The sequence below is a fragment of the Rhinichthys klamathensis genome, unplaced genomic scaffold (genome assembly GCF_029890125.1).
Source record: "Rhinichthys klamathensis goyatoka isolate OS25496 unplaced genomic scaffold, OSU_Roscu_1.1 h1tg000127l_1, whole genome shotgun sequence".
Taxonomy (NCBI): Eukaryota; Metazoa; Chordata; class Actinopteri; order Cypriniformes; family Leuciscidae; genus Rhinichthys; species Rhinichthys klamathensis.
The window spans coordinates 5962143-6034231 of record NW_026606664.1 but is presented as its reverse complement, the minus strand read 5'-3'; the positions used below and the strand labels follow the sequence as shown (position 1 = coordinate 6034231).

The 72089-nt window shown below is 37.7% G+C and overlaps 1 protein-coding gene across 1 annotated transcript; it reads left to right on the top strand.

Moving 5' to 3' along the window:
* Positions 1 to 43507: 43507 nt before the first annotated feature.
* Positions 43508 to 71640, top strand: cdh6 (cadherin 6). Its single transcript, XM_056256667.1, has 12 exons — positions 43508 to 43622; positions 55699 to 56035; positions 58316 to 58610; positions 59211 to 59330; positions 60590 to 60763; positions 61344 to 61531; positions 61710 to 61960; positions 63558 to 63694; positions 63942 to 64072; positions 66099 to 66216; positions 68554 to 68805; positions 70948 to 71640. Exons 2-12 carry the CDS (start codon positions 55823 to 55825, stop codon positions 71451 to 71453), a joined length of 2385 nt encoding a protein of 794 aa, XP_056112642.1. The 5' UTR covers positions 43508 to 43622; positions 55699 to 55822; the 3' UTR covers positions 71454 to 71640.
* Positions 71641 to 72089: the final 449 nt, after the last annotated feature.

Here is a 72089-nt window from a genome sequence, read left to right as displayed (position 1 = left end):
TTAATTACTCAAAAAAAGTGACCTGTATGAGCAGTAATTCAGCAATTGTGGCTATTTCATTATAATGAAATAAAATAATGTCAATTTAAGTGATCGAACATAACTGTAAAAAAGTTCAAGTTTAGGGGTGAAGGAGGCAAATTTTAAACAACTTTAATCATAACTTTAATCATAAAATATGCATAAACAACAGAGAGAAAAGAGCGACAGTGGCCCACTGTGCCATTTTAGCATTATAAAAACAGCAACGTAAATGTCCCAGGCTCTCTGCCCCGCCCTGCTTCATACTACCTAATCAAACTTATAATAGATTAGCTCACCCATGAACATGACTTCTGCCTGAGTCCCGTCGGATTTCACACTTCACCTTTAAAACACCTTTAAAAAGCCATTTTAAAGATTACAAATTAAAGTCATTAAGTAAAATGATTTTAAAAATATATGAACTTGATTACACTTTTTTTTAAATGTCCTCCAAAATGTTAGACTATAAAAATAACTAGTAAACACAAAAATATGTAACTGAGTTAAAACAGAGATGAACAACAGCTTAATCTAAATATTTTGTTACATAAAAGACTAATGGATAAACTGCCTCATGAGGACTTAACTGGGACTCAACTGAATCAGTAGTTCTGTTTTGTGAATTGGTTTCACGAAAAGTGAAAACCTCTTCATTTACTCTACTGTTCAAAAATGTAGGGTCAGTAAGATTGTTACAAAAGATTAATAATTCAAATAAATGCTGTTCTTTTTTACTCTGAATATATATATATATATATATATATATATATATATATATATATATATATATATATATATATATATATATATATATATGTGTGTATATGTTGTAACACTTTATTTTACAGTGTCTTTGTTGCATATGCATTTACCACAGTAATAACAGTGAATTAATAACATGCAACTAACCCTCAACCAAACCCTAATCCTACTCTAACCCTATAGTAAGTACATGTTGTTAATATTACTCAAATACTTAAATATATAATTACACTGTAACAACCTTAAAGGAACACTCCGACTTTTTGGGACTTTAGCCTATTCACCTTATCCCCCAGAGTTAGATAAGTCCATACATACCTTTTTCATCTCCGTGCGTGCTATAAGTCTGTTTGACGCACCCACCGCTAGCCTAGCTTAGCACAAAGACTGGATGTAAATGGTTGCAGCTAGCATACTAATCCAAATAAGTGACAAAATAACGCAAATATTTTCCTATTTACATGTTGTGATTTGTATAGTCACAGAGTGTACAAAAAACAAAGTCACATGAGACACAGACATATTTTAACCGTATAAATACTAGGAACTATATTCTCTGAAGGCGAAGCACTGCTACTTGGGCGGAGTGATAACCGCAGCACCTGAGACGCGCTCTCTGCTCCTCACCACGGCTCGTCTCAGGTGCTGCGGTTATCACTCCGCCCAAGTAGCAGTGCTTCGCCTTCAGAGAATATAGTTCCCAGTATTTATACGGTTAAAATATGTCTGTGTTTCATGTGACTTTGTTTTTTGTACACTCTGTGACTATACAAATCACAACATGTAAATAGGAAAATGTTTGCGTTATTTTGTCACTTATTTGGATTAGTATGCTAGCTGCAACCATTTACATCCAGTCTTTGTGCTAAGCTAGGCTAGCGGTGGGTGCGTCAAACAGACTTGCATGCACGGAGATGAAAAAGGTATGTATGGACTTATCTAACTCTGGGGGATAAGGTGAATAGGCTAAAGTCCCGAAAAGTCGGAGTGTTCCTTTAAAATAAAGTTTAACCAAATCTATTATGTTTATATTATAATGCGACAACTAAAAATTGAGTTACTTAACCAGTTATTCTTCTAAATCTTACACAACGGTGACTTTAAAGAGTTAGTTCACTTTGAAATGAATTTTTGATATGTTTTAGCTTACCTCAAGGGCATCCAAGATGTAGGTCTCTTTGTTTCCACAGTATTTTCAATTTTGATATTTTTAGGTCAAACCATTCTTGTCTGTCAGTCATATAATGCCGGTATATGGGGTCCACGCGCGAGAGATCACTTCCGGGGCTTTACGGAAAAGACCGAAGCGCCGGCGCCCTCAGATCACTTGGACGTGGCTGTGATTACAAGAGGTAAAAAACGATATAAATACTGTTCGTTTTCTCACACAAACCGCTCGTTTCGTGTCTTAGGCCATCAATGTGTACTTACATTTACGAGTCATTAAATCATGTTTAATTTGGACTTCTCTGTGCATGCTCTTTGAGGTGGACCCCATAGGCCTGCATTATATGACTGACAGACAAGAACGGTATGACCTAAAAATATCAAAATTGAAAATACTGTGGAAACAAAGACACCTATATCTTGGATGCCCTTGAGGTAAGCTAAAACATATCAAAAATTAATTTCAAAGTGAACTATCCCTTTAAGTTTGAATGACACTTTAGGAAATTAGAACTGACCGTATTGATGTGTACAGACACAAAAAGACACGCAAAATCGCACACCCAGAAACATAAACGCAAACAAACACACTTGTAGCATGCCATTTTGCGAAATGCCAAGAGACAAAAGGGCAAGAGTTCACCGATTTGACAGGCCCAAAGAAGCCCAAAAAAATAAATTGGTTGCGATCATCCACCCATGTACAACAACTTTAAGGTTTGTCGTTTTTTTCATTAAGTTTTGTGTTCCCTCCTTTATTCCTGACACGTTTATGGTGCTCATCAATCAGATGCTGCGAGTTTCACTCCCGTCTTTCCGGACTGTGAGTGTGTTACCAGGCAACCGCAGAGAGCAAAGGGTTAACAAAGGCAGATTCTGTACAGACCACATGAGTGGGCAGCCTCGCCATGTGGAACAGGGAAAGAGTTGTGACTGCCAACTACTGAACCACGCCGGCCCCCGAGATCAAAGCCATAGCGTCACACGGAAGGACTGGACTGGGTCTAAAGGCTGTGGGAGCGTGGAAGGAGAGGTTGAGGGGTTGAAGGATGGGTGGGTGGAAAAAAGGGGGATGGGTCAGATTTAAAGTTACGGAGACAGGGCGCTCAGGAGGGAAGCATGTCTGACTTTTATGGGGACGTCAGAAGTTTGAGGCTAGCTTACCCCAGAGGGCAGACAACTCCACTGTCTCGGGAGGAAGGCACGCACTGGTGTCTAGATGGCACCCTGCTGTTCCTTTGTGTGAAACTCAAAGAATGCCCCCTCCTGACACCACTACTACATTCTCATGCTAATGCACTAGTCAGCACTCAGGTATGATTTCACAAATATGGCCTGTAAGTATACTAGGACTTTTGTGTGGGAAACCCACTGTATACATAGGCGGTGGATATTTGCCATTGCTTGTGTACCATGTATAAACAATGGCAATATTATGTCACAGTTTACAGTAATGCTTTAGTTTAGGAGTTAATAAAGGTTACTATATTGATGTTTGGTTAACATATTTTATAATCTACTATGCACCATATTTCATTTAAAGCAACATGGAACAAAATGCTTGACAATATGATATAATGAAATATTGTGATAATCAAGACATGAAACAAGTAGAAGCAATCATTTTCTACATCAACAATATGAAATGTTTATTTTTGTTATTTGCTGTTAGTTTGAAGTGATGTAATTAGACTTATATTTTCTTTTCCTTGAGTTATTGCATAATTAGTACTACATGCTCTTTCTGAAACAAAGATGGGACCTGGAATAGAACATACTGCCTCCAAAAGTCCTGTAACACATGTGTGCAGGGTGAAGCATCACAATTAAAATGTTATAAGTAAAAGATGAATGTGATCGGCGATGCAAGAATATGATTATACAATATACTGATTTCAACAATTATTTTGTGTGACTCACATTTTCTGTCAGCGGTTTAGAATCGGAACTAGCGATTCTGAATTCACAGCCATTCCGATTAAGTCAAATGGTTTGAATAATAGTCTAAATTGATTTGCGATTTAGTCTGAATCTAGTCAGTCATCTATAGCTCAATACTAGACCTTAATAAAGGTGCTTGCACACTGAGTCTGAAATTCGCGTCCGGAATCTTTGCACGTTAAAAAATAATTACGACCTCATGTTTTGTCAATCACGTTTACACACTGCCTCCGAACCTTTCGTCCGTCATAAAAAAATTCGGATGGGGTTCGATTTTCTGCGTTTTTTTGCATCCGTAGCAAGCATTTTAGGAGGTGTTTGACAATTCAGAGCCACCGAATGACGAATACGAATAAACGCATTCGAAAATTTCGGACTCTTACTGTTGCCTTTCTAAGAGCTCGAATCAGTCTTGCCATTCTCCTCTGACCTCTGGCATCAACAAGGCTTTTTCGACCACAGAACTGCCGCTCACTAGATACATTATCTTTTTCGGAAGATGTTTTTTCTCTGTAAACCCTAGAGATGGTTGTGCTTGAAAATCCCAGTAGATCCGCAGTTTCTGAAATACTCCATCTGGCACCAGGGACGGACTGGGGCTAAAAAACAGCCCTGGACTTTCTCCCAAATAGGCCCATCATCCAGCCATTCGCCCCTAGCCACTAGGATGTCCTGATACTATGCCACAATACTGTAACCTATATCAGACAAGGTATTCACAGCAAGTAATATCTCAAAAACAATGATGACAATTGGGGTTTTGTTTATTAATGAAGCCTCAGTCTTCAAATAAAAACAAAAAAATGTACAATGCCATTATATCTGCATTGAAAATAAAATACAAATAATGAAATGTCACTGGCTACAGAAACCCTAATTACACAAACTTGTAATTATGGGCTACCTCAAGGGATAAAATAATCTAGAAGGGCTATACTCAAAAATATTTATTATACATATAACATGGTGGTGTTTTTTTACCTTACCTTTACCTTTACCTTTACCTTTACTTTTAACTTTAACTTTTTTATTTTTCACCATCATATGCGAAATAATAAAATATCTTGATATTCTGGTTCAACAATTGGTGAAAAATTTGTAATATATATATATATATATATATTATTCTCTAAAAACCTATTGTAGCATAAACATTTAGTATAAATATTTAATGCAAAATAAATAAATAAACTGCCATAAATTCTAAACAAAAACATTACTGCATTACATTTAATAGCCTACATTTATAGGCCTACATGACTATTAATATAACAGCATTTTTAATATGAATACAGGCACATTTCTGCCCAAAAAGTTTGTTTTACTAAGTTACAGTTAATTCATAAGTTGTGGAGTGAAATGTCTTCTAACTGGTTTGTTCTTGGAACAATGTTTCACCTGTTTTTTTGCGTCAAGATGTTGAGAATATCAGCGCTGTTTAATCTGGCTTTTAACTAGCTTAAATCACAGCCATCTGTGGGTTTATAATAGAGATAGAGAATTCTGCGCTGAATTGAAATGCTTCTCAGTGGATCGCGCAACTCTGTGTAATAATGTCCGCGTGATCGAGATCAGTCCGCACAGCTGCTTCGGCCGCGATCGCAGTTTTTTTTGGGCCGAGCTGATAATGCTCCGCGCTGGCATCCAACTTAAAGGTGCATTGCTGCCACCTACAGTACTGGAGTGTGAAACAGATTAGTGGGGGGAAAAAAACAGGTTATGACTGCGTGTGTGGCGGGTGGTGGGCCGGCCCGCCGGCCGTCCTGGAGTACCGGCCGTTCTGTGATACTCCAGATCACCCAGATGGCCAGTCCGCCCCCCATGCCACGTTCAAAGTCATTAAAATCACCTTTCTTCCCCATTCTGATGCTCAGTTTGAACTTCAGCAGATCGTCTTGACCATGCCAACATGCCTAAATGCATTGGGTTGCTACCATGTGATTGGCTGATTACTTATACATATATATATATATATATGTGTGTGGGTGTGTGTGTGTGTGTGTGTGTGAGAGAGAGAGAGAGAGAGAGAGAGAGAGAGGAGAGAGAGAGAGAGAGAGAGAGAGAGAGAGAGAGAGAGAGAGAGAGAGAGAGAGAGAGAGAGAGAGAGAGAGAGAGAGAGAGAGAGAGAGAGAGAGAGAGAGAGAGAGAGAGAGAGAGAGAGAGAGAGAGAGAGAGAGAGAGAGAGAGAGAGAGAGAGAAGAGCGTGATAAGTGGGAGAGCACAAAGTTTAGAATAAATCATTGCCATATGGGGACATCTGTAGCATGTCATAAATGGTCTCATTCCCAGGTGTCCAAAGGTAAATCCATTGGGACTATAAGTACGCATATGTATGCATCTGTCTACACATTCGTGCAGTTCTTTGCTACTTCAAAGTCAAGCAACACACCCCCAGCGCTACCCTATTGTGGATAACTAATGATTAGTACATGAGTGTTTCTATTCACATGCAGCCAACCTCAACAGAGACTGAATTCCTGCTGACGAAAATTACACAGCATTGCAAGCTATTGCACTAGAAGCCCTGTTTCAGTCGTGCATATTGTAGACAGGAAATGACAATGCTCTGTAATAGCAGGACAGACATGACAGCTTGTTGTCATTATTTTTCATCTTTCTCTTCAGCCCCTGCTGTGGATCGGCAAGCTCCACACAGTGAGATGGACTCCCAGTAAAAGCTAATGTATGTCTTCACTCGTTCCTCTCTCACTTTGTTTCCATAAACATCACTCTCAGCCTAATTTCCAGCCGCCTATTTTATGTCCCCCGCGTGCTCCACAGCCTTCACCCTCCGCATTCTCCAGCTGCTACAATGGCCATTCTAGCTCAAAGGACTTGTCAACAACTGGGAAAACTGAAAGCCCTTTTGTTGTGAGTTTGTCTGCATTATCTAAAGTGTCCTCAAACCACTCAGGGGAGTGAAGAACAGGGGTGGGCTATCTATCATTGCTGTAAAGAGTGTGACTTTTAGCATTAGTTTAAATGGTTTGATTCAATAGACAACCGCAGCAGGGATTTTTCTGAAAAACACTATTTTAAAAATGAAATGAAATAAAAATGAAAAACGTGTGATGGTGTAAATGTTTTCTGCAATTAACGATTTTCAAATGGGTTTGGCTTTATGGTATAGGCGTTTTATGTTACTTTTTAAATTTTATTTACTATTATTTTAATTCCTTTTAGTTTTAGTTTTTATTTGCTTTTGCTTTTTATTTTATCTACGGCAATGTTTTATTTTGTTTAGCTTTTTCTTTTTTTCTTTTTTTTTTAAATGAGTCATCCGTGCAAAAGTAGCATGTGGTGGATTTTCTTCCAAGCAGTCCCACTATAAGTTACGTGAACAGGAAGTAGAGTGGGCCTACACTGAGGAAAAATTGTGAAAAAGAAAAATATTTATGGTGTGGTGAAATGGAGTGTTATGGTGCTAATGTAGTGCTCTATGCTTAATATCGAAGTGTTTTGAAGTCATAAGCTGTCTTTTTGGCAACACAACTGAGTAATGCAGAGTCTTTAGGGTGACTCCATGCTGACATTAATAGCTGTGTTCTTCTCAGAGAAATGTGTGTCACTGAAGGCCTCTAGGAAGACTCTGATGCCCTGATTGACTCCCTGGGGGTCACTCTGAGCCTCTAGAGTACAAATGAGGGGGAGGCAGAAGGGGATAGATGGAGAAAAGCAGGGCTAGATTAAGACCATATACAGCATTGAATATGTGAAGCAGAAAGGCCTCGGTTTACCTTGTTTTGCACCAGCAGGCATCCCTACCCTAGTGAAAAAAAAATATACTAAAATGTATTTGAAATACATTTATTTTATACTAAGTATACTACAAATTTACATATTTATGTACTTAATGTAAATACCCTGCTAGTGTACTTTTAGTATACTAAATTAGTATACTTTAACCCTCTGGGATCTAAGGGGTTTTTGGGTCCTTGAGATGTTTTGACATGCCCTGACATTTGTGCTTTTTTCAGTTGCTTATAAACATATTAATGACAAAGGTGTCATTACACTCTATTCACCACAAACAGGGCTACCATAATATGTGAGCAACAAGTATGTTAAATTGGAACAACTAATGTTGTACTTAATGCACTTTAGTTATCCAGAAATAGTGCTGAGGTTCAACTAAAGATATACATAAATTTGATTGTGGTAAAGTGGAACTATTGCAAGGATACTTTAGGTACACTTTTAATATCTTGCATTTAAACACTGATATTTTACAGATATCATACTATCCTTACTAGTAGTGATATTAAAACACATTCTAGGCTAAATATTAAGAAATATGCATTGTGCAATAAATAAGTACTGCAAATAAAGTTTAATTATAATATTTATACCAGTAGGTCTCGAGTAATATGTCAGTAAATATGGATTTGTAGTATACTTATGAAATAAATGTATTTTAAATGTTTTTTTTTTCGGTATATTCTATCTATTATGCATCAAACTCGCTTAGACCTAATTCAAAACCTTCCTGAAAGCACAAAGACAAAAGCCACAGTACACGTGGAAGATCAACTTTGTAAGAGCTTCTCGAAAGCTCATTTTAGACTGCAAAATAACTGTAATACTAGCATTTTCATTTAATTCAAGCAGAGAATGCCCAGCCCCCAGTACAAATAATGCAAATTTGTAATCTGTACACCTTCACAACTGTATCATTGTTCACAAAGGTATAATTGTTCTGTTGAGATTTAATGAAATGCAAATGCTCTTGGCATTTCAGAATCAATTTAATACTGGGAGGTTTAACTCTCATCCACAAATCCCTGGATAACATTGTTTTAAACCTTGTTAATAGTCTTAGTATCTGGAGTGCACAAAGTGATAGCACAATGAATAAAAATGAGAGACTTTGAGTGCGGTGTAATTTTCGAAATTAATGGAAGCCACTACCATTTGGCAAATTACATTTTTTAATGGGTGAAACAGTATTTACATCTTCACAAAGGCTGTTATGTCTATACTATTGTTTGAATGTAGGGAAATGATTACACAAATAAATCTGCATTGGGAAATGAGATGCACTGAACTGTCAGTCTGTTCCCTGGCTTTTGCATGTTTTCGCAACAGTGTTTGTGGGAGGCAGTTGAAGCCGTGTATCTTTGAGCATATGGAGGCATTGTGCTTTGCGCCCCTTGGGCTTGCTGGTTTAGGGCTGTGGGCAGGCCTGGAGTGTCAAATATCTACAATGAACTGAGACTGTAACCTTTATCTGCAGGTTTCATCATTGTTTCATTATCAAAATGATGATGACTCACCAGCATAGTACTATACTTCTGATGTCATCTCGCTTAAATGAGTGACATTTCGGTGTTAGCCTGTCCTCTACACGGGTCAATGAATGATGTTATCCTTGTTTATAAAGGTGAAACCATCGGATCTGCCAGTGGATGCACTAAATATGATTGCAGTTTGTAAAAAGTTGGGTCTGTTCGCATATTTTATAGTTTACCCAGTAAGATTTTGTGGTCAGTATGACTTTTTTTTTAAAGAAGTATCTTATATTCACTTTCAAGGTTTATTTGATAAAAAAAAAATACAGTAAAGCAGTAATTGTGTGACATTATTACAATTAATTTTTTTTGTTTACTTTAATGTAAAAATGTAAAAACTTTAAATATAAAATGTAAATTCCTGTGGCAGTACTGAATTAATTGCATCCATAACTTCAGTTTCACATAATCCTTTCACAAAAAATTTTTTTGCGGAGTCGTGCAGCATAATTTTGTGGAAACCGAGATACATTTTGATTTATGCTTTTTGTGTTTGCTTGTATAACATAAAGTTCAAAAGAAAAAAAAAAACATTTATTTGAAATAGAAATCTTTTGTAAAATGCATATAAATGTCTTTACAGTCACTTTTGATCAATTTAATCTATCTATCTATCTATACAGTATCTATCTATCTATTGTCTGTCTGTCTGTCTGTCTGTGTGTGTGTGTGTATATATATATATATATATATATTAATTATTATGTATTAATTATTATTTATTTAATTACCTGCTTATTATTAATTATTATTCACCTCTGCTGCAGCGCTCTGAATAAACGTGACCCCCATGGTAAAGCATAAATCTCATGTGCAGGTTGCCTTAAGCCCAAAGTATACTTATTTTTGTCATCAGGAGGGTCCGCGGATGCCCGCACAGCACTGTTTTTCTTTTTTCTTTCTTATTTTCTTTTTCTTTCTTATCTTTATTTCTTTTCTATTTTTCTGCCCAAAAATTGGGCTGCACGCGCGGATGGGGTGTGCGGATGTCTGCGAATCCTCCTGATGACGAAAATTAAGTCACGCTGACGGCCGAAGTATACTTTGGGCTTTGAGTGCTTGCGGTACTGCTCAGAAAAGCAAAAATATTTCATTCCTTTTAAAATGACCAATGCATTGAGTCGCTCACGGCCATATTAATGCAATTTTAATATCCCTCTTTTTCAGAATTAAGGCCTAAATTTAAAACTAATTAGCTATGCCTTTCCCTTCACTCCCAGAGGAACAGCTCCACACTTGTGGAAAATTACAACCTCTGAGAGCTTCTCTGTTGGACGCCATTGTCACATTCTCTCTGCAGAGACTGGGATCCAATAGGGGGCTTTTCTCCCTCCAGACGCCGACTTTCCGGTGGCTGATTGACGAGAAAAGAAGGGATGACTTGACTCAATGCAGCGTAACCAGGGTAATCTTCCAGGTGATGATCCTATTGGGGGAAAGGGGTACATGGCGAAACCGTATTCTGTTTTTGCATTGATGCCTGCAGACCCTCTATCAAGCTCAAATGTATTTTTTTGCCATCTTACCACTCCTCCTGATTGTTAAGCTCAGTGCTTTGGAGGGATGATGGCTGGAGGACGGCCCTGAAAGATCTAGAGAAGCTGACGAGTAAAATCCCTTGGGGCCTCTGTGATGTTATCTGAGCCCCTCGCAGTGTTCCTTTTGAACTTGTGCTTCTGAAAAGTTGCAGGAGCAGCAGGTCCAGCCAAAGCCGATGCGCATCTACGGTTTTAATCATATGACTCGTGAGTTTGGTTGTTTTGCTCTTTATTTTTGAGTGGCAGTTTTGCTAGCTTTATTCATCTTAATGTGTCCGGTTTAAGATTCCTCTGTTTTTTTTTTTCCTCTGCTGATGCGTGGGACCGAAAACATATTTCGCAGTGCATCCGGTATGACATGATTAAAGAGACTGTAAAGTTTTATGCTCTTTGAAGAGTAGCTTTGAATGCTGAGACTCCTGAGGCCCCTGTGGATGGTATTATCCACTGGTTGCTGCAATAATTGGATTTCACAGTGTATTATTTTTGCATTAGATTTATTATTCACTCGCGATAACAAAGACACAGGGAATTTACTCGCATTTACTTCAAAATATGAGCCTTTTTATTTATTTTTTTTGTTAAAATATCATATGTTTGTATACAAATAACACATTTCAACAATGAGGAATAACAGAGCAACATCTCTTTTACCCATTTATGGCAGATCTGACACCGCGTCAAATGCGTCAAAGCCTTTTCTGATGCTCAGCCCATAAAAGAGATGACTTTGAGCTGTCAGCACAGACTTCCTTCCTGTGTTACATGCTTGAACTCCCCAGGTATGGTTTAGACTTTGACACCATTTTACTCCTGCCTCATATCCTTCCTCTCGTTCGACGTGTTCATTCACCTGATGATGAGGCCGAAGAGTTCAAAAGGTATCATAAAAAGATTGAGTGACTTTCAGTGGCGAATCAACATCAAAGTCAGCATCAAAGTTTGCCACGACTGAGTGCAACAGTAGCGTTCCAGAAGTAAACAATATAATTAAGTGTAAACCTGTGGAGATGGGCCTACAATGATTTCTGAGGTTGTTAAACAATGGTGTATGCTACTTTAGAAGTCAGATATTGTGTGATCTCTGCCTCATTTTTAGAAAATGAAAATGTTTACGCTTAATTGTTGAATTATTGGCGAGGAAATTGGAAAACATCAAATGAACTCAACAGTGACTGTCCGCTCCCATAAAGCATTTTGAATGACGTCAGTCTCTCAAGAAATGTAATAGCCTGATGGCCTCTTTTAGAAAACATGAGGTAATCATGAGCCAGAGAAGACAATAACCTGTTGAGGAAGGGTAATAATAATATGTTTTCATTTGTTTTTAAAATGTGTTGTTTCCAACAATCATAGTTACTGTATGTCTTAGAAACTTAGATTTATCACACCAGACATTTAGTTTTATCTCTTCTTCTTCTTCTTTTTCTTCTGTAATTAAAATTCCATGTGTTTACATTCACATTTCTTTCACATTTCTTTTCAAGAAAACAAATTCCCAATTATTGAGGCCATATTTTGCAAACCCTCATGCTTTGATTCACGGGTACTAAAAATAGAAGTATAGCTCAATGAATTGTGATTTGTATGTGTGTGTGTGTGTGTGTGTGTGTGTGTGTGTGTGTGTGAATTAATCTGAATTTAATATAGGCTATAAAGCCTTTTACACCCTGTCTGCTCTTGACTTCAAGCACGTGACACTAGAATGGGTCATTGTGATAAAAGCTGTCCACACTGCATTTTAATCAACATGCTTGATACAGATGGAATCTGTGGATGGCTTTGTTTATTATAACATCATTGTTGTGTTGCTCTCTTATAGTGACTCTCTTATAGTGAAAAGCAATAGAATTTTATGTAAAAAAAAAAAAAAAAAAGCAGAATGTGGTGATGGGCAACTGATAATCTTTCAATTATAAAAGACATTAAGTACACGGTCTTCTACTTTTGTCTCTTTCTGAATTCTTGAATACTTATTTTGCTTCATCTCAGAAGCTAGTTTAGTTCAAGGCTTAACATTTACTGTTGAAGAAATTTTTTTAAATGCCTCTGAAAAACATTAATGGGAGAAATACTTCCGCAATCAAGGCCACTTAAAAAAAAAGTGAACAGTCACTGTTGTGGTTTATTTTGACAAATTATGAATTTGAACTGTGTGTGTGTGTGTGTGTGTGTGTGTGTGTGTGTGTGTGTGTGTGTGTGTGTGTGTGTGTGTGTGTGTGTGTGTGTGTGTGTGTGTGTGTGTGTGTGTGTGTGTGTGTGTGTGTGTGTGTGTGTGTGTGTGTGTGTGTGTGTGTGTGTGTGTGTGTGTGTTAAAGATATTTATTAAAATTAATTCATAGATAAAAATAGATGCTGAACCACAATACAAAGAATTATTTTCCGTACATTAAGAACTTAAACGTTTTTACAATAAAAAGTAATCATTTGAAGAATTATTATTAAAAGTTAGGAAGAATTTTAGATATGAACACCAGTCTTTTAATCAAGAAAGAAAGAAAAGAACAGCTAGAGAATAGAAAAGGCATTTTTATAAGCATCTTATTTCTCATTCCGAACTTTTATGACAACCTACAGCCTGTTAGATGTCTGCTTCTGGACTATGGAGGAAAGTGTGATGTGTAGAGGTATCCAGTCCTGAATTGCTAAGGAAGCATATTTTTCTAGAAGATCCATGGTGAAAGTTTCTGTTCTCAGCAGGAGTAGCACTGAGAAGACTGCTGGGTGATGTGGATAAGAGAAACGTATTGATGTTGAGATGCCCTTGTTGAAGAGGAGGTGAATAGCAGTTCTCTTTGGTTTCTGAAGAAACCTCTCCAGTGCTTTCATTGTTCCCCATAGCCTTCACATCTTATCAGGAAGTGAGGAGAGCATAAACTTCTTATCACTGAGAAAAATGAATGAGAGCGGGAAATGTGACTCATCAATTGATCAACTATTAACTCTTACTCTGAAGGTGGACATTTTGATAGGACTGTTTTAGAAATTAGTTTTTAATAATTATTTTCACTTTTTAATTAGTTGTTTATTTAGACCTTTTCTGTTTCACAACCGCTTGCTAGAAAGCCCCGCCTTGTCAGAACGCTTAGTTTCACACAGGTGTCTGAAATAGCTCAAGTGCTGTTGGGGAGAGTGTCGACATACCCGGCGTTATACCACCTTCAAGGTCAAATTTGGATGTTGGGCAGATCTGAGAGGTGGTGGTGGGGGGGGGGTTTGATGGGTTTAACATCTCCCAATTCCCCAGTAATTGTAGGGCAGGAGTTCTCTGTCTCAGCAGCTTCAAGGTCAGACTCATTTAGCTGTTGGCTTTGAATGTCGTCACAGCAGTGGCCTGTTTCATTATTATTCACTTATTTTGGTGTCTGTTGTTAGTGTAAGAGCTGGTAATAAACATCCCGGTGCTGTTATAGAGAAACAGATATTTCAGTTATTGTGTGGTAATAATAATAATACAGTGGGCTGCTGATGGGAGTTTGCTAAGAGCGTTTGACCATTGCCCATCTGTTCAGTTGGTTTAATGAATCTCTTATGTCCATTTAGTGAAGAAATTGTGTTTCAGCACAAATGAACAATATTAATGGATTGAGAACAAACAGAATGTGTCTGAAAACACATATTTTCCAAATAATGAAACCTTGCCGGTTTTGGAGGTCATGTTTTGAAAGTTATTGTTAGGTCAGTTAGCAGATGGAGATATGATAAGAAAGAAAGAAAGAAAGAAAGAAAGAAAGAAAGAAAGAAAGAAAGAAAGAAAGAAAGAAAGAAAGAAAGAAAGAAAGAAAGAAAGAAAGAAAGAAAGAAAGAAAGAAAGAAAGAAAGAAAGAAAGAAAGAAAGAAAGAAAGAAAGAAAGATGTTAGAATATTAGGTGGAAGGAACTTGGGAAGGAAGATAGAAACTAAACAAAATAATAAGAGGAAATGAAGAAAAATGGAATGAGAAGGAAGAAGAGAGGAGGAAGGAAAGAAAGATGCAGAAGGAAGGAGGGTTTAAGAAGAAGAGGGAAAAGAAGTAAAGAGAGAGAAAAAATCTGAAAAAGAAATAATGTAAAGGGTTTCATTAAATGCCAGTGATTTTGAGTGTAGTGCACTAGATCTTGTTGAACCGAGTTGAACAATATATTAACGTCTGCAAGCAAAAGAACAATCCATCTGACCTCCTGGACATTCCAGCTCTGTGTTCTCAGGTTCCTCATCATCAGTGTGGGAAAGTTCTCTTTTGTTCTGAACTATAAGTGAGTCTCTCCCCACACTGACTGAGATCCATGGAGGACCTTATGCTAATGGGGGCATGATTAATTGTACAAACTGTTGCACCTTAAATGCACCACTGTGGGCTGCTTCCCCCCACCACAACCAAAAGCCAAGAAACAGTCCTGTCCTGGGTTATTTAGTCACCGTCTGATCCATCATTGCAACTTGGCCGATAGCATTAAGTTTGAGAAGTCATAATGCACTAAATAAAGTTAAACACTTGCTTTGCAGTTGTATTTCGAGAGAGAGAGAGAAAGTGAGATACCTTGTGCGAGAAGAGAGAGAGAGAGAGAATCTCATATCACTGGAAAATGTATCTCTCCACCAGCTAAAAGCAGATGGTGTTGCACCAATGCCTGAGCAGATCAACAGCACATCAAAGAGCGTGTGATCCTTCAGCAGATGCTCCGAACAGAGGCCACAGCCCTGACCTGCTGTGCCAGAGATGGCTCACAAAACGTGTTCAACCTATGGGATACAAGAGCTTTGGCTCGCGGTTAATCAGTGTAACCCTAGCAACTGTTTGTCCCGCTCCAAATACAAATGAGTCCGATGATCATCATGAGAACCAAGAAGAAGACTATGTGAGTCATGGAGGTAAGTGCTCCCACACTGGGCTTATTGCTCTCTGACTAGGCGTTTGTTTCTCGAACCTCCTGTTTAGACTGGGAGTGATACGTGGGTCGCAGTGAGCTTAGCTGTTAAAGTTCATCTGAGTTTCAGGCCGCAGCTCCACCAGTTTCGTACCCCATAAACAGCTCCCCGGGCTCTTATCAATGAAGGATAGGGAGTGATTTATAGGCTCTGGGGGAGCTTGTCTGGTGAAGTTCATTTGACGGAGATGGAGCCCCTGATGTGGGGGTGGAGAGAGAATGTTTCTTCAGCTCGTTAAACATTTGTGGAGCAAGTTCTCTCCCTCCGCCAGTCCTCCTAAATCTGTCCACCTGCATGACAGAGCTGAAGTTACTCACTCACCGCACTCCGTCAAACATAATTCCCTGCAGTCGCTGACTGTGTGTGTGCAATTGTGTGTCCGTTTTACAAAGGAAGTGTGTGCTATATACCTCTCGGTTTTCGTTTTCCTCACACTTTTTGGTTGATGAAAGAAAAATGTTGAGGTATTGTTGGTGGTGGAAGTTCAGATTCTGTGTGGTCCACTATGAACCTTGGGTAAATTTCAAGGGACCACTTGTATTTTGAGGGTGTTTACAGACTAAACTATTGTTAGGTGACAATAGAATTTACAGCACATAACATACGTGACCAGTGTAGTACAATTCCTGAACAAATGACTCTTATTAGCTGGTTCTTTTTAATTAGTCAGAAACATGCGGCACAACCGTGGTAGCCTGATTCCTAAACAAATTAATAAATTAGCTTTTTCTTTTTAGTGTATTAGAAACATACAGCGCACCAGTGTAGTTTGATTCCTCTTATGGGCTGATTCTCTTTAGTGAATCAAAAACATACAGCACAACCATGGTAGTCTGATTCCAAACAATTGAGTTTGTGAATTGGTTCTTTTCATTGAATCAAAAACATAGTGCGCCAGTGTGGTCGGATTCCTGAATGAATTATTTGCATGAGAAACATACAGTACAACCATGTCGTCTTATTTTCGAACGAAGACTATGGCTGCATTCGAAATCACATACTTGCCTACTATATAGTGAAGGTGAAAAACTGGATGTTACAAAAGAAGAATGTCCAAACTGACAGTACACATAAGGTAAGAGTGGGCAGACTACCTGGATGACGTACTTCTGGCTAGATTCTGAAGTGTGCATACGATGAAGAGAGTATGCGATTTCGGACGCAGCCTGTCTTAAAGGGCGAGTCATTGAATTATACACAAATAATAACTGATTTGTTCAAAAACACTGATTCATTCAGGAATTAAATGAGTGAGTCTTTGAATCATTCACTCAATTGATTTGTTCAAAACGCTGATTCATTCATAAACTAACAAGTGCCTTTACTGCATCCAAAATCACATACTTCCCGACTATATAGTGAAAATCAATATGTGACAACAATATAATGTCCGAATTCACAGTACTCATAAAGGAGTAGGCACAAATTACACGGATAATGTACTTCTTCTGGCGAGATTCTGAAGTGTGCATGCGATGAACACTTTACTATCCCATGAGGCCAGAGGAGAGGATGAGTGAATGGCGGTTACGCGATGCAACTGTAGGTCACATGATAATGACAGCATGGTGAATGTAGTAGGCTACGTCCGGATTACGTTCATACTACACACACTCATACTACATACTTTTTTAGCAGTCATGAAGCAATTACTTTTTCAAAATAAGTACCTACTCAATAGAGTATGTGATTTCGGACGCAGCCACTATGAACTGGTTCTGTTTAATGAGCCAGAAACATACAGCTCTCAAGTGTAGTTTGATGCAGTTTGATTCCTGCACAAACTACTCTTATGGTCTGATTCTCTATAGCAGACCATTGAAGTTTGATTTCTGAACAAATCACTTTTAATGAATCAAAAAGTGCACCCGTATAGTTTGATTCTGGAACAAATTAGTCTAATGAGTTGATTATTTTTAGGAAATCACAGATAAAATGTACTTGACCATAAGATTTAAATCATTTTAGTTACGGACTGATTGCTCATATGGCAATGTGTACTGTATTGATTTTTATCTGTATTTAAAAAAAAATAAATGAATCAAAAATTAAAAAATAAATTGTTTGTTTAGTGTTATTTAGTATACTGTTAAGGCCAATTATTGGATTGCATTTACATTCACTCTAAAATGATTTATCGAAATGATCACATCATTTGCAATTAAACTACATTTATTTTTCCCAAATGTTTGTTCCTTGAAGGTATTAAAAGAATTGTTAATAGAACCAGAGTTAGGATTTTTCATGTCTAGTAGCAACCAATCATGTACTAACCCGCAAAAACTCCAGCCTGATCTCACGGCAATTCGTACGAATTTTACGAGGTGGCTAATTCGTATGAATTCATACGACCTCACTCGTACAAATTCGTACGATTTTTGCTAATTCGTACATATTTTACGAGTTACCAAATTCGTATGAATTCATACGAATTACCTACCCCTGACCCCGCCCCTAAACCTACCCACCACGTGGGTTTAGACAAATCGTACGAATTCGTACGAGTGAGGTCGTATGAATTCATACAAATTAGCCACCTTTTAATCACTCGTACGAATTGGTCGTGAGATAGCGTTGAAAACTCACATGCTGCTATTAGTTTCAACGTCTGAGAGAAACTGTAAACCGTTGAACAGTGACAGCAATCCTTTTTTCTGGAGTGTGTATTATCTGTAGAGGGCCAGTAGTATATTTAAAATGCATTTACATAAAGTAATAATATGTCTACAGATTGACAAGCAGATATTGAAACCCATTATGTGCTTTTTGCCTCTTGTCTCTATCCACTCAATGTTATTTACAGAGTTTACAAGGGTTTGCAAATGTACAGTTTATATCAAAATGTGAAAAAAGTCCATAAAAGGATTGTGAAAAGTAGATTATCACATGTAATCAGTTGTTTTGTTTTGTTTTCTTGTATTCTGTTCATGTTTATTCTGTTTTTGTTTCATGTATTTTTTCAGTGAACGTGCTCATGGACAGTTCTGAGAACATGACAAATTGTTGCTCAGACTCAGAGAAGATAACATGGGAGGGATCCTTCCCCTTCCTGTCTTCTCTGAGTCGCTAAGCCAACCATATTTTAACCTGCAAAACTGGATGGAAATTCAGAGAGGTATGTGCTGGTCATTAGATTAGCCTGTATGATTTATCTACTGTCTGCACAATAACAACAGCACAAGCCCATTAAGGTTAAAGATTGATATGGGGCCTATATATTAGTATTTGTAACAAAGAAATTATGGTTAAGAGTTTAAGATGTAGAAAAACTGACAAGCTCCTCTGGATTCTTAATAAATTGATATCATTCCATTGTCATTTATAAGATTAATCAAAGAATCTTGCATCTTGTCCCTTATATTTTGCTCATGGTCTAAACTGTCATCATGTTTTAGCTGCCTTTCATTTGCTATGACCCGCAGCTGCTTTCTGATGCTGTTATTTTTCGTTCCCCCCCCCCCCCCCCCCCCCCCCCCCCCCCGAATCCAGGCAATGGCGAATTGTTCTTTTTTATTTAAATAATCTGGAAACATATTCTTATCTGGATTATATTTCAATTCTCTTCAAATCCAGCACTCAAGGTTACTATGGGTCTGTCTATGCCATCTGGGTGAACGTGTTCAAAATGCTGAGCGCGGCTCCGACTGCCAAAACAGGCAACAGATGGAGGGCGCAAACAACCAAGAGCCTGTGCGCTTTAGAGGAGGATTAAGAAAAACTCAGCGCCTGCACTTGTATATTCTTACCATTTTGAGCAAAATCATCATGTACACATTCCATATACATTTCTGCAGACCTCAGATGAGCTAATCTGCCGCGGACCCCCCCTGTTTCCTGAGTTCCACCACCCACCAGGGCTTTCCACATTCCCCGCCTTTAAGTCAGCCAGTCATTGACCAATGAGACAAAAGTCCCCTAATCCCTGAATCAGGCCCGGTTCCTTGTGAAAGATTCAATTCCCCTCGTATTGTATCCAAACAAGGACTCGACATGTTCCAAACCCCTGTGTCCTTGTTCTTTTGCGTAATCATTCCCGGTTTTACCCCCTTTTTGACAGTGAAGAGATGCCTCAGGGGTGGCATAGGAACAATTTGGAAACATGTCATTCCCTGCTCAACCTTGCAGCCAGAGAAAATATCCGCTGTAAAGTGGAAAAAGAGATATGACAATATATATTATTTTATGTTCCTGTGCTCCACTATTCTTACTGATTCTAGATAATGAACTGTATTTTTTAATTGAGAAAAGGTAAACATATGGACATTATCTCACAGTATGCAATTGAATCCCCTGGTTTGGTCATACAGAGGACACTCCCATCTTTACCAGAGGAAGTTTCACAGAGCAGAAGCACATGGATTCAGGTTCAAAAATAATTGGCCTTGGGCTGACCGGATCGCTGAATTACCTCCCATTACAGGAAATCGGCCTTGATGTATAAAAATTACATATGTCTTACAGATGCTCACTCACAAACCCTGAAGCATCGAAAAGTCAATGTCAAAGACAATCCAGTCGACATTTTCATACACTACTTATAACTGTCAAGGAAACTGAAGCTTGCGGTGAAAAGGATAAGATGGGAAATTATTGACTTCCAGGCTTCTTTCTAGTGTCATGGTGATTTTGTTTTTCTGTGTGTATGTGTGTGTGACTAATGCAAAACAGGACCAACTTCTATAAAATATGTCCTTGTAATTACTAATAAATAATCAATTCGTGAAGGCAGCTGAAGTAAAGTGCAATCAATTGGGAGTAATTGACCAGCTGTTTCAGTTTAACTGGGGTAATTTTAGATATAATTGTTGCCAACACCTATATAACCTTGTGACCCTGAAAAGTCTAGTAATTGACCAGATGATGAGAAGAATCAATAGAAGACATGTGCTACCACTCAGAGCTAATAGTGCTATCATTTGCTTTATAAGCAAAGGACCATCTGGGATCATGAAGTCCTTGACCATGGAGATTTGAGATGAACTTTTCAGACCTTTGACTTCTTGTAACATGATTCATTGGGTTCAGACAAGTGAACCTGCCCATTAACTCTACAAAAAGTTTTTTGTTTTTTTTTTAATGAGCAGTGGTGCACTGCTTAATGTCAGCCAACTCAATGATTGTTCTGCTTTCTTGGTTGAGTTGGTTAGAATCTCAGCTCAGCATAATGTGCAGCCTCACTGTAATTTATAGCTTCCATTGGTCTTATATAAAGAAAAGCAATAAGGTTGTACAGCATGAATTTGATTTTCGCTGTAATGGATCAATGTTTAGGAATCATACCCACATTCTGAACTAAGTTTTAAGGTGTACACTTGCATGACCCATAATAATATGTGCCTGAGCCATAAAGTGCATACTTTATGAATTCAAAGCAACCTCATTTTGTTCTTACTTAAGTGGATTTTCTTCATTGCTGTCTGTTGTTCTGATAGGATTGTATAATAATAAATAAAACAAGATTCATCTTTATTCTCTGTAATTTACGTCTCGCCATTTCAGTGCAATGGTAACGGCTCTCCTCTTTGAGCCTTCCGTGTTATCCCACATCACATTTCCATCCCAATAAACTGATAACACACATAAGCCAGACTATATAACTCCATATTCAACATTCATCCTTTAAGTGTGAGTTTTTTTTCTCTTCAGGTTTCAAGACCAAAAGACTTTAAAATGAACTGAAAGGAACAAGTTATTACTGCGATAAATCTAAGCGAAGTACAATAAGCATCTCATAATTCATTACAAAGAATAATGAACCTGTTATATTTGGTCATTCACAAAATATTTTAATTTTAAACATCTGTTGAGGAGTGTCAGCCTCATATAGTTAATATCAATGTTGCATTAACACAAGATTTGTGGCCACCATTGTCCATTGTGAAGAGAACAGACAGGAACAAAATGTTGACATGTAGGAAATTATCTATAAAATCTTTTCCATTTATATGATGAGAACCAGCTGTTGATCCAACTGTGACATTTGGCACTAAGATGATTCTACAAATTATGACCTAAATTCCACTTGGACCCAATTCTCTGATTGATGTTATTTGTACAGTATCCCTCTCAACCTAGTGCATATTGTCAGAGATAATGCATATTAAATCTTCCATACATTTAATAGCCAGATCAAAACTCTGAGGAGACGCTGCTGGTGTTTCCTGCTGTGTTGAAGTGCCTCCTACAGACAGGGCACCCTATGGCCTATGGTATTTCTGCCCCAAGCACAGAACACCATGCTGGGCTGCTGTTGTCGAGGGTGGGCTGCTGGAGAGATGGTAATGATGCCCTTTACTTGGCGGGCCTTGGGAACTCCTGCTCCCAGTTCTTTGAGACTTCTTTAGGCTTCTTGACCCCTGGTGGGCTTTATAGAAGCTTTCTACTGTGCAGATGCCCTCCTTTCTGTCTGAAGATCATCTAATGTTAGCTGGTTAGTCTGCCTCTTTGAGCTTGTTAACAACACCCCATATCTCAACATCACTGTGGATTGAACACCAATAAATCATGAATACATTATTCATAGATGATATCAGAACTGAATTATTACAACATTACCATGTTATCAGATGAGATTGGAATGTTCTTTTTTCTTTTTAGATCTTTTAGCTTTATAGACTTTAGCTATTTAGCTTTTTTTCCTCCCAAGACTGCATCAGCGTCTGGCTTGCAGATGATGAGATGGGAAAATTAGTATTTATGACGAGTTACATGAAATCCGCAGCATGGGGTAAGAGATTTATTTTTACTTGAATATTAAGCTCAGAGTGACTGTTACTACTGAAAATTCAGTAGTATCACAGCACCAAGGCCTTTGTTTGGTTAATATTAACTCCAATTTTGGAATAAAACTAGGAGGTACATGATATATTAAATGTTGTTTAGTTTTGTTTCAGAGTTGAAAGATGTTACAAGATGTTACAAAGTGAGAATTTGTATTTAGTTCAATCTTTAAAATGAGAGTTTTGGGCCTTTTTAGTCCTTGTGTATTAGCTTGTGCAGGTCTAAATAGATAGACCTGCTAGTGTACAAAAAGTAAAAAAAAAAAAAAAAAAGTAACAACATATTTTAACAGATATACACATTTGAAATTGTGAAAATGATTTGCCTTTCAGGAAAATGCACCAAAAATATTGATGACTCATCCTGCACTAGCACACATTTTGTCCAATCAGAATGAGAATGTCCCTCCCACTAATACCATCTGCAACAAAATGGTAAGTACCACTTCATGGTGCATGATAGTGACCTTAATTTCTGTTTTAATAGTGCAAGGGTTTTCAAAATGTTCGATGAGCAGGAACCACTAAATATGATGATTCCTTTGTAAAGGCAGCGATATATTTTCCATTTTTTTTCCTTGCCCCTCAATTAATATTGTGAGTTTTACATTACTAATGCTGCCAATACAAGTAAATAAACATGATTAATCTCATTTCTAAAAGCAGAATAAAAGTGTTAATTTTTATTTTAATATCTTTATTGTGCACCAGGCATGGAAATTTGTCTTTGGCTCACTAACACATAAAATAACTGCTGAAAAACTAACAGGAATTAATAAAACAATACACAGACAAGGTCACATTACATAAAAGTTCATGTCACTTTCTGTTGCTTTGTCAATCACTTGCAGAGTTAAGAATTTTAATGGAATTTGGGATAAAGGACTTCTTGAACACATTTTTATTTGCCAGAGACTCTATAGCGCCTCCCGGATTCCAAGGCTTCAAACTGGCTGAAGAGAGGATGGGAGCTATCTGCCAGAATACTATTCGCCGCCTTCCTTGACTTCTCTGTGAAAAAGTTGTTTTAAGGGCTTCTGGGGATTACCAACTATTTTACTTGCCATTGACAAAATTCTAGAAAGTTTCTTCTTAAATCTACAATTTGGTGACCATACCAGGCTATGATGATATGATATGATATGATATATCAAGATATGATGACTAACACCAAGTTCTGCCGAGTTGTCTGACAAGATAGAGTCCCTGCGAGCATCTCTTCAAATTATACTTTGTATTTTCAGAGAAGCTCACCTGGGGCCTCATGTATCAACACTGCGTACGGACAAAAACACAGCGTACGCCAGCTTTCACGTTCACGGCCAGATGTACTTACAGTGAAATTAATGTAAGAATGTGCGTTCCTCCAAGTAAATTTCATGTCTGGCGTACGTATATTTGTTGTAAATTTTTGTCCGTTGGCGACTCATAGAGGCAATAAAGTGAAGTGGCAAACATTACACTACGAATTGTTCTATCGCACCACCAGCTGTCAGATATTGCTTATAATTTGTAATTGATAAATTATTTGACATATTATTGTCACACGAGTTTTATTAAAATATTATATTATGCAATTAAGTAAGAACATATATAAAGCATGTCCAAGTTGATACAACCCGTCTAGCAGTAAATGCATTTAAAATGTTACAAAAGATTATAAGATTTCGACATCTGTTTGATTTAAGTTTTTATTCATTAAAGAATCCTGAAAATACTATATCATGGTTTCCACGAAAATATGAAGCAGAAGCACAGCTGTTTTCAACACTGATAATAATCATAAATGTTTCTTGATCATCAAATCATCATATTAGAATGATTTCTGAAGGATCATGTGACACTGAAGACTGGATGTTATAGTATGAATTCAACGCAAATCTTTGTACATGAGGCCCCTGGGAGTCCAGAGTTGTACCAAGATATTTAAAGTTTAAAGTCCAACAATTTCATCATGTCGGTCATCAAGTGAAACATCATGTTTTGTGTAAATAATCAATGATAAAGCGACACTATGTTTCAAAGGCCTTACTGTGAGCCAGATAGGCAGCATCGCCTGAGGGGTTTGTTTTCCCTAGTAGGCCAACTAATGCCATGTCATCAGCATATTTAAATAACCTAAAGTGTTTCTCCTTGATCATAATAGTTGCGATTAACATATTTAAGTTATTTTTGACAGATATTTTTTTTCTCATATTTTCTGCAGTCCCCCAAACAACCCCTTGTGGATCCCCGGACCCCAGTTTGAACACCCCCCGCAATAGAAAATATGAAGGTAGGAAAGAATACTGCACTTGTCAAGTGATACCATGGGGTCTTTAAAGTTGCATTTGTATATTAATGGCTCTCAGAAATGCATGAATATAATTTAGCAAACAATAGGGCAACAATACAGCAGTCATATTTTAGGGTCCTTAGGGAGTTATGATTAAAAGATACATTTATTTATCAGTCAGGCTGACTGATAGAAACGTGACATTTTACAAGCCGTCATTCATTTATACGGCAGACATAACGACATCTACTCAGTGTGCAGTACACAAACCAACCTCCCTCTCTCACAGTAAGACTTAGTGAAGAACATGCAGAACCCATGAGAAACAAATCAACAGGGCCATAATCGAAGTGATGATGATGGTGGGTGGGTGGGGGGGAAAGAAAGCTGGAGTGTCAGCGGTCCATAGAACTGCAGTGCTGAAAAAGACCTTATTTCATAGTGAATGAGCTGTTCGATATGGAATTGAATTAGAGTAAATTGGAGTCTCAGAGACAGAGGCACTCACAGAGAGAGGGTAAATGACAGTGAAAGGGGGGGAATAAAGGAATAGAAGGAAACATGAAAAGGTATTCTATGTGAATTTGAGCTGTACATGAGTGAGATTGAGAGAAATGGAAGGGATGGAAGATGAACATGGTTGGTCTTTTAGGTGTTGGGGAGGTGCTGTGTTGGTCACCAGTAGTTACGGCATCATGCAGTGACTAATAAGACTTGAGCGGTTGCTGAGAGAAAGCCTGTAATTACAGTCAGAGTTAGATTTTAGCCCACCAGTTTCCAGTAACACCCCAAATCTCTCTTTTTTTATCTTGGTTATTTGAAGTCTATGGTTATTTGGTGTCATTTGTTTTATCATACGACAACGCTCTTAGGAAAATTAGAAGCTGACTTTAAAGGGATAGTTCACTCCAAAATGAAAAGTATGTCATAATTTACTCACTGCCATGTCCTCCCAAAACCATATATATAGTCTTCTGAGGAATGCAAAAGGAGAAGTTTTGAAGAATGTTCTCAGGTTGTTCTTTTCAAAACAATGAAAACTCCATTAAGCACAAAAATAGCATAAAACATCATAAAAAAAATAGTCCATAAGTCGCATGCACTCATCTTCTCATTGTGAGATTTTTTAATGTAATGAACAGACATATATATTTAACTCTTTCCCCACCAGCATTTTCAAAAAAAGTCAGCAGCAGGATTTTTGATCAGTTTAATGGCCCCCAGAACATTTTGTTGTATGAATATGCAAACTGTCAATATATCAAAAGAAAGAACAGAGCATCTGCTTCAAGAAAATTTACATTTTTTTTTTTTTTTTTATCAACACTCGAATGTGGGTAAGTTTCATAAAAAACAACATTTCGAAGAAAAACCTAAGAAAGTTGCAGTTTTGTCAAAGACCAAATTGTTTCTCATGGTTTTTGGTGTTTCTGTTATTTTCTGTAAAGAGTCAAATTAAATCGCTGTCAGCAGTGATTTAGTAAGCTAACACCAGTCTTTAGTCAGCTAATTACCACAAATAGTTTATGCCAGTGCATGTTAACAGCATGCGCTATACATGCAAATTGGTGCAGGAAAAAAAAATGACTGTAGTAAAATTGAGGAATATGACCAGTGAAGACAAGTAAGATGCTGCCATTTGGAAATCATTTTAATTCCCTGCACAATGACCCGTAGGCCCATGACTCACTAGAGTCGGTGATTTCTGAAATCACAAACTGTGAAAGACACATGCCTCACGCCCATATGCTCGACATGCCTCTCCACTGCTTTAAAACGTAGTGATTTCATTTCATCAGTGCTTTGAAAAGCATCGCCGCTGCCAAAATTATGATCTCCCGAGGAGATGATATATAACCTATAACTCAAGCCTAGAAAGTGAAGGCTACTCTCTGTGGGCCTAGTTATTCACAAGGCATTTCATTTGGCCTGCATTTCATGGTCATTTGAACAGACTCTCCATTTTTTTTTTCCCTCGTTCTTGCTGGCAAAAGCTTTTGTTGTACACCCCGCACCCCTTCTATTGGAAGCAAAAGCCTGGCATCTTTTGGAGCCAAAGTGTGCTACCAAGCTAATAAAAAGAATCAAGGTCTTTCAAACAATTGCCTTTCAGTGTGTGTGTGTGTGTGTGTGTGTGTGTGTGTGTGTGTGTGTGTGTGTGTGTGTGTGTGTGTGTGTGTGTGTGTGTGTGTGTGTGTGTGTGTGTGTGTGTGTGTGTGTGTGTGTGTGTGTGTGTGTGTGTGTGTGTGTGTGTGTGTGTGTGTGTGTGTGTGTGTGAAAGAAAGGGAGAGAGAAACTTAAGAACGGGCATTTTGAAAAACAATGATCATGAACGTACAAGGTGTTCATTTAGGCCTTCGCATACTCTCACAATTCTTTTTTGATTATTCTTCAATTACAGAGTAATTTATTTGTATCTGTTTTGTTTCTCTGATTCTAAAAGCAGTTTTGTGACCGAGTGCAGTTTTTGCTGTATTATCTATTGGTTTTGTTTTTGTGTTTCTCATATCTCGCTCCGCTGATGGGGTCATCTGTGATGCATTTAATTATTGTTCCCACGATAAATCTAGCATCACATGCCAGATGTTTCCTGCGGAGAGATGGCATCAAAACCAGGACAGAGACATTCAATTCTGACGCACACTTTCCCAACATTTCCCAAATCGCTCTTTAATTTTGCATTGTGCACAAACAATGTTGTGTGCACATGCTCAGTGGAACACAGGCACACAGAGACGCACCTAAAAGTGCACGTATACATGAATGCACACTGCAGTGAAACGTCTGACTGACGGACAGCTGCCTGTGTCGTGATGTCCAGTGAGTGAGAGGACCAGACAGCTTATATAAGCCTGATGATCCCGTAATATCTTCCCTCGTATTCCACCTGATCAAAGCCGAGGCTTCTCATTAAGCCAAAACCCTGATTTCCGTTTTCTTCCCATGTGTTCGGTGCTTACATTCAGGCACTGTACCTCAAGAGTTTAATTATGAATGTGGCAGGGGAGAGGAGAAGAGTTTTGTAATTGACAGGGTCTGGAAATACATATCGCAACCTTGAGGAAATAAATTGACAGATGTGAGAGAGGATCATGTGTTGGGCGTAAGCAGTTTAGGGTAACCGGCTCTCTGAATGAAGACATCTGGTGGGACAGTGAGGGTGTAGACTGTAAAAAAGAAAAAGATATAAACAGTTTATTAAGCCTCATGTTATGCTTGAGGTCTGAGAGACCCACAAGGCCCTTTAATATCTCAAAAACATACTTAACATATAAGTACCGGGTTCATATGTTTGGACTTTGTCTAATCTTATGAGAACTGATTATAAACAAAAATTCAAGTCGATAATCTTAAAAGGTAAAAAAATATTGCATCGTCTGTTTGGAGTTTTACATTATCAAACAATAAATAATAATAATTCAATGAGTTTTATTGTTTACAGACATATTTATATAATTTACATCATATATATAACATATCTCATATAAGGCGTGTATATAGCATATAGTTTGTTAAAATAGAGCTTCAGTTAACCCACTGGGAGAAACTCACTAAAATAATTTTGATTAAAAATAAGAGGTTCATTTTAAAATTACTATTACTTTTGCACTCACATTATTATGACTGGGTATCGTCTCTGATGATTTCCAAATTCAATTCATAAGCTCTCAATCTGATTAGTTTCCTTTTTTTAATAATAATATTATTATATTGCATATGAAAAAGTATCTGTCAACTATTCTGTAGATTATGCAGGAAACATTCTAACTTGGGACATTACAAATAATAGTAATTTAAAAATAATAATAATAATAATAACAAAACACAATCTACATACAGTAGTTTTCATTTGCTATATTATTTGATCATAAAATCATAAACAATTCAGCTAAAAACTTTAAAGTCTTTTTGATTAATTCATTAAAATGACCATCTAAAAAGAGTCATTTGTTCTTGTATCAGACTACACTGGTTGTTTTTGATTCACTAAAATGGTATTGTTCATGAATCAGAAAACATTCATCACGCTGTATGTTTCTGATTCACTAAAAAGAGCCAGTTCAAAAGAATCCTTTGTTCGTGAAACAAACTGCACTAGCTGTGCTTTATGTTACTGTGTTCAATAGCTTTTAATTTACTATTGACTGTAAATATGAATAAAATCAACTATAATGTCTTTTGCAGTAGGGCTTTCGATTCAGAAAACACTTGCATAAATCGATCTTAGGATTTTGAGAATCAATCTCAAGTTTGTTCAAATAAAGAACCCAAACTTAAAAATAGAAAAATCATACATGAGGTCTAAAATGAGGTGAGTCCTCTAAATGTTTGTGTGTGTGTTGGAAAAAAAGTACGACTGCATAATAATATGATCTCTTCATTTCTATGAATATTGCCAAGCCTATTTCACCGTCAGAAATCGCTTGGTCTCAAACCTGTTTTAATCATAGGAGAGAATGTTAAATTAGAAGTAAAGCTGACATGAGAACAACAACAATAACAACAACATCTGTCAATAAAGCAGGGAGGCCTCATAGGTTCCCTAGAGCTGAGGAAAAGGGGTGCAAATCAGTGCTGTTCCAGAGGGAACCCTCCAATCGGGAGCTCGCGCAACTTATTAATGCAAACATCTTGTCTCACGCAGCGTTTTAAATGTCACAGTCAATTTAAAGCACGAGTGAGAGGCAGAATTCATTTCATCCCCATCCCTCACCAAGACCCCTGAGCCAAACCCCCGTATTTGCACACATATCTGTCTCCACTAAACGACAGGAGACAGCTGACGTGTTCGGCAGAATGTATCTCCGTACACCGCACCAGCACCTGTACAGACAGTAATGGCTCGGGCTGAGACAGGTTTCTCGAGACCGCCTCATCCGCCCTAACGAAACTCCTCACCCACAAGCAGCACTGATCAATTCTGCTTGTACTTTCCTTCAAAATTGTTACCAGGCCTAACCGTATTTGAGGCTGTGTGAGGAAATTGACTTTTGCGGTGCTGTTTTCTTGGGTGGAAGAGGACGGACGGACCTCACCTGTGGTTCTGGGCCACTGGTGCACACTGTGGATAATGGCACAATGTGCATGACTGTGACAATAGGATTAGACAGGTGAGCCAACAGAAGGAAGTGTGATAATTCTCTCTCTCGCTCACTTTCACTCTGTCTCCAGCTATGGCACGTCCTCTCTCTCTCATACACACCTTTCCTTTGCATGTAGGTCAGTGTCTCTTCTTCGGGAATTTGATATGTCCTGGGTAATGGATTATGGCTTAAACTGGGCCAGAATTATCCAGCAAAGTGTGCTAGTACCTTCAATTCGATATGTTGGTCAACCCATTCCATTTCCTGTATGCTTGTGTGTTTTGTATCCAGTATATGCATTTTATATCTGTTATTTGCAATATAAATATTGTACCATTATTGTAAATAATTGTAATATTTCTAGCATTATAAATGTCTTTACTGTCACTTTTGATCAATATAATGCATCCTTGGTCATAAAAGTGTTAAGTACTTGACCTGACCCCAAACTAATAACATGGAAAAATGCTTTCATATTATTTGTATTATTTGCACAACAATATGATTAATTTATCTCCAATTTAGCTCCCAGTGTTCACCTCATTAAGTAACTAGATGAATATGTCACCTTTCCTTGTTGGTACTTACAGCGTACAACAGCTCAGCCAGCTGTTATCCATGCAACAGTGGCAAGAGCTAGTTTCCGAAATTAAGCCACTATGGTGACTGTAATCCTAGAAGAAACGTGAGAGAAGAAAAAATCTAATCAACACACCATTTAGCACTTAGCTCTTCAGTGGTTTATCATTGTTTCATCAGAGTTATCGGCCTTTTACCACGTCTGATATGACAGCAGATTTTTGTTGGGGGTGTCATTGTATAGCTCCACAAATGACGAGCAGATAAGTGTAGGTTGAGGGGACATGTTCTCTGCGACCGTGTGTCAGAACCTGCATTGTGTGCAGCTTTATCAGCCACAATGTGATCCCTCTGGCAAGAGAAGACACACAATCACTGTGTACTGACAGTTCAATTTCACACTTCATTATTGGGCTGCAGAGTGGTTGGAGTCACTCAGAGAACTAGCATTGTTTTGCTTCAGTTCTGTGATGCTGTTCATTTTTCTCTCTAAATTGATCTGGAACACAATATTATCCACAAGGCTTTGAAGAATCTATTCCAAAAATAGAGAGCCTGTGCTTTTATTTACGGTGACTGTACACCTCTGGTGTAGGTGAGGTATAGTGGGGCCTGGTTCTGTATGCTTCACTAACAAGGCACGAGCTAATATGTTATATGTGTCAATAGTTATTGACAAGGTATACGAAAAAGGCAAAACTCATTTAAATGAGGTTCTTCAAATGCCGTATTGCTAGAATACAGTAGTAGATTTACTCATGTTGACGTCTTTGAAATACTGATACATTGTGAGGCCAACACACATTTTATTTCACTATTTATTTAACAGTGATGGTAGAGTACATATAGTGCAGAGCTGCTATCAGTGGGGCACCAGTCCTGTTTTTTGTGAAAAAAAGATTGTATACAATGCATTTTCAGGGCAAGTTAATAATGCAACATATTAGTGTGTGTGTGTGTGTGTGTGTGTGTGTGTGTGTGTGTGTGTGTGTGTGTGTGTGTGTGTGTGTGTGTGTGTGTGTGTGTGTGTGTGTGTGTGTGTGTGTGTGTGTGTGTGTGTGTGTGTGTGTGTGTGTGTGTGTGTGTGTGTGTGTGTGTGTGTGTGTGTGTGTGTGTGTGTGTGTGTGTGTGTGTGTGTGTACGTATACATGTCATACATACACATAATATTACTATTTCTGCAATAATTAATGAGAATTTGTGAGTATTGTATTCAATAAAAGCACTACTTTCTAGCTTTGAACAGAAAGAAAAAACAATCTGCATATTGTTTTGTGAGGGGAAAAACAGTATTGTTTACCTTACTGTAGTAAATAAAAATTAATTATTTGATCAAAAGCAATTATTTAATTATTTTGTCTTTATAATATCACTTTTTTTCAGGAATGATTTTCTTTTTTCTCCATGAACATATTTATCTGCCATTTTATTTTAGGAAGGGGGTCCAATGCAAGAATACCATTCTATTTTGGGGGACTTGGCCCCAAAAAGTTTGACAACCCCTTTCATTGAGTCCAGACCGGAGGCCCACCCATAAACATTTCATTACGGGCTCAGTGAATTTTATCAGTGGCCATACAGTTTATATTTCTGTGAACTTACTGCTTTCCGAAATACTTTTTGTTGTAATCGTAATGCAAAAATGCAACACTATAATGCTAATATAAAAATACTGCTACTATTACCTCCACTAATACTTTTAGACTGACTCCTTTTTCACCGAACAAGATATAGGGCCTACATTTTGTTAGTTTTACTGGGCAACTGATGTAAAATATTAACCATAAAATTAACATCAGTAAAGTTTCTCTCCTGACAAACAGCTTCCTAAGAGATGTGGTTGATTAAAGCGCACTCTCATTGAACCTTCTTTTTGAAGTTCCTTGAAAGTGCCGACTCCATTTCCAGTGCTGTTGGTGATTGGTCAGCGAACCCAGCTTAGATCTACCAAGACCAGCTAAATCAAACTTGCTGCACTGAATAGCCTACTTTGACAGAACAAATCAGACACATTGCTTCAAAAATCTGCTGCTGGGTATTTGCATCCATCAGTTAAGGGTTTATCTGAGTTAAAGGATTATTTGGTACAAGTGTATAATTAGAATCCGAGCTAAAAGCATAAATTACATTTAACAATTTGTGGATGATATGGTTGCTTTCTGCTAGTAGATAATGCTAAAATAGCTTCTCTTTTTTGTTTTGTTTTTTGGCCAAGATGGCTAATGGTTAGGAGAGTTACTCTTTAAACCATACCAAACAGCAGTTAAATTTAGCTTAGGATTCGTTTAGATAGGGGAGAATCCCCTGTAGCCCTAACTGTGTTTCATCTTTCCCGTTTTAGGGCCCCATTGTTCAGCCATCAAGTGAAGATAAGTGAAACAATGCTAATCACCTGTCAGAGAACAAAAGTACACAGACATCAGAACGCCACTACTGATAATGGTGGACATCAGACACAGAGTGTCTCCCGGCCTCCATATCTACACGTGTGCAGGTGGAGGGAAACAAGAGGATCTTTCTCTGGCTTTTCCTAAACCACATAACAGCAGATTAATCAGCCTGTCTCATCATGATAAACAGGGAAAAAGTTCCAGTTTCGAGGTAACATCAAGAAGAGTACAAACTGTTGTCCATTGCATTTAAATGTATGTAAAGCACATCCGGTATAGGAACCAGAAAACTTTTGAGCTCTTGAGCAGTAAATGAACATGTATAGGCATTTAAACATAAACCATGTACAAAATATATCGTATAAATTAATAATGAATTATTCATCTTTTTTAATTCACACACACACACACACACAGTATGAATTAATGTTACATCTTATGAATTAATGTTTGATATTACAAAGTGGTATTAAGAAATCAAACCTCTGATGTCTTCAATTTTTTATGCTACATGTCTTCTTCCATCTTCAGCAGTTTTTTTTTGCTATCTTTTGAATTAGTGTAAGCCCTAAATCTCGCCTTATTTTAGACCCTGAAGCCTTTTCAACAGAGAGACGAATGAGTGATTGTCTGCACTGTGCTAACTGGCCCTAAACTAGTGCTCATTTTTAAGATGGCTGGCTCAGCATTGCTGTTCACACTCTCACTAATGAGCAGAGTTGCACATAATGTGGACTTTCTTTGTATTTTCTGTGCTGATTTTGGAGGGAAATCTACAGGAAGTATTTAAATATGGTAAGATCTGTTACCAGCTGAGAGTATTAGATATTTTTTGCTAGCTGAAAGCATAATCAAATTAGCCAAAACATTTCATAAACAAATAAAACAGAACTTTTTGAATGCTGGTTTTCCATATTTAAAGAGATTTTTGTGGAGTTCCACATACTCAGATTCCTGCAGGCCTGCTAATGAGGTACCAATCAAAGGAGAAATCCTTCAAACAGAATTCAACCAATGAATAAAGTAAAATCAGACCATAAGATGACATTACAATTATTTTAATTTCAGTGCAGAGTTCCTTAAATTGAGCTCGCCGGTCAAATTAAGTTTCTGGTCTTTTATTTAATGATGTTTTGAGTATTAACATCTAATCCAAACCACAGGTGTCATATAATGATTTGCGATGCCATCACCGTAAATCATAGTAATTATATCGATAAAATGTACATTTCAATTTAAACTGACCTGAAAACTCATAATACGCCACCGTTCAAAAATTTGGGGTCAGTAAGATATAGTAGAAAGTAATACTTTTATTCAGCAAGGATGAATTCAATTAATCAAAAGTGACAGTAAAGACATTTATAATGTTACAAAAGATTCTTCTTATTTTCTATCTCTGTTCTTTTGAACTTTTTATTCATCAAAGAATCCATGAAAAAAAATGTCATGGTTTCCACAAAAGTATTAAGCAGCACAACTGTTTTCAACATTGATAATAATAAGAAATGTATTCTTATATCGGTATATTCGAATCGGTATATTAGAATGATGTTTGAAGGATCATGTGACACTGAAGACTGGAGTAATGATGCTGAAAATTCAGCTTTGCTATTACAGGAATAAATTACATTTTAAAATATATTCAAATAAAATATTTTAAAATGTAATAGTAATTGAAATATTACTGTGTTTACTGTATTATTGGTAATAGTAATAATAATAAATAAGTGCAGCCTTGGTGAGCATAAGAGACTTCTTTCAAAAATATTACAAAAATCTTATAGACCCAAAACTTTTGAATGGTAGAGTATGTAATTTAAAAATATAAAAATATACAAAAGATTTCCAACAAATATATTGCTAAAATGTATTTTAAAGGATTAGTTCACCCAAAAATGAATGGGCTCAGAACGTAGGCTCACTATTGGCCAGCATCATACTCATGACCAGTGTCGGCCAATAGTGAGCCTACGTTCTGACGTAGCGCTGCGCTGTTACACTACGTGAACTCACTCAGAGGCCCACATAGAACAAAACAAATAGTTGAATAAAGTTGGGGGTTTTTTTGTTTTGTTTTTCGCACAAAAAGTATTCCCGTCGCTTGATAAACTTATGGTTGAGCCACTGTAGTTACTTGGACTATTTTAACAATGTTTTTATTTACTTTCTGGGCCAGCAGGTTTCAATTACAATAGAAGCCTATGGAGGAGTGAGACAGCTCTCAGATTTAATCAAAAATATCTTAATTTGTGTTCCGAAGATGAACAAGTCTTACAAGGTTGGAACAACATGAGGGTGAGTAATTACTGACAGAATTGTCATTTTTGGGTGAACTAACCCTTTAAAATATATTTACATAAGTATATTTTTGGTGCATTTCCTAACATATTTTTTGGGCAAAATTTACATGAATATATTCATTTTGTCCATAATATATATATTAAACATTTGCGCTGTATGGGTTATGATGCAAAATCAAGGATAATTTTGTTTGGGAAAACAAAATACTGGCACAGATAACTTAATCACTTAGCTTGGAGAGCAAATCGCTCTTTGACAAAATCCTCCTTCAGTAGAGCAATCTGTGGCAAATACAGTTCAAGGAATAGAAATTCAATGAATTAGCTAGACCTACTGTTGCTCTTAAGAGATTTCACCTAACATTTTATTAACGCTCGTCTTTGTACAACTTTAATGTGTTTTAGATATGAGAAGTGTGCTACAAATTGCATGGACCAGTGTGGTTAGTTTGTATGAAAGCATTACTGCTGAAGGTCTAGTTGGAGGCAGCTGTTGAAGTGCTGTGGCTAAAGAATTGCAGGGTCGAGTGCACTCTCCAACCAAAGGCTGCACCAAAGTTAATTACCGTAGACTGAAGTTATTTTGTGTTCCCTGCGGTGCAAAAAAACTAAAGCAGTGACTTGCGAATTCATGCCATTTCCTGGAGCCCTTTACCTCGTATTAAAAGGAACAATGTCCAGGGAATGTTACCATAGATTTTCAGCAGGTTCAATTCTTGCGTATTGTAGCCCTGTCATTTTATTATATAGGTGAACAGTATTTTTGACTAATCCTCTCATTATGTTCTCTTCTGTCAAGACAAAGGCTCTGTAGGTCATCACCTTTTGGCTCTTTTTAAACCTAAGACCTAGTCCTTAGCAGTTCGAAAAAGCAGATTCTGGGGCACTTCAAAAAAAAAAAGAGGATTACGTCCATTGGCTTTGTAAAGCACCAACACCTGAAAAGGCCTTTAAACGGGCCACACTCTGGCTAAAGATTTTTTTCATTTTTTGCCTTGTTAATTTGAAGATGGATTTAAACATACCTCTTGGATTAATCGACTGAACAGTCTCTAAAGCTTTAAAAAATGCCAAGTGCTTAAGGGTAGTCTTCAGACAGCCGGAACCGCACAAGTGTGAAAAGTGATTTTCCTGAGGGACGGAACGGAAATATCCTTATTTGCATTTAGAGAATGCATCAACTTTATGAAATGTTTAGCAACTGTGAAGCAGCGCTTGTGTTGATGTCACAGCACAATTTGGCTTTTAATAGGGCCAGAGGCTTAAGCGCGGCATTACATCTTTCCTTCCTCTTGAAATTGTCACTCCGTAATCCCTTGGCAAAGAGTAATGCAGCTAGATTAGTGGGCCAACCCCAGATTTCTGAGCGATCGTCAGAGGACCCACAAAGAGATCGCTGGACCATCTAGCTCACAATATATACGTCGCTCTCTGTTTGTTCACTTGAAATATACAGACTGTATATATGTGATCTGATGAAGACGGGGGCTGCGAAATGTGTTGATTATTAAAGCACAAAACACTTAGGGATTTGGTAACAGTGAACAGGCTCTGTCCATCTGGGCCAGCGAGGGGGGGGGGGCTGATTAATCCGAAGCTCTGTGCAGTATGAGGGATATTAAGAATGGACAGTTGAAAAAGGACCTGTCTAAATAGAATGAAAGCAGAAAGAACTGTTTCTATATCGCACGAAATGGCTTACGGCTCGAAATAGATTGATTTGATTGCCTTCGCCCTTCAAATAGTAATTTCCTCAACCCACATGAAATGCCTTTTCAGAATATAAACAACGAGATTAGATTAGCTCAACACCTCAGCAGAAAATCTCATTCAAAATACAAACGTAATCGCCTGTTAATTCGCTTTTCAACCGCTTTTATCATCTGTCAGCATCTTTATCAGTGTATAAACAATGGTAAGAGGTAACAGAGGTAATTGATGCTAATGTTTCATACAAATCAAACATATTATCAAATAAACAATGAGAAACATTTTGACTGTCATCACCACCGTCTTGGCTGTTAATCGTAATAAGAACTGATTCATATTACTTAATGCATTAGGTATGAACTATCAATAAACAACAATTTGTTACAGCACTTATCAATCATGGTTAATATTTATTTAAAATAAAATATTTTTAACTCTTTCCCCACCAGTGTTTTTGAAAAAGGTTGCCAGCCACCGCCAACAATTTTACAAAAGTTTCATGGCCTCCAGAATATTTTCTTTCATGAATATCTGAATATGTATTAAAAGAAAGAACAACAACAACAAAAACAAAAAAAATCTAGCTTCATGCATTTCTTTTTTATCATCACTTGAAAGTGGGAAAATTTAATAAAAAATAAATAAATTGAGCAAAAAGCTGAGAAAATCACGTGTTTTTTTTTTTTTTTTTTGTCAAAGATTACATCTAGATCGGATTCAGAACAATGATCAAAACTACATGGGGTAGATCGAGTCCATCAACATCCCCAAAGCTTGACATTTCATTCAGTAACAATATGGCAGTTTTGATTTATGTGTTTAATATTGATGATCGCCTCATTTTGCATTATGCATCTGCTTACATATCACTTCTGCTTATTCTTCGCCTGTGTTTTGGTCAGGAGATTCAGTACTCTTTCAGAAGATGTGTAATAGCGCCCCCTACTACCACATAACAGCGGAAACGCAGAGAGCATGAAATGTCCGTCAATGGCGGGGAAAGAGTTAAAGGAGTTATCTTAAATCTTTAAATATTGTAAATGTTTTAATTGTTTTTGTATGGTATTACATATCTTTGATAGATTTGTTTTTGTAATTTATTTAGTTTCTTCATGTTTGTTTATAATACATTTAAGTTATTTTATATATCTTATAATGTTAAAAATGCATTAGTATATGTAGAAGTTAACATTAAAGGTGCCCTAGAATGTTTTTTTTTATTATTTTATAATGTTTCCTGGGTTACCCTTATAATGTTAGTATGTTTTTTAGGTAAAAAATAATCATAATTTGGAAATGAATGGCATTTTTCCTAGCCTGCTTTTAGCCTCTGATTTGAACACTCTGTTTGAAGGGGCGTGTCTGCTGTGGGATTCAGTGTAACCGCGGCCACTGCTGTGATTGGCTGACATGCTTGCATATGAAATAGCTACGCATTACATGTGAAACTCTCTCCCGAATACTTTTACTACTGCTATTATACATTTTTACTATAACAGCTACCGAGATTAACGAATCGTGAGATGTTTTTAAAGTATTTAGATCTATTCCCATCACATAAAATGTTGCCATGATGAGCATTGAGCAGATGACAGTGTGTTGATCGCGAGAATGAAGATCTTATCATTGCAAAGCAGTTTCTGCACTCTCTCTGCTTTCACCAATGCAAACACGATGATGTACATACAGTAAGAGCTTCGTTGTGCAGTGTAACGTGCGTCATTGATTTCATAACGAGTTTGGCAAGTGTCCAGATAAACTCGCGCTGTGTGGAAAGATTGTTCTTTGATCGCTTTCTGTATACATTTTGTTCACAATATAAATACGATTATTTTCATCCTAATAAAAGAAACGATGTGAAGCTGATATTTTAGTCACTGGCTTGACTTACTGATGCATAAACAGTATTGAACGATTTTGAGAGAAAGATTACCTGTCTGAACTTGAACGATTACACATCAGAAAGTGTTGCTTGGTAGCTCGATCCGAGGCCAGCTCTGTATTGGCCCAAGTTGAGGAAACAGTTGGTGAAATGTTTGGAAATTTCCAGAGAAAATAAAATTAACCCATTGTTTCTTCAGAGGCTCAGATGAAGGAACTAAAAAATACTTTTGTGTTCATGTGTACATCCACACTGAGCAACTGCCATGCTTCGGCTGCGCAGTTCCGCCTGGCATTGAGGGCTGGCATTATGCAAATATTTGGAGGCGTACATATTAATGATCCCGACTATTGCGTCACAGTCGGTATTGTGTGGAGAACCGACCGTTTTTCAGGGGTGTTTTTCATAAACGTGAATTAAATGAGAACGCGAAAACAGTCCAGTTTGAGATTCACTCTATGTCATGTCCATGCACTGAACTCTTGTTATTTGACTATACCAAGGTAAATTCAATTTTGAATTATAGGTCACCTTTAAGTTGTAATGCTGTAACAATATTGTTCATTGTTAGTTTTTTATACATTGTCAACGAATTGTGTTATTGCAAAGTTACCCTACATTTTTGGTCGTTTTTATTTGAAAATACACCCACACACACATACACACACACACGTACTTGTATGTCCTTCTTGAACTGTTTAGGCCAGTGTTTGTCTCTTTCACTCTTGTTTCCCCACGAGAGTTGCCCTATAAATGCAACATGACAAAGTCTATTGAGAAGCACGTCTAATAAATGTTTCCCCCTGCTGTAGTGATGTTGCCCTGGGTCTTTGGGATCTGCTCTCTTGCTGAGGGTGGAAATCACATTCCAGTGGGGGAGACGGGTCAACCCCTGTGATTTGCCATGCTCAGCAAGAGCACTCGGGACTACTTTCTTAGGCCTCAAATGACTCACATTTGGATCCTCAGGGAATAGAAACTTTACAGCTCCTCTCTTTAACACACCAGCCTTACAGGACATGCAAATAAGATGTCCTTGAAGTTTCCACATTCATTAAAAGAAATTCAGACATTTGCAATCGGAAACATGGAGACTCGGATGTGGCAAGAAGTCATCACCATAATTATGTATGTTATACAAAACTTCTGCTTGCTCTGTGCACTTCTCCCCCACCCCCAATTTGAAATGTTGACGGCATTCCATGACATATCTGGGCTGCTTATTATTTTACATTGCACCCATTGCTCCTTGACTCTGTCTTGGGTGGTATAAGGTATAAGCCTGAGCCAATATGCTGTTACTGATTTAAAGCGGATTATCGTTTGCTGTCCTAAGCCTCGGTGAAATCCTTTAAAATATTCATATTGGCAGACCTGGATTAGAAAACGAAACAACAGACTTTTTTTTAACCCATGTAGATTGGTTATATATATATATATATATATATATATATATATATATATATATATATATATATATATATATATATATATATATATATATATTGTTTGGATGAAACTCAGCTTCATTACAATCCCCACATGATATTTTCATAGTTAAATTAATGAGTGATGGAGTGTGTGTTGTAGCCATGCTAGATTAGATAACACTTAATGCAACATAAACATAAACATCTGCTGAGTGATTGGCTCTTTACAATAGGGCATGTGCTATCCATCCGCCCTCCGTCAACATATTCATACTCATCTTCACATTACAGCCGTAATGTCTGTTAGCATGAGACTGGAGACAGGAAGATTGAGAATTTTCAGTATTAGGCCGGTTCAAAACCATTTTTATTAGTAGTAGTCTATTTATACATAACAAACATTTTCTTTAATTCACATGCACATACAGCATTAAGTGTATGACTGAATATATGCACTTTTTCCCATTTTTTCCATTTTTATACACACACAAGCATTTATAGATTTATTCACGCTGACTTGAGCAAGACTTTTTGCTTTGTCAGCAGTCAAGTGGAATGTGCATCAGCCATGTCAAAGAATACATTTAGGTCATGTCAGGATTTCATCAGTTAGAATTCAGCTGGTGTGTGTAAACGCATGCCATTTCCAGAGTCAAGCATCATGCCTGTAAGCGCACTTGTCACATTCCTGGTAACTCAAATTTTTGGTGCTGTTTCGGTCATTCTTTTTTCAATTTTTCAAGTCAATTTTTAGAATGTCTTCTGATGTTGTGAAATGTCTCAGGGTCTTGTGAGCAAAGCAATGAAAAAATTCACATCATTCAAGTCTGTTTTTAAATGCTGAGTCATAAATCTGCTTAAACAATAACTTTATTCTGTGCCCCCACTAACAGACCAGCTAATGAGCCATCATCAGGCCTAGAGGAATTCCCATTGTGTTTAGGAGTTGTTGGAGGAGTCAACAGGAAGGGGGCTGACTTTGTTAAAGTGTGACCAGGTTTCATGGGGTGTCTGACTGATGACTGAACATGGTATGTGATTTTTGACTTTAGGGCTTGACTTTTGATGCATAGCTAGCTATTTACGTTATCAAAGCAAGTCAATTCACAAGTTATGTTTAACATTATTGTCTTTGAGGGTTCTTAAGCCGGCCAATACCTCTGATCAGTGTTACACTGGGGAAAAAATAGTGCAGTATTTACTTTTTTACACAAATAATTGCAAGTAAACGGCAAGTAACTTCTGAAGACAAACAATTGAATTAGAAAGACTTAAACATGCTCCAATAATCTTTGTTTTATTTACAACTTTTGAAAAAAAAAAGTGTTACATTGTAGATACAAATTGTACAACTTGGTTTATTGGAATTAAACACCTATTTATTTATTATTCTTAGAATCAATTAATCTCTAGTTTTTATATTTGTCAAATATGACCGTTCCCATGCAACTGGGACTCCTCTCTGTAAAATAAAGGCAGCTTTAAAATTAAGTGTGATATTATGAAGACAAAATGTTTTTAAAATTAATTAGCAAAATTTTTCATATATTATATGGAGATACTTTGCATGTTGATTACAATCTTTTTTTCTTACTCTTACTGTAGCGTTGGATGTACATACTATATGTATGTATTTTATAGTACATACTATATACTGTATATTATATATATATAAAACTGTAATAAATTATATATATATATATATATATATTTCTTACATATTTACATTTTTGGCCCCTGGACCCAAGTTTGAAAAAGTCTAGTTGACAGCAACACACAAGCCTGTACACACATGCCAGTTTGTCAGTTAACTATAAATGTGCCCATAACTTTATATAGATAAAATGTTGTAATGGTTGTAAACCATTTGTTTTTGTTGTTTTTTCAAATGTTCAGCTAGTGCCCCCAAGTCTTTTGAGTTTGTAACCCCTGATCTACTTAATAATGGTAGTGTAAGAGTAAACTGATTCGGCTTGCTGTCCGTAATGGAGCGTTCAAACTCCAAGTTTCCCCCCCGAGACTACATCATTTAATATTCAGTATACAAAATAAAGGATGCCGGAGAACAATTGTCAGTGAAGTGAGCTGACCAACTGCTTATATATTCTTTTGACTGACTGGACTAGATAAACATGCTTCTCACAAACCTTCATTTAGAGCTCAGTTAAATGCAAGAATGCCAAGAACACAATAGTTAGATGTAAATAAAAGAATAATTCTGGTATAGACAGCCTGATGCATTTCCTTTATTGAGGAGACTAACTGTACAGCTGCTTCTATAACCAGAGGTCATACATCAGTAATTATTTTATCACAAATCAGAAAAGTGCTAAAGCATCATAGTGGAAATGAAGTCAGCTGGGGTATTGTGGGGGTTTTGATTCTCAGCAGAAAAAATATATGGATGGTAAAACTTCAATGTAAAATAGGCTTCATGCCCACAACTGCTTCACATGGTCAACAGATTTATGACACCAAGTCAGAGTCTTTGAAAAATGAACTAAAAAGCTTGTTCTCCATCTCACATAACATGTTTCTGAAGACTTAAAGGGATAGTTCACTCAGAAAAAAAAACTGGTCCTGTACTCACCCTCATGTTGTTCCAAACCCATATGACTGTCTTTGTTCAGTGGAACACAAAAAGAGATGTAAGCATGACAGCTTCAGTCACCATTCACTTTCATTATAGCCTATTGAGAAAAAAGTGAATGATGACTAAGCCAGTCCCAAATTCTCCAGTAGCACCTCGTTGCAGTACACGAGATCCAGGGGGCGGAGTTGGATCCAGATCTAAGGGGTGGAGATGGGTAGGATTAGGGCTGGGGTTATGGATCAAGGGGTGGAGATGGGTAGGATTAGGGGTGGGGTTAGGGATCAGGGGGTGGAGATGGGTAGGTTTAGGTATATGTAAGGTGGGAGGAGTTGGATCTGGATCCAACTCCTCCCCCTGGATTTCGTGTTCTGCAGTGAGGACCATCTCTAATATTCTGCCTAACATCTCTTTTTGAGCTCTTCAGAAAATAAGTCAAGTTTAAAATAACATGAATATGAGGAGTAAATGACAGGATTTAATTTATTTTTATTTTTTATTTTATTTTTTGACAAATATCTATTAAAAGCCAGGTAAGATGAACTTTCATAATTTATTTCATAAATAAAATGTATCCTCTACGGCCATAAAAAATAGATTCATGATTCCTCATTTTTCCTCTATGGCCAAAAAAATAGATTCATGATAAACTGAATTAAAGTAGAGGTAATAGTAGCTAGTGACCCAAATCTCCAAACAGACGCGACGATATCAAATAACGCAGGCTTAATTTTCAAACTACTTTCGCATCCCTTAATGTTCATGATCCCTCTCAGTCACCGCGCTATGTGACAGCCAATCAGCGGCTCTGTCGCTTAGACCGAGAGAGAGAGAGAGCGAGAGAGAGAGATGCTCCGCACAGTGGAGGGGAGAGGGAGACACAGGCAGTCCTGAGTCCACACAGTAGTGTCTTCACAGCGCTCAGAGGATACACATCAAAACCAGGACTACTGTCGACTCCTCAGCACTGAGGTGAGTGGAGGAAATTAACTGTAGCCTACTTACCTCATTTTGCGTTTAATGTAACGGCTCTGCATTTAACATGCACGCGCTGTGTGACCTCAACAGTTAGACCTTTGCTTATGCCGTAGACTGACTTTCATGGATGCGCGTGGATGATGATGATGGCTGTCAAAATTTGCCGGGATACTTTTTTTCTTTTCTTTTTTGCAAACTACTAAGCTTATAAGTGATTTGTATCGCAGCGTGATATGTATCATAGCATCAAAACATTTGTACCATATTATTTCCTGTTCATTTTATTTCCAATTTCCTGTTTTTAGTTTTACACGCCCAGATATAATACTGCACGCGATAGTGTCGTTAGGGCCTTAACAACCAGGTGCGAGGACCCTCTTGGAACTGCTGTTTATTTACTCTTGTTTTATTTAAATGCGTAACTTAATATTATAGGCTAATGCAAAATGTTAATATGATTTCTTGAGGAAAGTTTGGACTATTGTAGTTGTCTATAAGCTACAACCTACTGTAAAAATGTTGTCATCTTTGTTTCCATCTGTTCCATTTAACTTGACAAAATAATAACTTTTTCATATTTTTTTAATGGTTTCAACTTGATTTTCTTAACAAGTAATTCAATTCAAAGAGGGGAAAGGTGCAATGAATGTATCACTGTATATTGTGACCTGATGGTTTTACTTAACAATTTAGCTATTAAACTTAATTTTTCAGTTTTAGTGGGTTGATATTTTGTACAGTTTATTCACTGTCCATCTGTTGTGTGACATGGCAGAAAGTAATGGCATTGGTTATTTTCGTTTCAACGCCTTTTTTTCCCCGGAGGTGATAACACCAAACAATAAGTGTATTTATTGTATTTATTTGTTACCCTGTTCCAGCATTCATTGTATTTCAGTGTCAGGCCTGTTAAAACTTTTCTTTTTCTTTTTTTGATCTGAAAAAGTCATATATATATATATATGATAGACATTACTCTTTGCGAGTACAATCTCTATACAATTATTTTAAAATCCTCATCCAGTAATTATGAATGACTGAAAAAGTAATGGAGAAGTCATGGGAATTCAATGATCAAAAGGTGTGGGAACATGTTCAGACTGTAGCACTGTTCAAGGCCTTTTATGTCAGGCACCTGTAGATTTTTTGGTGGATTGATTAAAGTTGTTCTATATTATGTAAATTATTCATAAATTCCAGGACTTCTTCAGATTTTATTCTGAGGAAGAACCACAGTAGGTGCAAAAATGTCTAAAATGGGCTTTTTTGCTAATGTTAGGCTATTATTTTTTTGTACTTGTACAAAAATATAGTCATTGCGGCAATGCAGTTTTTAATCCACTAAATTGCTGGATTTGACACACTGTAATAAATCTTAGTCTGGCAAATACTGGTTGAACAACTGTGGTCTTCAGAAGATATGGTTTCTTCTAAGGTGTTCTACTCGTACTTTGGTTGGATTTGAGGCCATATACGTAATAAACAACAGACCTGATCATTTATGACCATTCTAATGTTAAGAATATTTTTGAGAAGTAATAAGGAAATTGATAGATGGGTTTATTCAAGTTGATGTTAGTTAATAGCATACTGGATGCAACGATATGCAAGTTTCAGTTCAGTTCTCCTTTATTATTATTTTTATGTTAAACATGGGTCTTTTAAAAGATAATGGAAAGCCTACAACATGCAACAGATTTTTTAAATACAAACGTATAATTTGAATGTTATCATATGTCACCTAATCAAAGGGTTAGAAAATGCTTGCAATTCTGTTTGGGTTCAGATATAGATTGCCAAATTGTACAGATAGATAGTAAGGCCATATGACCTTTGACTTGCTGAAATTCTTTGACAAAATGCAACATAACAACTGGATGGAGAATCAAGTGCTTATTTGTTGTTTTTATCATGGCCATTTTAATTCAATCTGAGAGTTTTTTATCTATTTAAAAACACAAAACAATAAAAGCATTTTAATTGCAATTTGTCATAGTTGTCATGCTACATTCAAACAAACCGATTTTAAAATATGATGTTCTAACAAACAATAGAATTTCTTTTTTGATCAAAAGTTGAACACTTTGACAGTCTTAATAGTTTGAGAGTTGTGCGTTCTCAGATAGTGAGGAAGCCTGTATGCAAATGTTTCAGTAGTCTCTGTATGATAATTAGATCAGAGCTATCTGTCACCTGACATGACAATGGCCCAGTAAAAGCTGTGTTTGCTCGCAGGAGATGAAGCAGGATAACATTGATTAGCACATGCACATGATTAATTTCACCCAAGAGTGATTTATGAACCTCCATCATGCTTTTACCTCAATAATGGCATACCACATAAATACCTCCAAAAATTATACTTTCAGACAATTGAACTGAAAAAAAAAAATATTCTCAAGAAAAGCATGACTGGAGTTAAAGCCTATTTTTCCAAGATATGGGTAATTTGCTGTTCTGGCGTGTAGAACACTTCTAAAATCAATAGAACAGTGTTTATCTACAGCCGCTTTAGTCCAATACGATGCGATTGATTTTCTTTACCAATTCATCGTCCGCTATCTGTTTTCAGTTTCCTGGCTAGTTGTTCTTGTTGTTTGCTAATTTGAACGGATGGGAACGGAGGGCCGGGCGACTGAAATCGTGTCTCAAGTGAATCTTTTAATGGGCTCGCAAAGGAAAATATTCTTCAACATTTTTGTCTATGATAATAAGTTTGCATCTTCCAGCAGGGTGTTGTTGTTATTTTCTTTCTTCCACATATCCCTATAGGAAATTGGGATATGAAAGCTCTGGACGTCCTCCATAGATACTCAACACATCAGTCAGTGTGTAAGATGACAGGGCAGATCACAGAGAGTGCGAGTTGGAGGGAATTTGGGGGGAAAAAATAGCATTGATGATGAAAAACAAACTTGAAACAGAATTCGCTATGCACAATGAATATTTCTGCCACTCATGCTGGTGCTTAAGAATAAATAAGGATCGCTTGCTTTCTTTGTGCTGAGTGCAGTGTGAAATAAGAATGCAGATGACAGAGACACCATGCTGGCGGTCCTGTTTATGTAAGATGATTTATTCGGTCAGCGCATGACTGCTCTGAATGTGACCTGTGACTCTCCCCATCTTAATCACAGTGACCCTGGTGAATTAGCTAAACTTCAGTTCTGATTCTTCAGAAGGGTGGGGCACTTTTTGAATTAAACGTTTGCGGTGCCTATGTATCCTTCAGTCATCGACGTTAAGATTTCGAGATGGTTGCTTTGATAAAGCGTTATTAGTAGTTCAGCACAAATTCGATTTTGCGAGTCTGGAGGTCCTTTAATCGTAAATCCTCCTCAAAGTTTTTTAGTCGTGTTTGAAGTGACTTGATTCATGTTCGCAGTGACTTGCTCAGCTCTGGCTGTCTCTGCTGATGTGATCTGCTCTGGCTGGTACATGTCGAAGCGGAGTTCTCCACCCATGTATGCAGAGAAACATGAGTCCGCTATATCAATTTTTTATAGTCATATACAAGACATCTCTAACTGTCTCCATATGTCCACCATTTTACACTAAGAGGGAACAAGTCCCATGTGCGTGGAAATTTGCGTGTGGCTAATCATCTGGTGGCTGGTGTTTGAAATACAGCCCATTGAACTCTATAGCGCTCACTGTGTAGAGATATACCTCCTTCTGCATAGCTTGTAACACAGTCTAGATTTGCATAACTGAGAAGCTTCCTCCCTTTGGAAGTTGAAACTGTGTCCACAAAATGTGGCGGCACCTAATTACTCACCAGAGCTGAGTTGTCAAAAATGGGCTATCTGCGCAGGCAGCATCCAATCATGTAGTCCACTTTCAGGCACAATAATAGGCCTAATGTCATTAATGTTCTTCTCAGTTGTCATGGTTCTTTCAATTGATTGCTTTCTCTTATTACGTGCGAGTCAGTCCAAAATGAGGCAGAATGTATTACAGCTCTCCAATTTTCAAACCTGCCCTGGACGTGTGTGAAATGAATTACACCAGCACCGAAAAATGTCCATTCTGTTGAGGAATCACAGTTTTCTCAAACCTAGATTGGTCAGACAATCTAGCCTGGATATTTTCTGCCGGTGACATCTCACACCGAAACTGCGATACTGATATATTTACCCTTGGAAAAACAAACTGTCATACAAGCAGCATGGCCCAAAAGCAAATAGTTATTAACTGGAAGACGACACAGTCAGAGTGTGGTCTCAGAAAGGGCACCGGCCCCAAAAGCAAAGAGAAAGAAATACAAGCTACATACAGATTACTGTATAGCTGATGTATTTAGTGGCAAATGAGGTACAATCTGTTATTGGAAGAATAAACTAAAATATCTTTGTCCCTAATCAGTGAAAGGAGTGGATTTACAATTCATTTTCTTGTATTCTATAATGAATTGGAAATCATAGTTTCCTAAAAAAAAAACTAAAAAAAACGTGTACATATATCCTGGTATTTATGTTACAGGCAATATCTGTATTTGGTATCAGAGGGTCTGATCCATTTCAAGAATACATTAACAGTGCTTGCTCATTTAGCCCGGCTTCCAGAGAATAAATATGTATTTTCTTGACAATTAATTCATTTGATGATAGAACCAAATTAGCCAAGATTCATAATAGCTGTACAAGACAACTATATGTCTAAGGTTCATGCTGAGTGTTGAAGCTGGCTTCTGCTGATGAAACTGCAAACTCTTCTTTTGAAGATTGCATCTTCTGACTCCTGGTCTTCTTTCATCAAATCTGGGTCTGTAGCAGTAAAATCCCCTACATCAGTTATCGGCTAATTTTGATTGTATTTTATTTTTTTTAAATTGTGAGCTTAGCAGTTACTTTTAAATGTATTGTTAATTTGTGTATGATGTTTAATTGTGCATCTCCTATTTTTTTTATACATTACATTTGGTCACTTGAAGTAATATTTAACAAATCTGTAAATGTATTGTATATAAAAAATATATATTATTAATTGTAATACACGATATTAATGAATTAGCTTAATTACTGTTAAATGTAATATTTAGCATTTCTCAAAATGTATATCCATTTTTCATATTAATTATTATATAAAATATTAAAATATTTACTTGTAGCAACTAGCAATAAAACGAATTTTTTTTTTTTAAAAATGGTACTTATCTAGACAAACTATTGTAGCATTTTAATATCAGCCATTTATTGTTTATTGTCCATACAAGCATACAAATCTTATTGTATAAGGCTTATCGTAACACTATTGACAAATCCAGGGCCGGCAGAGTACAGCTTTTCCACCGCTTGGTCCAAAGAAAGAAAGTATAAAAGAAAAGAAGTCAGTTTAATCAACAGTCTTTAACCTTTACTCTCTGCTTGCCTTCGGCATATATTGGTGGCTTTTAATTCAAAGAATTTTCCAGTTGTCACTCACTGGGTTTATTTATTTGTGGTCACGGAGCATTGAGATTTTCAATTGTATTGTTGCGCTTGTTAATGTCAATAAATGTCATTATTGATTATTTCTGTTGATATATATATATTTTTCTTTCCTTGTCGTGTGGGGCCTGAACTATATCAACAAAGATGCAGAATCAAATGTCAAAGTATGTTGTGATTGCAATCACGGCGACTTCTTGTGACCTTTTGAAATGGAGGCATTGTTACCTTGATTGTAAAAATCCTGTCTTTAAAACTTCTTCCTCAAAGCAAGGGTTAAAGGCATAAAACAACACAATGAATTGCGACCTAGTCAGGAACGGTTCCATTTAGATACCTTCATGAAAATCACGGCCATAAATTGAAACACAGTCTGGGGGTTAAACAACCACGTCTCAGTCTGTCTGAAACACAGTCTCTTGTGTTTACCAAGGTAAAGGTGCCACACTTACAAGATGTTGTGAGTCTGAGGATGAGTTAATGGCATTGTCAAGTTGTAAAAGGGCCTTCAGGGTAGAGCACACAATAAATATAAACTATGATCCGAGAAAGAGTCTGTTTGACTTTGACAGCCTCCGCAAAAACTCTATTAGCACCATGTTTGTGATTTGCGTATTTGTCAGTCAGGGAAGTGACAAGTAAACAAGCACGCATGTAAACGCGCATGCACGCACAAAACAACCAGACGCGGATACATTTGCATTGCAATGGGAGCTGCATTCCAGGGCTGAATCACAATGCTGAAGGGAGGCTTCTGTCTCGTAGGCTCCCGAGGAGTTCGTTACGCACGCCGTAAAACTGCTGTTCCCACGGCTTCTCCTTTGCCTCATGACGGGAACCCTAAACAAACACCCCACAATGCTGTTAAGGGATTACAAGGAAACCTTTCCAGCTCCACTGTAAACGCCAGGGCCACACTGACACAAAGGTTAACAGGTGTTTTGTGCTATCTATTTGAACAGTCTGCACGAATTGACAAAGGAAGGACAAGCTGCAGTCTATCACGCGACGCTCTTGTGAGCAAATGAATGTTATGCGGCTAAATGGGGATTTGAGGCGCATTTGATTTTAGCAGGTTTGGCTAAATTGCTTTAATTCAGCACACAGTACTGTCTGCTCCAGGCAATTTGTGCAGCAAAAACACACGCTTTCACCGTCTTTATGGCCGACCAGGAAAAGCAGATTCTAAGTCAGTGGCACAACATTGCTTCCAGATCACATTATGGCCTCTCTCGTTACGTAATTAAGAGGACCCATCTGGTACGGGCAGCGCTCCCTGACACTAATTGTGTTGGTGTGCACATGGCCATCCCATTGAGCAAAAAAAGACCTCCAACATTTGAATCCATTATCTCCTACTGTTCAGATTAGGGTGCACATGTTTCCAGGGAGATTATGGTGGAGGCTCGGGGGACGCTTGTGTCTTGAAGGGTCGAGACTTGAGGATTAAGTCTATGGTGTGGTAGCCCAGTTGGTTAAGCACTTCCAGCAATCTAGTCACATGCCGGGAGTATGTTACAATGTGATGTTATATCAAGTGACTCCTTTTATGTGTGTGTAGACTAGAGATAATCGGTTTTGGCCGATATTCACACTTTTCATACTTTTTAACTTAATCAGTTAGGCGGTTCTTTAAATTCCCCCGGTGGTGAAAATCAAGCTTTTAATGTTGTTTATATGTCTATGTGGTGTTTTTAATATGCTTTAAGACAAACCATGTGCAAATTCATAAGTCAACAACACCATTGTTGATTGTTTTCTCTTTAAAACTGCAGTGATCTAAAGACAGTCTCAGAAGCACGGTCTGAAATCACTGGTGTTTCTGACGTCACAAACTTGTAACCAATTACGTTAACGTGTGATCGTCAACGAGTGGATCTCTGAGCTGGTGTGAGTGGAGTGGAGGCGGGGCTAATTTGCATATTCATAGAACTGCGTATACTAAATGAGGCAAGGGTGTAGAGTTACATTCAAGCTATTTTTAAGTATGAAGTTGTTTTTTATTTCGAGGAAAAAACTTTTAAAAATTTAATTTTGGTGATCAAATAGTTTTAAGGGATACAATTATTGACTACAGGGGGACTTTAGCTTTGGGTTTCTTTGGCAAGTCTCCAAAGAATAGTACCCAACAATAGGTAATGTAATTTTATGTATTATTTGGATGATTAATAATAATAATAATAATTATTATTATTATTAGTAGTAGTAATATTACAGCAAATATATGACATTTCAGTTTTTTTCATTATAATAATAACAATTATTATTATCATTATTATTTTTGTATTATAGCAAAATAATGTGCTTTATATTTTTATTATAATAACAATAATTATTATTGGAAATTAAACTGAAAATAAAAAAGTGAAAATAATAATTTATTTAATATTATTGTTATAATTAACGGCAAAATAGTCTGAATTATATTTGTATCATGATAATAATTGTAATAAAAATTAGAATGCATATGTTGTAGTTTTAGTTAATTTGCGTCAAATAGCAGAAATACAATAGGCTATTTCAAATTTAGTTTGGAATATCAGTCATTGGATACTTAATTGTTAACATTAAAAAATCCATCAGTATCGATCAAAAAAACAGTATATCAGTTGATTGTGTGTTGTTATATGATACTCCAGTCCCTTAGGTTGTAGCTGCAAAAACAGATATATTTATCTGCTTACTATCACTGATTTATTTCACATCTTAGCCTTTTTGCCATCAGGTAAATGTGTTATTGCATTTAAACCTCAAGTGATGTGTATAAATAGCCCTGGCAAATGTAGGGTAGGTCAGATATGGGAAAAAAACGTATGTCTAAAATGAATAAATCAATCATCGCTTACAGCCGAGCTAGAGTGTTGCAGGATAAGTGATACCTTAGCATTCGAAAACCCAGCTGTCTAGACAGCCCTTCCCCCCCCCCCCCCCCCCAAACAGACAAATCAATATATATTGATTACCCGCTATGCCCTGGGGAATGACACGGATACGCTGCTTGGCAGGCAAGTGCACCGAGCGGACCGAAGAGGAGCTCGAATCTGTTTAAGTGTGCCACCCTGACTGAATTTGTGTTCACCTGATCTCGACTTTGCCTCTCATGCACTGTTGCTCAGTGGTAGGAAGAGAACCGCAATCAAACATGGCACATGTCTCCTACCATTTGCTCGAGAGATATGAGTACTAGCTGGAGAGTTTTCTCTTAGTGTTTTCACTAAGATGTGATGTAGCCAGAAGCTACGTGAGAATTTCTTTGCAGAGGCCAAAAAATAAATAAATAAAAAATTACAGATTTGCACAGCTCAGAGAAATCAAACATTTATGCTATCGCTATCATGAGACGCTATATCATGTACCGCTATATCATGTACCTTGGCTTTGCAAACAAGAATGACCTATTTAAAAAACGTGGGGTCTAGTCTTTCTAGTTAATGGCTGGTGGTCCGTTGACTTATTCATTTTAATAGAGAGCCTGGAGACAGTGTGTGGCATTAGCTAGCTCTGTTTCTCTCTGCTCTGCTGGTCTGTGTTCCTGCAGCAAGAATTGTTACCTGTCGCCTCCCTTCTCGCTGCCCGTGGCTGACATTCTCCTTCTCTCACTCCTAATTGCCCCTGTGGGACTTATCAGGGCTGCTGTGGCTGTCTGCAGCGTGGCAGAGCTTTCAGCGAGGGCCGCGCTCGGGCCCCACCTCTCTCTCTCTTTCTCTCTGGCACTTCCTGCCGCCTGACCGACTCCCCGCGTCCTCCACAGGTGTCGCCGGTCTTCCTCCCTCACCTGTCAGCCCCCACTTTGCTCGCGTTCCCAAAGGGCCTCTGAGGGTACTGTGTCTTTGAAAGAAAAATAAAAAAAATAGAATAAAAATAGGACATGTAAGGTCTCAAGGTCAGACTGCATGGTAAATTGCCTGATCTGAAAACAAAAGCAGATAACGTTCAGGCAGACGCGAGTGAGGTGCCATTGAGGTTAATTTGTTTTGTCTGTGTTTTGGATAGCAGACAACCGTGGCGCAGTTTATGGCAGGCACCCCGAGAGTTAATTACTTTATCATTGCATTAATTGAAACATGAAAAATGTAAACATGCTAGTGTAACGGAGTCAGTTTAAAGGTGATGTGTGTAATTTATTCCATGTGGGCTGATTTCTCAGAAAAGTGTGAAGTTGAATCGTTTGAGATTCCACACCAGTTTGACACTGCAACATTGGCTTAACCAATGGCGTGAGTTTGGGGCGGGACTATTTGGTTAGCGACCAATTGCTGACAGGGGGAGTGTTTGGATAAACTGTTATTATTTTTGCAGTTCGATTTAGTGATGCTAGTCACACAAAAATTACACACTACAGCTTTAAGTTAATGGTTAGTTTACCAAAATAATATTACCAGTTTATTTGGGCTTTGATAGTCATGTAATAATAATAATAATAATAATAACATAACCAGGGGCAACCAACATAAAGTTTTCTAAATCCATAAAAAACATAAAACACTAACATGTTTACCCCTTTTTCATTTTAAATTGGAAATTGGAAGTCGCTCCAATGCAAACAAATTAAGCAAAGGTCTTATTACATTTAAATAAATAAAAATTGCATACAGGATGATATTATCACCCTCTAGTGACACTTTTACATAATGGCAATGGTGAGTTAAAGGATATGCCGCTAAAAAAATAAAAGAAAATATTATTTATATTATATTATTTAGACGTTATCAATTTTATTTTAGTTCGGTTTAGAGTCATGAAAATATTTAATATATTTGATGAATATATTTAATTAAGTTTTCCCAGTAATGTAATTTTTTTTTTTTTTCAGTTAACAATTTTTAGTTAAAATAGTTTTTGTCTTCTTTTTTTAGTTTACAATAATGACCTTGGTTTGGAACAACATTAGGGTAAATACTGTAGATGACAGATTTTTTGTGTGTGTGTGTGTATTATTCTTTTTAGGTACTCAATCATGACTTCCACATTATAAGACTGATATAAAGACTCTGTAGTGATGTGGATCAGCATGTATCAAATGACACATTGGTGAGGCTGTAAATGAAGTGCGATGTGAGACACTATGTGAAACCATAGTGTCCCATTGAGTTGTCTTAGGTTTGTGCTTATATTTAAAGACAGCAGGGGAATTTTTATCCTTCACTATCCATCTCCCTCCCAGCAGGATGGATTTGTAAATGAACGAGCAGACATTTTGTGCTGGAAACTGTGTCTGTTCAGTCTGACACACCATGTAACAAAACCGCTTTAGATCCAGCTGAGTTCCCCCGGTAGGACTGTGTCAAGGGATTTGCCAGGTCACAGAGCTGAGCAAAATGGCTGCCTGGGTTTGACTAATGTGCTCCAGGAGCCCGTTCTCTTTGCCCAGGAGTTTTGGGTGGCTGAAATTCATTAAAGAGCAGCATCCGTAAACTACAATTGTTGGACATAACAGGGCCCGCATCTCCCATTTTGCTTCCCTGTTTGTACTGAAATGCACACATAGAATCATGCACACACATACAGTATGTTTATACATACGTAGAGCCCCCATAATAATTTCTAGCTCATTGACTTTGACAGTAAATCAATATCCTTTGCTATCTATTGTTACCTAATTCAATTAGGCCAATTCATAAAGCAGAACATAATGGAGCTAATGGAAAATGCTATTAGGGGAATAGCTGCACCATTTAAGTCATACACGGAACTATGAAAGTCAATTCGGCATCGCAATTGTGCATTTCCATCTGAATCGCTGGCCCTCAACCGTCGCTCTTCCCGGATGAAGGGTGATGTTGACCTGATGCATTTTTACACTGACGGAGAGAGGTGCGCCAATGTCGCAAGCAATATTGTAAATCAAAAAAAGCAGAGGTACTTAAATGCGATTCATTGAGAGGCCCACGTCTCCCCTTCACCACTTTGCGCAATCACATTTGCAATCTGCTTGATAAAGTGCGAGAGGGAGCGAGGGCAGGCGTTCAGTCGCAGACAAAGCCTCAGATTGATGTGGAAACAGGAAACGTGCTGATTGCTGATTATTATGTGGTGGCAGGAAGCTTTTGTCTATCAGACTGTCATTCCAGCAGGTCAGTTCAGAGCCAGCAGGCTATTGTGACCATGCATGCTGATAAAACCCAACCAACAACAACAATTGGTTGTTGTTGTTGTTGTTGTTTCAAAGAAACTCTGAATTAATAGCGCTGTGAGAGTGTGAGTGGTTAGATCTTTAAAGCAGGGCATTTAGAGAGCATGCGTATTGATTCATTGATTACAGATTTGTGAGATCTCGCCCATTGGCCTGCTTTGCAGTATTTTAAAAGTCGGGGGTTAATGGCTAGGTGGGGAAAAAACCCTTTCTGACTTTTATCATGATGGCTGCAGCACTTCGAATGGCCTCTGCTTTTATACTTTGTGAATGTGGGACGCCAATTATATAGATATCAGAGCCTCGGCCACAAGACTTGCTGTGGAATTGGTATCTTATGGAGAATGTTTCAAAGATATCTTTAATAAGGGGGTGGCTGTCGTATGATAAAGGAGCTGAAGTTGCCTTTAATTAGGAAGGGAAGCATTCCCAGCAGCCTTAGAATAACACTCTGAGACTTTGCCCAATAACTGATTGTTTTTCAATTTCTTTCTATCTCTTATTACAGGTACTGTGTGGCTCGCTGGCAGCAGGAAGGACTATGAGGGTGGCTGCCACCTGCACTGCAGAGCTCTGTAACTTTGGCAGATAGGATCATTATCCCCCTGTAAGACACCCTAAGAGCGGGGAAGATGAGGACTTGGATTGTACTTCTTCTGTGGGCATGTGCACACAAAACTGTGAATGCAGTTGCCCTTTCAAGAGGGCCGGTTCGAAGGAAAACCAAAGAAATTGAAGGACAGCAAGACAAAGAGTTGCTCAGACGTTCAAAGAGAGGATGGATGTGGAGACAGTTTTTTCTGCAAGAGGAATACACAGGAACAGAACACCAATATATTGGCAAGGTAAGAGATCATGTTTCTATTTCAGAGCATAAATGTGGTCTGAGCAATGCTCGAGTAATGTTGATAGAGTCGATTGCAGAGATAGATTTGGTTTCATCACTCCTTCTAATTCTGTCTTCTGAGGTTATTAAACAGAGAATGATCAAAACTGTGGCCAAGTCATATGTAGGGATCTCCAGCATAGAGCCAGCTGGATTTGAGATAAGGAGCTGGGTGAAATCTGACCTCCCTGGTACCTCACACTTCATCTGAAGCTCGGAGCTGTAGAGGATCAAAGATTAAAATAAAGTATAACAGCTTGCTACTGTTTCTTACTGCAGAAGGTCTCAAACTGTGGCCCTCAGGTGGTAGGCGACACACCTCAGGATTTACACTAAATAAGGTTGTTATATTAACCTGTTAATCCATTAAAAAGTTCCTTTAAAAAATAATTTAATTGCAAATAGAACATGTGGGCACAAGACACATCATATTATTGTGGCAGTGTTTCAAATTTATACGAAATATCACACCAGTGTTAAAAATCTGAAGATAGTAATAAGTGGATCGCAGGTTTTCTTTTTATGGCTGAAAACTGCTAAAATCAATTTTACGCTTTATAATGTACAATATGAAAAATGTATAATAAGATTACATTTAACAGTGTTATTCAATTATTCGATTTATTAAAGATCAGATGATGTAAATGTAATCTCAATATAAAAATAGGGGATATTAACATGTACAATTACATAAAATAATTGCCAAAAGAAACCATACAGTAGTACCGATATATTGTGCATCCCTAAATATACACTATCATTCAAAGGTTTGGGGTTAGTAAGATTTTTATATAATTCCTTTGCTCAGCAAGTAGCCTACTTATTAAATTAATCAAAAGTGACAGTAGAGACATTTTACAAAGGATGTATATTTCAAAGTAATGCAGTTTTTTCTACTCCTGAAAAAATGGTATCATGTTTCCACAAAAATATAAAGCTTTTATCAACATTGATAAAAATACGCAATGGGATTTCTGAAGTATCTTGTGGAAATGAAGACTAAAGTAATGACTGCTGAAAATTCCGTTATTTAAAATTGTAATAATATTTCACTATTACTGTTTTTACTGTATTTTTGATTAAATAAATGCAGTTTTGGTGAACTCATGACTTATGAGACTTCTTTCAAAACATTTAAAAATCTTACCAAACCTCTAAACAGTAGTGTATGCTATACAATATTGAATATTTATTATAGTTTGAATTTGATTGTAAAATATGCGTATTAACAAGCGCAATAACATGTTATGTTGTGCGGTGTGTTTGTAGAGGCTGTTCTGCATGAGGCCAGTCAAGGAACTGATAGTTGTCTTTACAGGAATAGTGGAATCAAAATATGAACTTAAACTTGCACTGCAGAGAGGTGAATTAACTCTGTGGTTCTTGTATGTTCTAATTTGATCAGGTGGTACTTGGCGTGAAAAGTCTGAGAACCACTGGTTCAGAGACTCGAAAGCCTTGCAAAGGATCACGAACCAGTGGATTATTCATGTGGGATGTTGCAAGCGCAGAATTCACAAAGCTCTCATTGTTGTTATGGACATTATGTGCCTGGATCATGTAGCAGTCAGTGTGGAGTAGAAGCAGCCATTTCTATAATGTTCAGAGGGAAAATCATGTAGAGCCATTGTGTTTGAATGGTCTTTTGTATTTTACTACCCTATTTTACTGTAACAAAGCGGCTTATTCAAGTGGAAAGAAGTGTCAAATCATTCTCTCAATCCTCTATCAGATGTAGTTGTCAAAGCTAATCACATCACACCTGCAGCTCTAAAATGTGATGTTCCTATCACTCAATTTAATCATTTTGTGTAACAATAGTGAATAACACAAATTCAAAACTGCTTTAAACAACTCATCATATAGAGACGAGAAGTAAAAAAGTTTGATTACCTCATAAATATCTGACAAAAGTGGTTGCACCAAAAGATACCATCCGGCAGCTTCACTGTTCATAATAGACCGGCATTCACCTTGATTGCACATTCAGGGTGTTGTACTTTCATCTGATATGCCATCAGAATTCAATTCCACAAGGATTCATTTTCACATATTTGCCATAGAGTACATGTCTATTGCTACATTCCCCCTGTAGTATTTCGTTATTGTTTTATTCCTTCAAAATCAACGGACATTGAATACATTCAGGATATCGAATGCAATACATATTCATGAGCCATATCAACGGCAGAATGAGCCGAGGTGCTGATGAAATGCTTGAATTGCTTCCTCTCAACAGCTTCACTCAGATATGGATAAAGGAGACGGCACAGTGATGTACGTTCTCTCAGGTGAAGGTGCGGGGACGATCTTTGTGATAGATGCCAACTCAGGAGATCTGCATGCTACCAGGAGCCTGGACAGAGAGGAGAAACCTCTCTACTCGCTCCGAGCTCAGGCTGTCAACAAGAAGACCGGTGTCCCACTGGAGCCAGAGACTGAGTTTATTGTGAAACTACACGACATCAATGACAATGAGCCCAAGTTTGACAAGGAGGTTTATACAGCGTTCGTACCTGAGAGGTCACACATTGGTAAGATTCGGCAGCTTCAAAAACAACCACTGAAAGTCTTGTAGGTGCATATGAAGTATATCAATATTGTAGAAATATTACAAAACAATCTATTGCTTAGTATAGTAATATAAAACAATATTGTAACTTGTCATATTTTATTATATATCTTCACTTTAAGGAATAATCGGGTCTTATTATTTACTCTCCCACTTCTGGTTCCAAACCAGTTTATTTCTTCTGTGAACACTTAAGGAGATATTTTGAAGAATGTGCAGGTCACTATTTTCCATGCAGTTTAATAAATGGTGACTAGAGCTTTCAAGCTTTAAAAAGGATCCAAATTTAGTCATTTTAGTCTTTATTCACTGATAATCTTCCCCTGGAGAACTATTAACTGCTGAAACTAGATCACTGAATCAGTAAGTTGAACTTGAGAACCAAAACAGTCCGATTCGTGAATGAATCATTCAGAAATTCAATTCCTTAGTCATAGACAAGAGTGACATGCACATTCTTCCTATTTCCTCCTTTTTGCTTTCCACTGAAGAACAAAAGTCATAACAAACATCATAATGACTATAGGTGAACTCTTTCTTGAACTAATTTCTTGTTTTTCAGGCACCTATGTCACTCAAGTTACCGCCCAGGATGCAGACGATGAAATGTTTGGCTACAGTGCAAAGCTAGCCTACAGCATCAGCCAGGGTCATCCGTACTTCTCAGTAGAGCCAAACACAGGTCAGTCCATGTTGAACTGTTATATCATAGACAGAAATGGCGAAATAGAAAGAGAGAATGTGTATCTGTATGATTTGAAATGGGGCAAGGGTTGCACTGCAGCTCTGTCGTTCAAGCAATTTAGCCGGGCAAATTCGCCCGGCGAGTTTAATCATTGCTAATGTGTGCCCTGGAACATTTCCCGCAGAGGTCTTTGTTTAAACAAAAGAGAAATAGAAACACAAAAGCTCCCATGGCAGATTAGTGTCCAGCTTAACACTGATATGCTTTAGCCCAGATGGGACACGAACTATGATGTCCATGAGCACATGAAATCCTAAGACTGAAAAAAAGGGATATTCATTAGAGGTGGGGGTTAATCTGAGAACATTTGTGCCATTCAAAGAAGCAGCAGGGCTTGGATTCTTCTTTACGTGAATTACTGGATTTGTCGTTTGCCTTTTTTGGATCTAACTAGGGACATCAGGCATACTTATGTTCAAAGTCAACGTGAATCACTGTTTGCAAGGCATTTTACTTCTGTAATGTGATGTAACAGGATGTTCAATAAGAAAGAATGTAGGGTGGGACTTGATTTTATCCAACACAAAATTAATTGGGTCATGAAAAGTGGGTGTTACATATCAGAAAGTAAGTTTGCTAATTTGGCTATTGGTTAACATTATCTAGTAGCTTGCATTTCCTAACTGACATCAGAGGAAAAGTTGTTACATTGATTAAATATTATGAAGAATAATAATTTTTATATTTTTACAATATATATATATAATATTATAATAATGCATTTTTATGCCTGATTAACACGGAATTATGATTACTTGCTGTTTAAAAAATGTGTTTATTTATTTCAAATGTTTACTTTTGCCTACTTGTACATTATGTCTTGTATTATTTTAGAATTCTTGCTGTGAATATAAAATAATTATTACAAAAAAATTACTGGTCCAACACTGTCAAGCAAATCCAACATTGCTTACTCTGAAATTGCTTGTCACCAAATTGGTTTAGCTTGTAAAACACCGGTTTTAATAATCCAAGGTCTTGTTTCTTCAGAACCTGCAGCGATCTCTCAATCAGCAGCTGCTGCCTGTAATAATCTCTGCGGCAAAATGTCAGTCTCAGTGCATGTACGCAATTAGTTCTGCACTGTTCAAACACAACAAAGACTCAGCTGCAACTGCGGTCTGGTGTCGTCCATCTCCTAGAGTAAGGAACTGGGCTGGATTGGATGTTAACGAATTAAGTCATCTTTCCCTCAGGTATAATCCGGACAGCTTTGGGACCTTCCGATATGGACAGAGAGCAGAGGGAGCACTACCAGGTGGTGATCGAAGCCAAGGACATGGCCGGCCAGAAAGGGGGCTTAACAGGCAGCACCACAGTAAACATCAGCCTCACCGATGTCAACGACAACCCCCCTCATTTCACACAGAGTAAGCATGCATTTAATAGATAGAAAATATATATGTAAATTCGTAAATATCAACAAATTGACCAAATTTGTTCCATAATTCCAATGATTCTTTTTATTTGCATATATTTTTTGTCATTGTGGGAAGGAAAATGGTTAGTGGCAAAGCTTTAGCAACTGCGTGAGGTCTGTGTGTTAATCCTGATTAAATGGACAGAGTGGGCTCAGCTCACTTACTCTTTTGTGTTTCTCTTAAAATTATCTATTCTTTTAGCCCGCATGCAAATAGAAAATTCTTGGAATTTCTGTCATGTTAATTAGAGGAATGCAGGCTATCAGCACAAAGCGGATTTATTGCAGGCAGCACAATATCAGTCACGTTCACCATTTTTTACAGTAAAGAGTAGGTGAAAAGGCTTTAAAAAGCACTTTAATTGGCTACAGTGTTAGAAACAGGGATCGGATATGTAGTTTTACAAATGCAAATTGTCAAATGAGATTTGTTCCTCCAAACTCTTCTAAATGGTCTTTTGTTGCAGTATATAGTCAAGAGAATTCACAGATTCAAGCTTAAACCCTGACGTTAACATTATGTTCCCCAGGTATATATCAGTTCAGCGTTCCAGAGCTCACCAACGTAGGATCATCAGTTGGCAGGATCGAGGCTGTGGATGCCGACGTCGGCAGAAATGCAGAGATGGACTACACCGTTGTTGGCGGAGACGGTCTGGATGTGTTCGACATCAGCACTGACAGGAACACCCAAGAAGGCATACTTAGCGTAAAGAAGGTACAAAGAAACTTTCTTTCATGCTTTGAGTTTGAAAACAGAATTTTCAAGTTTAAGAAACGTGTTTTTTAAAATTAAAATAGTTACAATTGATGGTTTGTGAATAAAATGGGGAGGGGGGCTGAAAATTCGACTCAGAGTGGGGTTGTTTATTCCTGTGAATGTGTTTCCGTTGCAGCCTCTGGACTACGAGAAGAAGAAATCATACTTGCTTCAGATCAAGGTCCAAAACACGCATCCAGACCCACGATTTCTGAGCCTGGACGCTAAGGACATAGCAACTGTCAGGATCAGCATTGAGGATGTGGATGAGCCCCCACAATTTCAGAAAATCAGCTATATTTTGGAGGTGAAAGAGGACGCGGCTGTGGGCACAGTGATAGGATCGGTCAGTGCCATGGATCCTGACATACGCCGCAGTCCGGTCAAGTAAGGGCTTTGCATTAATATCATCCCATCACATTGTTTTCATCATCTAGATTTACAAGATCACCGTAAATCTCTTTAAATGCACATTGCCCAACACACAATAGCCTGGCAGTAGCTTGCAAACCACTTAAAACCCTGCCTGTTTCTTCCCGTGACCTTTTGATATCTGCAAAACCCTGAATAATCTGTCTTAAGCTATGGCAATATGAACTTAGATGGACTGCTTCCTCGGAGCGTGTTTATTAAATTCACATTTAATTCAAGAGGTCCTTCAGTCGCAGCATCTTTATGAGATAATTGTAATAAACTACAATTATGAGAATAAATGAGGATATTATCACTGTCCAAAGCACCATAATGATAAATCTGATGCGGAAGGCTCAGGAGGACAATAAATGGATGTTTTTCCCTCCGGAGAACACAGTAAATAAGAACGCAGAATGGAAGCGCAATTAAAAAGCCCTCTGCAGCAGAGAACAGGACTTCAGGGCTGGTAATTATCAGGGACATCAGAAGCACGGGCAACACTGTCGCTCTGAACATCAGGAGGCTAATTAGGAAATTGAACAATCCCACTGACTGATTACATTTGAAAGGGCAATATTGTGATCTTCTTGTGAAAGAAGAACAAATGGGAACTGGGCATGTGTGGGCCCAGGGCACTGGGATTTCATGCCGTTATAGCTGTGGTGTGCATCAAGCATCCTCACGTGTCTCCTGCTCTAAAGGTTCAGTTGGCTTAATGGTTTTGTAAACCAGTGTTGGGGAAGCTGTTTGGCCAAGTTACAGGCTAAATTAGAATTTAAAGTAGTCAGACTAGTAAATGCACCCTTTTGAAAAAGTAGTTTACCGGTACTTTACAAGATACTAACAAAAAGAGCTCACTACAGGATGGTGCAATATCTTTTGAAATGTATACAGTAACTATCCGATGATATCCTTTATCGTTTCTATTTTTCTGGCACAAAACAATGAGTTTTTTTTCTTTCAACAAACTTCAATTAAGTTTTACTGTCACTATAGAGATTTCTATGACTTTTTATTTTGAATACTTTTGTAATGATTTTTGATGACTTTCCAGGCCTGGAAAACACCATTTAAAAATTCCTTGGCATTTCCAGGTTTTCTATGACAGTGGAAATATTTTTACTTAAACTTTAACTACATCTAAAAAAATCTATATTTAGTTATATTTAACTAAATATTTTTGTTGAAATAAAATAAAGAAGACCTAGAATGCCACCAAGGATTATTGCACAGGGACTTAAATCAAATAGTTTCAATTACTGATACTCACTAGAATGAATTAGACTTTCCAATGCTACATATGAGAATGAAAGGGACAAGTATGGGAGGAGTGGGGATCTGATTATTCCTCCCTACAAAACAATGATTATGACAACACTGACAAAACAGTCTTGCATTTTTCCCTGAATTTTTAATGATTTTCACACTCCATTTTCTCTGAGCATAATTGAGCCAAACCGATTTGTCACAGGTCACATCATAGTTTAACTACTCTACACTATTTTGAAAAGAACACTGTCGCAAACACATTGAAACTGGTGACAATTGAGCTCAATGGTTTGACTTGCAGGTATTCAATTGATCGACACACAGATGTGGACCGGGTTTTTGGTGTCTATGCTGGGAATGGTTCTATATTCCTGCAGAGGCCTCTGGACCGAGAGGAATTTGCTTGGCACAACATTTCAGTGATCGCAACCGAGTTCAGTAAGTAACTCCACGCGGCTCGCAGCCGCAGTTCATTTGGAATGAATTTAGGTTGCTAAGCTCAAGTCATCCAGCATTAAATTTCTCCAGTAAGATTTCCGCATTTTCATTTACCATGACAGCTTATATTGACTAAATATATTAGTTTACTTTTTTAAATTAGAAATCCAGTTTCCTCCCGTGGCTCCAATAATGTGAGCTTCTATCATCTCAAGTAGTCAACCATCATCTGCCACATCTTTTTAAGGACACTTAGACAACCCAGAGCAGACCAGCCGAGTGCCTGTGTACATCCGCATACTGGATGTCAACGATAACCCCCCTATGCTGGCATCCTTCTACGAGACCTTCGTCTGTGAAAACGCCAAAGTCGGACAGGTAAAGAGCATTTTAGTATACGTTTCCCATTTATCTGCCACATTGTCAATTTCGATGTAAGATAAGGAGGAATAAGTCCACTTCTCCTGTTCGGCCGGTGGATGGATGTGTTGATTTAAAGCAGGGGCGTCTGTTAAACAGTGTGTGACCTCTACAGAACTCACACCTCCAGAGCGAGATAGAGATCAGTGATGAGTATTTCTCCTTCATGGATTAGACGGCAGAGCCTTTTTCTGTCAGGCTTGATGAGATTATGTGTCATGGTGGATGACAGGGGCTGTCACATATCACAGGCACTTCATAATAACTGTCCACCTCTCCTCCATTTCCTGACTCTTCTTGTATCCCTCGTTGTCCGTCATCACCCACCTCACTGACCCGCCCACCTCAGCGCCTGGCAGAATTGTTCAACCTGGTGTTTGCCATGGTTTAGTTGTTGAGTACAAAAAGAACCAAGACTATGTAAACAACATACATGCATAATACAAAAGTATTTTGGTCTTTTTCCAGTAAAAATATCAAGACATCTTTCTCATTTACTTGAGAAGCAAAATTACATAAAATACTATAGACTATAGAGGTTTATATTCAAAACAAGAACAATTTAACTATTATTTATTTTACACACAATTCTTTAAGAAAAAAGGCACATGCTATCAACTACATCTATACAAATGTTATAATAATTGTAATAATTCCATTTAATTTCATTTAGGTAAAAGAGACTTTAGGTAAAGGTGACTGTGGAAATTCTGTTACTTGCATGATGAAACCAAACAATCATTAATTATTAGCTATATTTCAGTGACGGCAGTGTGAGATAAGGCTGGGATTTTGATTCTATTCAGCAGTTATATTCTAACAGACTGAAGTAAAGCCCAGAGGAAAGGGAAGCCAGCCAGCAACACGCAAGCAAGAAATCTGGCCAGTGTGTAAGCCTGGTAGAGAAAAAAAATCATGAGGCACACAATGGATGATTACATTTTTGTCACAGCATGTTGCCAGTGCACCCTTGAGAGATGCATTTAAACTAAAATTGCCCTTGGTGACAACTAAAGATAACCATGCGCCTCTATCACTGAGCCAACATCTTTTCTTGCTGTAAACATGCTTATAGTGTTTACATGTAAACACTTGTAAGGTCTGAAAAATGACATTGTGAATAGGTCATTCCGGTTATGCAGTACCTTTCCAGCTCTGTAACTTAAATAAAAAAAAATGAATGAATCTGTTTTGTTGTTTTAAGTAGTTACTTACAAGAATATGTGCCTGTCAAGCTCATGCAACTACATTTTATTAATTATAACTTCACACAATTTACATAATGTCAAGATAATTAACATGAGGCTTAACAGGATAGCAGAAGAGGATAGCAGAAGTTAGCCATTGCTAACGTTATCTAAATTCATACTACAATAAAACTAACAGGATAAACTTGTTTTAATATTGCATACTCTCTCTCTCTTTGTGTGTGTGTGTGTGTGTGTGTGTGTGTGTGTGTGTATATATATATATATTAAAGAATGCATGTTTTGTTTGAAAAAAAGAAAAGAAGAAAAAAGATTTTAATTAAAAAGATATTAATTATTTTGCTACATTTAATAAAAACATAATCATGTAACTAAACTGCTCATGTAATTTATTAATTGTATTTGTTTATTTTTGTTTGATGCATTTGAAAAAGATCAAATAAAAAAAAGACCTTTTTTGTTTGATCCATGCATATCATTATTTGAGTGTGAGAAAAGATTAACTGAAATGAAAAATGAAGAAAAAACACAAATACTTCTTTAGAAAATGCCAGGTTTTGATATTAGCAGTTGACAAAAATGGCAACATCTTCTTAAACCAAATTTGTTAAATAGATAACAGTGATGATAGAAACTAATATGATTTTAATTTCAAATATAATTGATAAAATACATTTATGATGTGGACTTTCTAAAAAACGAACCAAACACAGTTTGTAACGTATGTCCTATGCATTTTGTATATGTGATTTGCATCATTTGCTTCTTTCTCACAGAAAATCCAGACAATAAGTGCGGTGGATCTAGATGACCCGGTCGGTGGACATCGCTTCTTGTTCTCCTTGGCACCAGAGAGCTCAGTGCGAGCAAACTTCTCAGTCCGAGATAATGGAGGTGGGTGCCCTCTCACATCGTCTGGCCCTCTAACTAGCTCACTGTCTCTCTTCATGACAACACAGACCAATCAAACAGGAGAAATCTTTAGGACACATGGCCTTTTCACATCTAGCTGTTTAAAGCTGAGCCATGTTGTTTTGCAGTAGCCATAACTTTAGGTCTTTCTAGGCCTGTTGTGGTCTGCAGAGAGGACAGTTGCCTCATTACTTAAAGTACCTTTATGGTATTTTAAAGGTTCCTAATTTAGTTTTAGAGGTCTCCTACATCAGGTTTACATGCATGAAAGGTCAAAAAACATTTTCATTTTCTCATAATATACATTGCATATCACCACATTTTTCAAAGATTCTCAAACGACTCGTTCTAAGATTCAGTCTCTCTAAACCCTCCTTTCCCGAGAGCCTACTCTGCTCTGATTGGCCAGATGGCCCAGTCTGTTGTGATCGGTCTACTGCTCACAGCATGTGTCATAAACAAAAAGCCCATTATTATAACTGAATTTCAGCTCCGAAGGCTTCCGTCAATTTTCCCATATCAATCCGAGCGCAAGTCCAATTATGAAACACTGGAAGAAATAGTTATTCAACCCGAACCTCCATCACAAGACGTTTCTCAGTGATAAGCTACTCAATTTTGATGTACAGTATGAGATGTTGCAAATGTAATTCCTCACCATCAGCATCAGCATTAACAAGTGTATGTCCATCAACAAACCGATGTGTATATTTAATGTGGTGCACACGGTGCATACTTTAGCTGAGCACTAAAGTTTGTAAAAAAGATCTTGCTCCATCCTTTATCATTACTCAAAGTAGTGAGACCAACAGACAATCGGTAATAGTTTTAGGTAATAATGGCCCACAGCAGAACTATTTCAGTTAGTCAGTAATAACGTGAGTTAGCCAGTTAGCTGGAGACCTACACAATATAAAACACAAAACAACGTATTTTAAACACCCAGGAGAAAATATATACATCAATAATTACTCATACTTACGGCTGTGATTCTGAGGAGCAAGTTGGTCCAAATAAAGTGGGTACTGTCCCATCTTTAATGGATAAGCGTTTTGTAAATCCCATTTAGACCTCACAGAGATTTGAGAAGCAATCGTCAAAAGGTTTTACTGCTGTTGTATCACTGTGGTAATTTTAACCACTGACTCTTCACATCCTTATCCTTTGGAAGTGTTTACAAAGAGAATTTGCTTTTGCAGCACAGAAAACAGCATTTTCTCGACATGTACACACGCAAACCAACTACAATTTTTGAGGGCGGGTCAAAGTAGACGTTGTTCGCGTGCAGCCAATGAAGAACTTAGGTGGGCATTATGCAAATGTGTTACATTGTTACATATGTATATTACAGAAGTAAGACTCGTTTGAGCAGTTCAGAATTTATTCTGGGTTTTTTTTTTGTTCTTTATTTATCGCGCACTTTGATCTTTAAAATTTTGCAGACCTTTTACTTTCACAAACAGCTACATTATTACACCCTGCATAAGAAGGTAATATCTGAAAAAGCATAATAGGGGCACTTAAATGCATAAATGTTTCGCCAATCATTAATACATATTTGTGTCTTGCGATCTTTAACTGCCGCAATAGTATAAAACTCTCCTGATAAACAATTACAAAAAAAGTAAATTAAAGCATGTTTCGTTACCTTTTAACTTGGAAGGGTTCGATTTGAGCAGATGCTTTTTACTGTCATCACTGTCATTGTCAAAGCTCATTTCCCCAGTACATTCAGCTTCTGGCTCATATTTGCGATCTCAACCATATTCTCAAAACTATCATTTTCAACTTCTTCAAAACTGACAGCTTCCCCACCAGATCCACCTTCAAGTGACAGTGACATCTAATTGACTGCGTACAGAACTTGCTTTGAAATAAATTAATAAGCCATTTAAAGTTTTACTGATTATATTTGTGTATTCTTTATGTCTGCGGTAATTATGAGTGAAACATCACGTCATCACTGTGTATCAGACATTGCCACCTTGGGGAAAAAAGGTGAATTGCACTTATTGGGTCATCAGAAATTCAATTGATACACAGAAAAAATATACTTACACTATTACATACCTCGGGCCCCTAGCGACCCTGTACAGTTTTTACAAAAATGAATTAGAAAACAGTTATTCTTTTATATATTAAAAAAAAAAAAATTATTGTTACATTTGTTTATAATGAATCGATTGAGGAATACTAAGAAGGTGGATGTCTAAATTAAAAAAATGAATGAGGGGGAGGGTAGTGAATGACGTCCCGGGTCGAAAAAGACTAGAGGTATGCGTTTAAGGGTTAATCAACTAAGCGCTCAACTCTCCACAGATAACACAGCTGGAATCTTTACACGACGCGCCGGATTTGGCCGAATGCACAAGAGCACCCATCTAGTGGCGGTGGTGATCTCAGACGGAACCTTTCCCATGCAGAGCAGCACGGGCACGCTCACAGTTCGGGTGTGCACGTGTGACCGAGATGGCAACATGGAGATGTGCAATGCAGAGGCTCTGACCAGCTCTGCGGGGCTCAGCACAGGGGCGCTGGTGGCCATCCTGCTCTGCATCCTCATCCTGCTCTGTAAGTAGCCTTCAGTTTTCTCCTTTGACAATCAGATCACTTCTCATATGTCCATCTGTCTGATGCCCGCTTCCTTCATCTGTGAATCCATCTGACTGTTCATCTTTCAAGCCCTTTGTTACTGAGACTTTTCAGTTCATTTCCCCACCTGTCTTCCTGTCAGTTTGCACTTTTGTCTGCGCTGCCATTTGATTAATTACAATTCCAGTGGTTTGAAGTGTGTACGCCTGATCTGCATGTAAAATAATTTGCAATTAGGGGAAAAAAGAAAATAAAGGAAACCGTTTCTGACATGCTCAGATGGCTGAACTGATAAAACTTGTTGGTTATTTAATCAGGAAACTGAATAACAAGGGCTACATTTCAATTAAATGAAAATGAATCCAGTCTTGTTTTAATTCAACAAAAAATGGAATATCACATTTGAGTTCTAGGCTTAATTTTAATTGAAACACTTGTCATATAACTAAACATGCATGTGTAATTGATCCATTTATCATTTGAATTGCTATAGAAAAGCTTGCTTAATAGAGTTTTGCTATCTGTTAAAGGAACACGCCGACTTTTTGGGACTTTAGCTTATTCACCGTATCCACCAGAGTTAGATAAGTCCATACATACCCTTCTCATCTCCGTGTGTGCCGTAACTCTGTCTGACGCACCCACCGCTAGCCTAGCTTAGCACAAAGACTGGAAGTAAATGGCTCCAGCTAGCCTACTGCTCCCAATAAGTGACAAAATAACGCCAACGTTTTCCTATTTATATGTTGTGATTTGTATAGTCACAGTGTGTACAAATAACAAGGTCACATGGCGAGACAGCCATCTTTTAACCGTATACATACTGGGAACTATATTCTCAGAAGACGAAGCACTGCTACTTGGGCGGAGTGATTAGCGCAACACTCTGAGCGAACTCTCTGCTCCTCACCACGGGGCTTCTCGGGTGCTGCGAGCAAATCACTCCGCCCAAGTAGCAGTGCTTCGCCTTCTGGGAATATAGTTCCCATTATGTATACGGTTAAAATATGCCTGTGTCTCATATGACCTTGTTATTTGTACACACTGTGACTAAACAAATCACAACATAGGAAAACATTGGCGTTATTTTGTCTCTTATTGGGAGCAGTAGGCTAACTGGAGCCATTTACTTCCAGTCTTTGTGCTAAGCTAGGCTAGCGGTCCGTCACCGTCAGACAGAGTTACATTAAATGAAAAGGGTATGTATGGACTTATCTAAATGGGGGATACGGTGAATAAGCTAAAGTCCCAAAAAGTCGGCGTGTTCCCTTTAACATCAGCTACTCATAGTTCTCACCTGTGAACTGTGTGCAGTAGATCTTAACGACCTGACACCTACAGTAGGTGTCACCCACAAGGTAATGCATCATGTATGAAACTACATTGCAGTGAAAGATCACTGATAAAAGCAACCAAATGGTACTAAGGGGGGATTTACTGAAAAATGAATTGCTCCCACTGATAGTGTGGTTAATTACCACATGCTATCTGAATCACCTCTTCAAAATGCCGAAGGCATACATTACTACACAACACATCTGGAAATATGGCTGTTTATAATGCTCTTCTACATCATTTGATGAATATCTGCTGCAAATATCAAAGGGAAATTTACACAATGTACACATTTTTAATGACATTTTGTTTACCATCTGCTTTCTGTTGGTGGTTATAGCTACATAATAGAGTTTTTGTGAACAAAGCACAATATATTATTAAGCCTAATTTATTTATGACCACATTTCTACCAGATCCGATTTATATAAATACCATTCTAATATGCTGATTTTCTGCTCAAGAAACATTTCTTATTATTATCAATGTTGAAAACACTTGTGCTGCTTAATATTTTTGTGGAAAACGTGAAACATTTTTTACAGGATTCTTTGATGAATAGAAAGTTTGAAAGAACAGTAGTTTTCTCTGTTTTTAACAATGTAAAAGTAATCATTGTCGCTTTTGATCATTTTAATGCATCCTTGCTGAATAATAGTATGAATTTATTTTTAAAAAATCTAACTGACAAACCTTTGATACATTTATGAGTATACATAATAGCAGTCAATCTTTTTCATTTTGGTGCATCACTAATGTTGACTTTTTTTCTCTCTTGTTCTGTAGTGATTGTAGTGCTGTTTGCTGCCCTGAAACGTCAGAAGAAGAAAGAGCCCCTGATCATCTCCAAGGAGGACGTGAGGGACAATGTCGTCAGCTACAATGATGAGGGTGGCGGCGAGGAGGACACACAGGCCTTTGACATCGGAGCGCTTCGGCATCCGGAAGCAATGGAGGACAGCAAAATGCGTCGGGACATCCTGCCCTCCGAGTCACTCTACCCCCCGCCGCCGCTCCGTAGGACCATTGTGCCGTCCCGAGAGAACACAGACGTGCTGGACTTTATCAACCAGCGCGTGCAGGAAAATGACGGCAACCCCACGGCTCCTCCTTATGACTCATTGGCCACCTACGCGTACGAAGGTAACGGCTCAGTGGCCGAGTCGCTCAGCTCACTGGGGTCCGTGTCCTCGGAGGGGGCGCAGGACTATAACTACCTCAGCGACTGGGGGCCACGCTTCAGGAAGCTAGCAGACATGTACGGCGGGGAGGACAGTGACTGGGACTCCTAATGGACAGACTGCGGAACAAGACTCATTTGCTGATCTGCCTCTACATGAAGACTGGAGTGGCAGAATGAGGCAGCCTAATTTCTTTTACAAAGTGCCCTTTTATCCTTCTCTTTGTCCTACAATCAGTCAGCCGGTTTCTCTGTCGTGATTGGCTGTGCGTTTTCTCAAAAGAGGAGACGAACTTTCCGCTCCGCATCTGTCTGCGGACTTCTCATCAGAAAGATCATCTGTGGTGACATCTTTCTGCATAATCCCAGATTGTTCTGGAAATGTCTACGGTTTTTCATATCTGTAACCATCACTGAAAAGCCAAGCATCTGATGCGGAAACGCTGTTCAAATACTGCTGCAAAGAACAGTTTATCAGTTGACAGTGAGCCTCTGAAACACTTGAAGTGAACTTGAGCAGGTCATTGACTAAAAGGCCAAGGCTGAGTACTTTATGAAAGTAATGAAACCACCGCCAAACTCGGGCCTGTGAATTCCCCATCAGACCTCAATGTGTTGCGGGCGGCTTAGAATCAAACAGTTCAACATCATAGGAGTTGTCAAATAACTGGGAGGAATTTTCAAACTATTACTATTAACCATTTGCATAATTTTATTAATCTACTTACGCACTCAAGAAAAAATGTGT

What these genes read in the sequence shown, in the direction of transcription:
- cdh6 (XM_056256667.1), top strand. Translation starts at nt 55,823, where the DNA reads ATGAGGACTTGGATTGTACTTCTTCTGTGGGCATGTGCACACAAAACT. An exon ending in GCATACTTAGCGTAAAGAAG is followed by an intron (nt 61,532 to 61,709) that starts GTACAAAGAAAC and finishes TTTCCGTTGCAG; the next exon opens with CCTCTGGACTACGAGAAGAA. An exon ending in CTCAGTCCGAGATAATGGAG is followed by an intron (nt 66,217 to 68,553) that starts GTGGGTGCCCTC and finishes AACTCTCCACAG; the next exon opens with ATAACACAGCTGGAATCTTT.